Genomic DNA, 60,948 nt, shown 5'->3' with positions numbered 1-60,948 from the left:
TGCAGAGCTTGATGTTCTCCCTCCAATTCTCCTGTGTCCACTCCAGGACCTGTGTCCTCTACCTCTCTTCCTTGTATCTGTGTCTCTTCTGATTTTCTTGTTGGGCTGTTAGTATCTCAGTTTGCTGGGTATTTTTTTTTTAATGGTGTCTTGATGTTGGTCCTCTTCCTCTGGGCTGGTCATCTGCTGTCTCTCTGATTTCCTTTTTTAATTTTCCTCCCTCCCGTTCCCGTTATTTTCTATATCTTCCCGCTGGGAGCCCTGCTGTCAGGTCTTTCTCAGCTGGTCCCTCCTCCCGTTGGTGTTGTCTTTGTCATGCATATCACGCTGTAATGGAAGATTCTAACCTGTTTTTTTAATTTGCTGCTCTTGGTTTTGCAAGGCTGAGAATCTGCTTGTGTTTTAGAATCAGCAGACATAAGCTAAATTCCATTGAGGGGCCAGAGATGCTGTTATCTTAAGAAAGGACATCTGTGTACCAAGAACATTTAATCTTGTTTTGATCACAGACTGTCAGAGGCCTAGCCTTGATGCAAAATAAATCATTGTATTCAAAGTGATAAGCTGAAAATTATTTATTCGTTAATAGCTTAGCATGCTAGCTTGCTTGCTTATCTTTCTTGCTGTGCTGGGAATAGGTGCTTGGGTAAGCAATTTTTGGGTAATATAAGCCATGGTCCTGCTGCTGAAGAGAGAGACTCCGAGAGGTGGCAACATCTCTCAGCAAGAAGAAGAACTTCTAGAGTCCAGCCAACGTCCCGGTCAGGGGAGGTGGAGAAGCTGCTACCGGTGCCCTGACAACCTATTACAAGTGTGCAGTCGTTGCCTCGCTTCGGCAGTTGGGACCAGTCCAAGCGTTGATAAGTATAGTTGGGAAGGGCTTGCATATTGTAGTGTGAAATCAGCTTTTGAATTTGTAATAAACATTTGTATAAACTGAATTGCTCTCGGTGTGTGTGTGTCTATTTTCTTTCGGTAGCTCAAACACTGTGACCAATCTAAAATGAACAAAGTGAGAGGTATAAGTTTACCCAAGACACACGCATGCAAGATTCCTCACGCATGTGCAGTTGCGCACCTCTGTTTGGCTCCGTGAGCCATCTTTGTTGTCCTGCGTTTGGTGGGTCGCGACCCTGCTGGGTTTCCACTGACCTCAGGGAGTGGGCTCCTCCTTCCACGGCGGGTCCCGGCTTCTTCGTACAGGTAAGGCCTTCACCTTTCTCTTCCGGTGTCTTTCCTTCTTCTTTTCTTCCCGTTGTTTTTGGCTTTTCTTTCTTTGGTGCCATTTCCTCCACACCTTTATTTTTTATTTGTTATGGTTTGTGTGTCTGTGGTTTTGCTTTTTCTTTAATTTTTTCCTTCTTTTCTAGAGAGGGCTGGTATTCTCCTACCGGTCACTACTCCAGCACGTGACTCCTCATAGAGGCTGCTTTCTTAAGACACTTTGTCTGTAGATGTCCTCGATGGAGTGAAGACTGGTGCCTGTGATATCACAGGCCAAGTTAACAAGTTTCTGGAGTTTTTTCTTGTCCTGAGCGTTGGCACCTCTGTACCAGACAGTGATGCAACCAATCAGAATGCTCTCCATGGTACACCTGTAGAAATCAGTGACATAATGGATCTTCTCAGACTTGTGATTGCATTGACTTGGAGGCTCCAGGACAGATTCTTAGAGATGTTGACACCCAGGAATTTGTATTTGACCCCTGCAGATTCACTTCAAAGGTTGCAGATGCAGATGGGATGTTTCCAGTGATGGGAAAATCCAGAACCCGGGGCCATGGTTTGAGGATAATAGGCAAACCATTTAGGACCGAGATGAGGAGGAATTTCTTTACCCAGAGGGTGGTGAATCTGTGGAATTCATTGCCACAGAGGGCCGTAGAGGCAGGTTCATTAAATATATTTAAGAGGGAATTAGGTATATTTCTTCAGTATAAGGGTATTAAAGGTTACGGAGAGAAGGCGGGGACGGGGTACTGAACTTTAAGATCAGCCATGATCTCGTTGAATGGCGGAGCAGGCTTGAAGGGTCGAATGACCTACTCCTGCTCCTATCTTCTATGTTTCTATGTTTGTTTGGGGCCCCGGATGGTGATGGATGTGGGTGCAGGTAGAGCACCTTCTATGGTCGTAGGGGTAGGTAGCAAGGGGTCAATTGATAAGTGGGTGAGGGGGGCCACAGATGAGGGAGTAGACGGGGAGTCCCTATGGAAAGTGGAGACGGGAACGTGTCTGGTGGTGGGATCACGTAGTGGTGGAAATGATAGAGGATGATTTGTTGAATGCGGAAGTAGGTGAGGACAAGATGAATCCTGTCTTGTTGTGCGTGGTTGTGGAGTTGGCCAAGGTAGATGTGCGGGTTAATGGAGGATATGTGGCCAAGTTGAAGTTGGTAAAGGAGATGCCATGTTGTTTAAAGAAAGGATATCTCTGACAATCTGGGATGGAAAATGTCAGAAATAAAACTTCTCACACATGAGTCTCTTTAAAACTGATGACACGACAAGCTTTATTTACAAGTCTGCAGAGTTGGACTCAACTGGCTTCTCACCAGTTAAGCCCCGATACATACAGTGCATTGATTTTTATACCCTTATTGTTTGCCCTTCCCCTTCTTATTAATACTGTTTTAATTGGTTAGTATTGCAAAAGCATTCTAAGTATAACTGCATTTTTAATTATCACGTTCGTTACGTACGCTGCGAACTCTACATACACTAAATTCTGTTTCTCACCCTTCTTATCAATCTTTTGTCTCCTGCATGTCTCTCACTATGACCATGAAAAGATATGTTTTAAAAAAAACATATCCAGCTGAACCTTTTGTCCTTGGCTGCTAGTAAGCTCCCTGTCCGTTCTGGCTTCCCTTTTTATGATTAATCATCACATTTTAACTTAAGCCATTTTAACCTAAATTCTCTATATATAACAATCCACCCCTTTCTCTCTTTAAAATGTGTGTATTATATATATATGAATGGGGATTTTAACTCGGGGAAGAGAAACGTTTCATGATAAATTAATCTCGTGCTGAAGTAAAATTCTAACGGGGTCTCCCAGTCCCCCTGGTTTCATAGCCTGTTGGACCATGGAAATCACCAGGCTGCGTAGACAGGGAATAATACAGGGCAAAACAAGTAGGAGGAATAAAATACCTCCGATGACCCACAATAAGGTACGCCACCAGGTTCCTCCAAACCATTTGTCTATCCAATTTAATTTTGCAAAAGGATGCCAGGTTTGAACCGGTACATGGGACAAAGTACGAATATTATCAGCGATTTTTCGAATGGCTTGGGCATTATCATCAATCTGTAAGCAGCAGTTAGTCAAATTAAGCTTTCCATATACACCACCTTCCGTGGCTAGGATATAGTCTAGGGCCAAACGGTTCTGATATATAGCAGAGCGCATTTGACCTTGCTGGGATGCAAGTAATTGCAGGGCTAGAGCTGTTTGATTTGTAACAATTTCAAGGACTGCTTGCAAGCGAATAATGCGATTTAACATATAAATAGGAGTACGATAACCCCAGGATCCATCTTGAGCCCATGTAGCGGGACCATAATATTGAATTATGCGTTCTGGAGGCCAATCGTCTCCCCATTGTCCCAAATGTACCGTGCTAGAGCGGGGCTGACGGTGTAATGTATCAAAAACCTTCACTCCTAATTTATGACCGTGATCGTGGGGTAGGAGGAAAAATTCTGGGCGGATTATTCCTAGGAAACAAGTTCCACTCCACTGTAAGGGGAGACGAGTATAAGCTTTATTACCACATACCCAGAATAATCCATTTGGGGATACTCCATACCCCCTTTCCCAAACTCTTTTAAGAACGGGGTTTGATTGGTATGGTCCTGTGATGGTGGAACTGGTACAATTCCAAAACTGAATACTGCTATTAGACAGGGGTAGGCAATTAGTTTTAAAAACAGTGGATAAGAACCAAGTCAGGGGTTTAGGAAACCAAGTGAAAATACCAGGCGAAATGCGAATCCATACAGCCTTGCAGGGACTTTTTCCTACTGGGTATTTGCCGGTTCGTGAGAGACAATAAAAACCAGAGGGGACGTTAGAGAGAGACCAAGTTTCTCTTGATCTCGTTCGGTTAGTTGTCCATATTCGGGAAATCATGGTCAATGAATTGAGGGACTCCCCCCACCAAGGCCATTGCTCTGACATCCGTGGACCCCCGCAGACCCAACAATTGGTTACATTAAATGTTCCTGCAATTTTAGTTGCAAGATCTACAAAAAGGTTATCTCCCCCAACTGCATGACCGAAACTTTCATGGTTATTTGGATGGACTCGAACTAAGTCCGGCTGTCTTAAAGGGGCAGGCACTTTCGAGTGTGGAGTGGAACTTTTCATTGGAATAGTACGCTGGTGTATGCAAAACCAGAGTCCATCAGGGCATAGTGGGCCTGAGTCACCCTTCCAACCGTTAAGAGGGAAAGGAGTGGTATTAGGAATCTGTATATAATGACCCATATTATTTCCTTCTTTTTCCTCACAAGGGGTATATGGATGTTGGGTGGTATTTTCTGTCCAGCATTTCTCAGGAACTGAGGTATGGGAAATAAAATTACCCTCCTTTCTTCCCCAAATGTGGTCCTGAAACAGGACCACTGTGTCTCTGCATTTCTTTCATTTCACACCTGATAAAGACATAGGCAAACTAAGAAAAATCAAAGAACATAACAATAACATTGTGAATCAAGTCTTTCTGCGAAATCGCAAGGTAAGAGGTTTTTCTCCAGGAACACAAGTCCAATCTGAGTTTGTATCAGGGTCCTGAGGCGCCTCTACAGGTCCCTTAAATCTGGATGCGTGCGTCCACCCCTTCTCTCTTGTTCGTGCTGCAGCCTCTGTAGTTAAGAGAACTTGGTATGGACCTTCCCACTGGGGCTGGAGTTTTTCAGTTTTCCAGGTCTTGATGAGAATCCAATCTCCTGGTTCCACTTTGCGTAAAGAAAAGTCTAGAGGCGGTGTTTGTGCCAATAGTCCTCTCTTTCGTAAATCTGTAAGAGAGCGTGACAGTGCCTGTAAATAGTTCCTAACAAATATATCCCCTTCCCCCAAGGTGGGACACCCCTCAACTGTACTCCAGAAGGGAAGCCCAAACATCATTTCATAAGGGGACAATCCTACATCTTTTCGTGGGGCAGTACGAATTCTCAATAAAGCCAGGGGCAGACACTTTATCCAAGGCATTTTAGTTTCCACCATTAATTTTGTCAATTGCATTTTTAGGGTTCCATTCATACGTTCAACCCTCCCTGAGCTTTGTGGATGCCAAGGGGTATGCAATTTCCAAGAGACCTGTAATGCATTACAAATCAATTGTTGGATTTTTGAAGAAAAATGTGGACCCCTGTCTGAGTCTATAGAATCCATTATACCATATCTGGGGATTATCTGCTCTAGGAGGAGGCGAGCTACTGTAGAGGCTGTAGCATTTACTGTTGGGAAGGCTTCCACCCATCAGGTAAAGTGATCTATTATCACCAACAGATACTTCCATCTTTGGACTTGAGGTAACTCTGTGAAGTCGATCTGGATACGTTGAAAAGGGCGTATGGCTAATGGTTGACCTCCCATGGTCCCTGTCCTCATTACCTTGTTATTAATTTTTGTGCATAGGTGACAATTCTGCACCTCCTGTTGGGCCAAGGTGTAGATTCCCTTACACACATATTCTCGAAGCACTGTGTCACATAAGGCTTGGGTGCCCCAGTGGCTCTGATGATGCAGGTGTTTTAAAATATTGCGAGTTATTTCTTTATTTAGAACCATTCTTCCATCTGGTGTCTTCCATGTTCCATCAGGCAGCTGGCTTGCGCCCAACTGAGCCATGTCCTTTTCTTCCTTAGCAGTGAAAATGGGAGCCTTCTTTATGCCTTGTCTTATTGGGATTAAGGTCAGCAAACGGACTTCTTGTTGCATGGCTGCCCTTTTGGCTTCTTCATCAGCCAGTCTGTTTCCAATTGCTGTCGGGGTATCTCCCCTCTGATGGCCTGGTATGTAGACCACTGCTATTTCCTGGGGTAATGTCAAGGCTTCTAAAGTCAGAGTAATCATCTGTTCGTGTGCCAATTCCTTTCCTCTTGATGTAATTAGACCACGCTCCTTCCAGATCTTACCAAAGGTATGCACTACCCCGTACGCGTATTTGGAATCAGTGTAAATCGTTCCAATTTTCTTTGCCAGTATTCTGAGGGCTCTCTGCAAGGCATATAGTTCACAGGATTGTGCTGACCAGCTTCCGGGTAGTCTCGTGGATTCTACTACTTTCCAAGTATTTCCTTCTATTATAGCATACCCACTTCTTCTCATTCCGTCAACACATCTGGCGGAGCCGTCAATGTAGAATTCATATCCTTCTCCCAGCGGAGTATCGCAAAGGTCTTCTCGGGTCTTGGTCTGAAGATCTGTCAACTCGACACAGTCGTGCTCCACCTCTCTCTCTGTTTCACTGCCGTATAAAAACTGAGCTGGGTTGCAGCTATTAATCTTTGCAAACTGTAGATCTTCTGCGACCATTAAAATGGTTTCATACTTTAATATGCGAGAATCAGTCAGCCATTGATGGGCAGTTTGTGTTAATAAAACACTCACAGAATGGGAGGTGTACACAGTCATCTTTCCTCCAAAAGTAAGTTTACGTGCTTCCTCTACCAACAGAGCAGCAGCCGCTACTCCCTGGATACACGTCGGCCATCCGCGAGACACTGGGCCCATCATTTTGGAAAGGAAAGCCACTGGGTGTCGCTGACCGCCTTTTTCCTGTGTTAAAACTCCCACAGCTGTTCCTTGGTTATGAGTGACAAATAGCTGGAAGGGCTGTTTTAAAGAGGGCAGAGTGAGTACTGGGGCTCGTGTCAGGCGATGCTTCAAGTCCTCAAACCATCCTTCCTCCTCCTGGGTCCATTTCAATGGATATTCATTTTCATTTGTCAGCTTTTCATACATAAACTTCACCAAAGCTGAGTAGTCCTCTATCCATAACCTACAGTAACCTAAGAGTCCCAGGAATTGTCTTATTTCCTTCTTATTACGGGGTAACGGCATTCTAGTGATTCCCGCAATCTGTTCAGGGGTAATCCGTTTCTGTCCTTTACTTATCTGGTGTCCCAGATATACCACAGTTCTCTCAACGAACTGTAACTTGTTCCTGGACACCCGTAGACCCTTTTTCCCCAGATAATTCAAGAGTCTAATTGTATCTCCCCTCATTTCTTGTTCCTTGGGTCCTGATAATAGTAAATCGTCCACATACTGCATTAGTTGGGAATCATCAGATTGTGGATAGTCCGCCAGGATTTGTTCTAGCATTTGTCCAAACAGGTTCGGAGATTCAGTGAACCCTTGGGGCAATACAGTCCACCGAAGCTGTCTCCGTCTACCTGTCCATGGATTTTCCCATTCAAACGCAAACATATCTCTACTTTCCTCTTCTAATGGACACGTCCAGAAGGCATCCTTCAAGTCGATAACACTAAACCACTCATGGTCTGGGGGAATCCGACTCATAATAGTATAGGGATTAGGCACCACTGGGTGGCGGGTCTGAACAATAGCATTCAAACTTCTTAGATCCTGAACTAGGCGATAGGATCCATCTGACTTTTTCACTGGGAGTATAGGGGTGTTATAAGGTGACATGCATTCTTCTAATAGTCCGTCTCGTATTAGAGTCTCAATTACCGGCTGTAGCCCTTTTCTCCCTTCCAAAGAAATAGGATACTGACGTTTCCTTACCGGCTGATGACCTGGTATTAATGTGACATGTAAAGGTGGGATGTCCAGACCTCCTCGATTTCCCTCCTTATACCAGACTCTCTCGTCAATCTGCCGTTCATCCTCTTCCTTTAAAGCACAGAGGTGGACTCGCACTTCTCCGTCCACAGGGAGAGCACCCAAACCTAGGAGAGCCTGTAAGTCCCTTCCTAGGAGGTTAAATCCAGCCGACGGTAACAACAAGAGGTCTTGTACCCCTTCTCTTTCTTCCAGTTTCACTGTTACTTGGGGAATTATTGATACCATTCTGGGAGCCCCTTCTATCCCAGAAATTGTCAAATTACTTTTTACAGGCTCAGTTCCGATTGGCACAGTTATTACACTACTTCGTTCCGCTCCTGTGTCCACCATAAACACCACCTCTTCTCCCTTGGGACCAATTTTTAGTTTTACCAGGGGTTCCCTCTTATACTTGGTCCCTAACATTTGGAACCCCTGACCCCCCTAATCTTCTTCCATAAGTTCGAGGGCACGCAATTCCCTCTTGTATCGGGGGCATTCCCTCTTAAAGTGTCCTTCCTCATTGCAGTAATAGCACTTAACGAACCTCCGGGGTCTTCCCTCTCTTGGATATCTTGGATTGTTTAGAGGAAGGTTTTGTTTTCTTTCCCCTCTGGATTCGGCATTCATCTGTCAGATAGTCTGTACCATAACCTTTGTCGCCCTCTTTTGATCTTCTTCTCTCTGCACATATACTTTTTGCGCCTTTTTTAACAGGTCGCTTAGGGGTTTTTCGCTCCAGTCCTCCTCCTTTTCTAGTTTCTTTCTAATGTCCTGCCATGATTTGGAAACAAATTCAATTCGAATAAGCTGTTCACCCATTGGTGTACTAGGGTCCACGCCAGCATACTGTTGGACATTCTTTCTCACCCTCTCCAAAAAATCAGTAGGGGACTCGTCTTTCCCCTGGTGGTTCCCAAATGCCTTGGTAAAATTGTGACCCTTTGGCACAGCCTCCCGTATCCCTTTAATTGTCCACTCTCTATATTGTCTCATACTTTCCAATCCCTCGGGTGTTCGTTTGTCCCACCTGGGTTCTTTTAAGGGATATTTTTGTTCATGGGGTCTGGGGTCCCCAGGTTGTTCATATTCCCACATGAGGAGGGCAGCCCGTCGAATCATCTGCCTCTCCTGGGGTGAGAATAATGTTCCCATTATTGCCTGCATCTCTTCCCACGTATATGTGTTTGGTCCCAGGAATTGGTCGAGCTGTTCAGCCAGTCCTATAGGATCTTCCAATGACTTTTTCATTTCTTTCTTAAATCCCCGCACCTCTGTACTAGTTAGGGGAACATTCACATATCCCGTTCCCCCTCCCGGTCCTCCCATAGGAACTTCCCTCAGGGGATTTAGGCTTATTGAAAACTTTGATGGTCCTGGACCAGTCTGGGATCTTGTCCAGGGTCGGTTTACCAGTGGAAGTTTAGGGTCCGACTCCCTTAATTCATCCTTTTTTTCCCGGCCCCTTTCGGGGCAATCAGATTCATCATCTTTCCCCTCCGGTAATGAGCTTTCCTCGGGCGCAGTAGGCACCGGGGGAATATAAGGAGGGGGAAGGTTGTCCAGAGGTTCCCACTTCTTTTCTCCCGCTAACCTCAATTTAAAACATTTTGTTAAGGATCCTGGCCAGGGAACCCAACAAAATGCATACGCTGACTCTTCTTGATTCACCTTTGGTCTCGAATTTACATATATGTTTAATGCTTGTCTAACCCAATCCTCATCAGATCCAAATTTCGGCCACCAGACCGAGGAACCTTTAATAGGTTGTTTCGACCAAAGGAGACAATATTGGATCATCTTTTTCTTGTTTTTGTCTCGATATCTTTTACTATCCCAATTTTCAAACATTCTCCCCTAAGGGCTGTCAAGGGGAACTCCCAGGAATTGTCCTGAATTTTCAGACGAGCCCTTAGATTTTGATCCTCCCATTTTCCCACCTAGATCTGTTTATCGTTGCTGAGGACCCTCTCGTTCTGGACCCTACTCCCTTCTTCTCAGACGCCTCGTCGGAGGTACTGTCCCTCCTTCAGTTACCGCTGAGGTTTCCCTGGGGTTGACCCCTCTCTTCTCGGCACTTCGTCGGAGGTGCTGTCCCTCCTTCGGTTACCGCCGAGGTTTCCCTGGGGTCTATCCTAGAGTCCCACGACAGGGTCCTCACGCCACGACAAAAGCTCTATACCTGATCTATTACGTTAGGTTTTTTTTTATCCAAACAGGTGTATCCCGTTACACCTGTTACCCAATCCCCACACCACAATCGTAAGTCGTCACTTACCGGTGTCTTCCCGGGGATTGAACCGTCACCCTTCTCCTCTCCGTCTTGTCGTGTCACCTTGTCCGGATACCACTCGCTCAAGCCGCCCGAAGCGACGAGCAAGGGACTAGGAGCCGCTGAACTCAGCGGGGTGCACCACCTCCGATGTCCCTCTTCTCGCCTCCCCTCACGGCCGGAGTGTAGATCCCGGACGAGCCCCCATTTGTCAGAAATAAAACTTCTCACACATGAGTCTCTTTAAAACTGATGACACGACAAGCTTTATTTACAAGTCTGCAGAGTTGGACTCAACTGGCTTCTCACCAGTTAAGCCCCGATACATACAGTGCATTGATTTTTATACCCTTATTGTTTGCCCTTCCCCTTCTTATTAATACTGTTTTAATTGGTTAGTATTACAAAAGCATTCTAAGTATAACTGCATTTTTAATTATCACGTTCGTTACGTACGCTGCGAACTCTACATACACTAAATTCTGTTTCTCACCCTTCTTATCAATCTTTTGTCTCCTGCATGTCTCTCACTATGACCATGAAAAGATATGTTTTAAAAAAAACATATCCAGCTGAACCTTTTGTCCTTGGCTGCTAGTAAGCTCCCTGTCCGTTCTGGCTTCCCTTTTTATGATTAATCATCACATTTTAACTTAAGCCATTTTAACCTAAATTCTCTATATATAACAGAAAACCTCATCTTGGGAGCAGATGCAGTGAAGATGGAGGAATTGAAAGGAATTGCAGAGGACAGTGTGAAGAGGTGCAGTGGAGGTAGCTGAGGGGTTTGTAGAAGAAGTCTTGGAGTCAGATGATAAGGGGGAGGGGGTGTGTTGCTAGAGATGGACCAAGGGTGGAAGTTGGCAGCAAAGTGGGTGAAGCCGACGAGCTCATCCATGAGGCAGCACCAAAGTAGTGGCCAGTATAGAGTGGGAAGAGTTGAGGGGTCTTGCCTGTGTAGGCTCGTAGCATGGATCGCTCCACAAAGAAAGGCAGGTGTAGCTGGGGCCCATGCGGGTACCCATGGCTGGCTACCCCCCTTTGACCAAGGAGAAGCTTTTGAGGGGTGAGGACAAGTTCTGCCAGCCGGAGGAAGGTGGTGATGCAGGAACAATCCTCTCCATCCAGTATAGAATCCTTGACCCAGCACCATCAGGAAGGAGGTTCAGGCACATCATCAGGCTGTGCAGCATCCTGTAACCGAGAATGTGGACGTTTATTTATTGTTAATGAACCTTTCTGTTCATTTGTGGATGTGATGTGGGGTAGAACTGCTTCGTCTGGCTCTACCTGCCGTAAGGAGGGCATTTTACCTAATGCTCCTCCCGCTCGACTGCCAAACACAACCGCTTCCCTCACCCACAAAAGGGCGGCCAGCCTTGGGTCACATCGCGAATAACCAATTACAGTGAACATTGATAAATCCAGCAGCCAATGAGGACGTACGTAACGGGACCCGGTCCAATCAGCGAAGATCATGGAGAAGGGTACGTGGCAAAGCGGCTGGTGGGTGGCGCTTGTTGTGGGTGAACGCGCTTACGGTGTCGACGGAGGTGGCCGTTGGGCGCATGCGTACTCCCTTTTTTCTTCCCCGCCGCGGCGGTTTGCGCGCAGGCGTATACGGAGCTGTCAGCTAAAATGGCGATGGGTGAATGGCTTCTTTGCGGACTGCTGCTTCATTGTGTCGCCTCTTTGTGTTCCGGACTTTACTTCCACATCGGGGAGACCGAGAAGAAATGCTTTATCGAGGAGATACCTGACGAGACCATGGTCATAGGTAAAGGGCGCAGCGCGTGGCTGCGTGGCCGCTTTGATTTAATCTAATTGACACGTACGCTCTTGCAGGGTCGACAAGTGGCGAGGCCTGCGCCTGGCCTGGGAGCGAAGCTCTCTGCTGCCCACACCCTTCTTGCACTGAGTTTGGATGCTGGTTGATCGAACAACAAGGAGCTACACAGTTTCATAAAGGCTTTTATTGAGTCAACTCTGCACCACATTGGGGTTTGTGATTTGGGTCTCTCTGTAGTTAGTATCTTTCTATAGGTTTTTAAAAACTTGGTTAGATGATGCCCTTCAGGAATGTTTGAGAGCCGGTTTGGCACGTTTCATCCTTTATTATTGGTGATAGCAAGATATATAACAGTGTCAATATTGTTAAAGATAAGTCACTTTATTTTGTATGGCTGTCTTGGAGTAACAATTATGAATACATTTCATGGTAAGTTAACTAATCCTTACACTTGAGGGTAAGAAGTGTATCATGCAATGATGGAGAAACTCACCAGTTACTTTATGTAGCAAAGATAAAGATACATAATCAATGTTTTGGGATTGAACCTTTTATCGAGGTATATCACCTCTTTGCTACATAAAGTCAACTGACCTGTGTTGTGTTTTTACTTCAATCATGGTGATTGAACATTTTTGTATTTTACTCGTATCTCTGCAAATATCACTTTGACATTTGTACATGGAGTATTATGTAGAACAGCGCAGAACAGCGGCTTGTCATTACAAACACCCTTTTTCAGCAGAGGGACAGCCTTAAGACCACCTGGATGCATCCCCGATCCAAACACTGGCACCTCCTGGACTACATCCTGGTGCGAGAAAGTGACAAACAAGATATGCTCCACACCAGGGTCATGCCTAGCGCGGAATGCCACACTGACCACCGGCTGGTTCGCTGCAAGCTCAACCTTCACTTCAAGCCAAAGCCCAGGAACAATAAAGCCCCCAGAAAGAGGTTCAATGTTGGAAAACTGCAGTCAGACGAAGCGAGAGGAAACTTCCAGGCAAACCTCAAAGCAAAGCTCAACGTTGCAACCCGCCTCACGGACCCGTCCCCTGAAACCCTCTGGGATCAGTTGAAGACTACCATACTGCAATCCACTGAAGAGGTACTGGGCTTCTCCTCCAGGAAAAACAAGAACTGGTTTGACGAAAACAGCCAGGAAATCCAGGAGCTGCTGGCAAAGAAGCGAGCTGCCCACCAGGCTCACCTTACAAAGCCGTCCTGTCCAGAGAAGAAACAAGCCTTCCGTCGCGCATGCAGCCATCTTCAGCGCAAACTCCGGGAGATCCAAAATGAGTGGTGGACTAGCCTCGCCAAACAAACACAGCTCAGCGCGGACATTGGCGACTTCAGGGGTTTCTACGAGGCTCTAAAGGCTGTGTACGGCCCCTCACCCCAAGTCCAAAGCCCGCTGCGCAGCTCAGACGGCAAAGTCCTCCTCAGCGACAAGATCTCCATCCTCAACCGATGGTCAGAACACTTCCAATCTCTTTTCAGTACCAACCGCTCAGTCCAAGATTCCGCCCTGCTCCAGCTCCCTCAACAGCCCCTAAGGCTAGAGCTGGATGAGGTTCCCACCCTGGATGAGACATATAAGGCAATCGAACAACTGAAAAGTGGCAAAGCAGCAGGTATGGATGGAATCCCCCCAGAAGTCTGGAAGGCTGGCGGCAAAACTCTGCATGCCAAACTGCATGAGTTTTTCAAGCTTTGTTGGGACCAAGGTAAACTGCCTCAGGATCTTCGTGATGCCACCATCATCACCCTGTACAAAAACAAAGGCGAGAAATCAGACTGCTCAAACTACAGGGGAATCACGTTGCTCTCCATTGCAGGCAAAATCTTCGCTAGGATTCTACTAAATAGAATAATACCTAGTGTCGCTGAGAATATTCTCCCAGAATCACAGTGCGGCTTTCGCGCAAACAGAGGAACCACTGACATGGTCTTTGCCCTCAGACAGCTCCAAGAAAAGTGCAGAGAACAAAACAAAGGACTCTACATCACCTTTGTTGACCTCACCAAAGCCTTCGACACCGTGAGCAGGAAAGGGCTTTGGCAAATACTAGAGCGCATCGGATGTCCCCCAAAGTTCCTCAACATGATTATCCAACTGCACGAAAACCAACAAGGTCGGGTCAGATACAGCAATGAGCTCTCTGAACCCTTCTCCATTAACAATGGCGTGAAGCAAGGCTGTGTTCTCGCACCAACCCTCTTTTCAATCTTCTTCAGCATGATGCTGAACCAAGCCATGAAAGACCCCAACAATGAAGACGCTGTTTACATCCGGTACCGCACGGATGGCAGTCTCTTCAATCTGAGGCGCCTGCAAGCTCACACCAAGACACAAGAGAAACTTGTCCGTGAACTACTCTTTGCAGACGATGCCGCTTTAGTTGCCCATTCAGAGCCAGCTCTTCAGCGCTTGACGTCCTGCTTTGCGGAAACTGCCAAAATGTTTGGCCTGGAAGTCAGCCTGAAGAAAACTGAGGTCCTCCATCAGCCAGCTCCCCACCATGACTACCAGCCCCCCCACATCTCCATCGGGCACACAAAACTCAAAACGGTCAACCAGTTTACCTATCTCGGCTGCACCATTTCATCAGATGCAAGGATCGACAATGAGATAGACAACAGACTCGCCAAGGCAAATAGCGCCTTTGGAAGACTACACAAAAGAGTCTGGAAAAACAACCAACTGAAAAACCTCACAAAGATAAGCGTATACAGAGCCGTTGTCATACCCACACTCCTGTTCGGCTCCGAATCATGGGTCCTCTACCGGTACCACCTACGGCTCCTAGAACGCTTCCACCAGCGTTGTCTCCGCTCCATCCTCAACATCCATTGGAGCGCTCACACCCCTAACGTCGAGGTACTCGAGATGGCAGAGGTCGACAGCATCGAGTCCACGCTGCTGAAGATCCAGCTGCGCTGGATGGGTCACGTCTCCAGAATGGAGGACCATCGCCTTCCCAAGATCGTATTATATGGCGAGCTCTCCACTGGCCACCGTGACAGAGGTGCACCAAAGAAAAGGTACAAGGACTGCCTAAAGAAATCTCTTGGTGCCTGCCACATTGACCACCGCCAGTGGGCTGATAACGCCTCAAACCGTGCATCTTGGCGCCTCACAGTTTGGCGGGCAGCAGCCTCCTTTGAAGAAGACCGCAGAGCCCACCTCACTGACAAAAGGCAAAGGAGGAAAAACCCAACACCCAACCCCAACCAACCAATTTTCCCTTGCAACCGCTGCAATCGTGTCTGCCTGTCCCGCATCGGACTGGTCAGCCACAAACGAGCCTGCAGCTGACGTGGACTTTTTACCCCCTCCATAAATCTTCGTCCGCGAAGCCAAGCCAAAGAAAGATTATGTAGTCCATGATCAAGGTTGTTTGTGCTGTGTTCTTCAGAACTGTTAATGAATCAAGTGAGTCAATTTAATCAGGCCATGCCTGACAACTGATTTATTTTAAAAAGCTCCATATTTGCATGAAAAGTTAAAACCAGAAGATTTTCAGGTTTATTGTAGATCTCCATGTCTTCTGTCCAACTCTTGCATGGTCAATCTGAGGACTTCATTTATTGCACTCAGTGCTCCCAATGCAGCCTCCTCTTCATTGGGACAACTGGACGTAGATTAACGAGCATCTTTCAAATTTCCTTGATAAGGCATTGGAAGCAATTATTTGAAAGACAGTCACATCGGTTCTCGATACACAGGTTACTGAATAGGTGGGAATGTGGAAATGAAGTTGCAATCAGAATAACTATAATCACCGTTGGAGCAGACTTTGGGGCGGTGATTATTTTTCTATGTCAAAATGATTACTTTTAAGGTATGCAGTACTATCTCGGGCAGATAAGTTTTGCATAATATTCAACAACTTGTCTCTGCGGTAGTTTTCAAACATGATTTTAAAAAAAAAATGCAACGAGCACTTGTATTTCACTCCTAGATAATAGTTGGATTGTATGTGTGCTTTGTGATTGCTGAAATGCAAAATGGATGAATTTGTTTACATCTGTCCTTAATTTTTATTTACAGATGTTAGTGGCATTATTATAGTTTGAAGGTTTGACCTATGCATTCACTCTTTTGAAAGTCTATGCTAGGCAGGTGTCAGATGAAGATAAAAATTATTTTGAGTTCTTTTCCCCCCCCCCCCACCCCCAGTCAATCTTCACCATTATCTCTCTCCGACTTTTGCCATAGCACGTGTGTATACATGATGGTATTGAATAACTAAAGCCCTATCCCGAGATGGGACAAACTATATCTTGGATTGGAAAAGATCTTGTTTCCTGCTGTCTCTTCTCCCTTGATGTTGAATATCTCAATGAAAATTGTATTTAAAAAAAAACTGCAAATTCTGGATTAACAAAATTCTGAAAGCATTTAGCAGATCAGGCAGCATCTGTGTAAAAAGAAACAAGGTCAACATTTCAAGTTAAAGATTCAATTTATTGTCATATTATAAAAACTGTCATATTACATGAAATTGCTTTTGTCTGCTATAAGGCAGAAAGATTAGCCATCGGCAGAAATTGCCTGAAGTGCCTCTTGTGGTTAGAGAAGAAAAGCAAAAGAGAGTTCTGCCCAGAGACGCTGTGTGTCCATGGATTCACCCCCAACGCTCCTGCAGCCTACGCAGCCACACAGAGTATAGTCCAAACCATCGGTAGTCTGAGCTCCAGATCCAAACCTTCGATGTCATTAGTACCCATGGCACTCTCTTGCATCCCATTTCCCTTACCTGGTACACTGTCAGCCAGTCTCAATCAGTCCGCAGCCTCTGTGGGTTCTTTGTCTCAAGTCACTAGCAGCCCGCCACCTTCAGACACTGAGCCCCTCACTGGTCCTTCGCCATGGTCAGTGTCCTGTGGGTTGTCTCTTCTGCTTCTCCTTCTCAGAAGGGGTCGAAGGGGTCTCGCCATTTTCTGGTGCCCGGTGCCAGTCCTCCATTTCCATGGTGTCTGGAATGCCATCATGTCCAGACCTCCTGGACACAGTATTTAAAAAAAAACAAAAAAACTACCGTTGGCTCCTTCAACGGGCTGTTCAAACCCTGTTTGGAACTGATGGCAGTTGAATTGGGTGGTTGGACTCTGGGGAGTGCTGTGTCTCTGCTTTCCCGGGTCCGCACAAGTGGCAGCGCTGCCATTTTTTTATGTTGCCTTGGTCAGAACTCTGGTAGAGAAGAAGCAAGCTGGTTAAAAAGTTGCATGGAGGGAGAGGTTGGATAGGACAAATGGTATATCTGATAGGTGAGATCTGGTTTACCTTTGGAAGGGGAGAAATGAAGCTACAAATGAGGATATCAGATTAATGGGCAATTACAAGGAGAGAAACCTTGTCCTTTGACTAAAAGTTATTCAATGAAGGCAGTAGAAAGTGAGAACAGACAAATGAATGCAAAACGAATAGGGTTGTATGAAGGAAGAACTGAGCCAATATTAGAGATGGATAGGCTGGATCTTTAATGCTGAATAAATGAGAAGTGGTAGAATTTGAGTCTGGAGTTGCTGCAGCATGCCCGGGCAGAATGAGGTGATATTTCTCAAGCTTCCATTGGCCTCAGCATTGCAAATGAACACACAGTGGCAAGAAGAATGAAAGTGGCCAATGACAAGAATCTTGTGGTCATTCCTGTGGTCTGAGCACATTAGGCTCTTCAATGTGGTCACCCAATGTGCATTGGCTTCCTCAATGTAGAGGAGATCACACTATTAACATTGCTTCCAATCTAGTGTATTGCATTCAAAGCAGGTGAATCACCTTGGATCCTATGATGGTGGAGGTGTAAGGGAAGGGGTTGTATTTCCTGCATAAGAAAGTACGGGGAAAGGACATGTTTGGAGATGGAAATGGTTCCATGTTGAGAAGAAATGTCTGGTGGTGGAATCTTATTGAAGGTGACAGAAGTTGCACAAGATAATCCATGAAATAACATGGGGAATGGGTATGATGCGGTCAAGTGATCTGATAGAGGAGAAACCGGGGTTCAAAAGAAGGAAGACATCGAATCATAGTACTACCGTTTGGAAACGGGCCTTCACAGAAAGTTGAGCAAAAGAGTGAAACTGAAAAGAAAAACAGCATTAATGCAATGAAATCCTTGAAGTAAGTTGGGTGGGAGATTGTCTGGTCAAGATGGGAGTTTATAGTCTGTAGAGGATATTTATTAGCAGGCAATTGTTTGAGATGGAGGCCCATCCACAAAGGGAAGGGATTAATGAGCAAAGAACTGGGTGACAATAAGCAGAAAACATTGATGGCAAAAGCAATAACATTTTCAAGTTTTTTGACATAAATGCAAAGGGGCAGCACTAGAGAGAAAGGAGGGGGTCAGAGTAAAGAGTAGCAAGGTTGGTGGGGCTATTGCCAGCTGAAAAGAGTTAGACAGGATTGTCCAACTTGTGGATCTTGGGCAGGTGGGAGAAGTTGGTACTGAGAGGTGAAAAGCAAAAAGGATGGAAGCTGTGGAGAGGAGACCCAAGGAAAATCTCACGCCTCATAAAAATGCCAACAAAGAATCTTTGAAGTGTTACCTTGGTTTTTCTTTCCAGAGATGTTGTCTGACCCTCTGGCAATGTTTTCTGTTTCTATCTGAATAGGATGTCTGACTATTAATGAAAGCTGAAGATTTGTATTTTAGTTTAATAATATCAATATTCTTTTGCCAGTGCATCAATTTCCATTAACCATTTCTGAAAGATTAGAATTGCTGCAAGAGTGGTACTTGACCAGCTTTTTAAATTATCTGAGCAGTTGACCATATACGGATGCAGTTTGCAATAAGCAGCATTGATGCCTTTTGGAACAGTTGGTGTAATTTAGTAATTAATGGTCAGTTTTTGATTTTTTTTCAGGAAATTACAAAACGCTGGTATATGATAAACAGAGGGAACAGTATCTTCCTTCTCCTTCAGGGCTAGGAATGTTTGTGGAAGTGAAAGATCCTGATGAAAAGGTACAGTATATTTCAGATAGAAGCAGACCCTGCTGAGAACTGCTCTTCCAAACTAGCCAGTTTTCCAAGTTAATTTTGAACCAAAGATGAGGAATGTTTCCTAATCTTTTCTGTCCAATTTAGCCTTGATCCATTATAATTTTATCTATCAGAAAGAGATTCTGGTTTATGTCCTGCGAAGCTAATTGTGTTATAAGAGGAAGTTTAACCAAATACAAAGAAAGTATGTTGACCACTTGTAATTTATAAAATTTAAGAAACTTCTCTCACAGGAGGTGGCCAATAGGTTGATTTGGCTATAATTTTTTTTCGCTTGTATCTCTCAGCTGATTTTAGATGTTTATACAGCAGGTAACAGGCCCTTTTAACCCATGAGTGTGTGCTGCTTAATTGCACCCAATTAACATACAATCCTGGTATATTTTTGAATCCTGGTAGGAGCCGGAGTGCCCGGAGGAAAACCACACAGACATGGGGAGAATGTACAAGCTTCTTACAGGCAATGCTGGATTCGAACCCAGGTTGCTGGCTCTTTAGCAGCGTTGTGCTAACTGTGCTGCCCTATTAATCTTTTGCTGTGTTGGTAGCTTTTTAAAATGTTTGTACTGCTGTCACGAGTTGGGGGGGGGGTGCTGGGCGGGGGGAGAGAGAGTGAGACCGGCAGTGGGAATCGAGTGAGGGGGGGGTGGGAGAGACCGACAGTGGGAGTCGAGTGAGGGGGGAGAGAGAGACCGATAGTGTGAGTCGAGCGAGAGGGGAGAGAGAGAGACCGAAGGTGTGAGTCAAGCAGGGGGGGGGGGACCGGCAGTGCGAGTCGGGCAGGCGGGGCGTGGGGGAGGGGAGAGACCGGCAATGCGAGTTGGGCGGGGGGAAACCAGTAGCGCAACTGGAAGGGGGTCGGGGTGGATATGGCAGCACAATTTGGGTGGGCTTTAATCTGGTGTTCCAAAATCCAGAAAAATCTGAAATTCGGAACACACTGTTCCATAAGGTTCCGGATAAAGGACCTGTAACACACTATCTTTACAGTGCAGTCCATAAGATTTTGGTGATGTTGGCCTGTCATACTATTAGTTTGCCTAATGCATTTTTTTTAGTGATTGTTTTAAGTGCTGCCTCTTAAACTCTTAGGCTCTTGATTATTGGAATTTATTTTGGTGTCTTCTGTGTTGAAGACTGAGCCACATAATTATTAGGATCTCTGCTATTTCTCAATTCCCATTTATTAATTTCCCAGGCTATCCTACTATTTTTTTGTTCCTTTAGATCCTTTCATTCTATAACTTGGAAATCTTTTGCTGATTTGTACAAATGTTCCACTCTTCTCACTTACCCTGATACTTGCAACATTATAAGAATATAAATAGAAGCAGGAGTGGGCCATCCAGGCTAATAAGCCTACTCTTCTGTTCAGTGAGAACATGAATGATTGATGATTGGCTTATCACTACCTACCTATCTATCTCCCCATAATCCCTTAATTTCCCTAAAATGTAAAAATCTATCCAACCTTGTCTTAAATATTTTACTGAGGTAGCCTCTACTGCTTCAATGGGCAGCAAATTGCACAGATTTGCCACCCTCTGGGAAAAGCAGTTCTTTCTCATCTCTGTCCTAAATCCTATTACCCTGAATCTTAGCAGAAACTCTTTTCTGGTTCTACCTATGTTGTTGGTATCCTCATGGACTCTTGATAACTGGATCTTTCCGATCTGGTGATTATCCTTAACTACCATAGTCAGAGGCAGACAATCCATCCATTACGAAATTGCCCCTACCCATTGAGATTTGTGAAATAGTAAAGGATCTAGGCAGGCAGAAGATAATTAGTTCTATCTCACAATCCTAGTTCTAAAATAATGAATTATTTGGTTGATTCATGAATTAATTGTATTAAGTTTATTAAATGTACCACTACAACTCTCCTTGTTAACTCTTCAAAATTTGCTCACAGTCTACCTTCCCATAATAAATTGAAGCTAATGATCCTTGCTTACCTTGTGCCTTTCAAAGTACTGATTAATTCTAAACCTCTGTTTTTCCCAATAATTTGTCCAATATCAGTTTTACAGGCTGCTGGCTTACCGTGGATATTGGCAACATGATCTGTGAACAATGTTCCATTTTCACAATGACAGGCCAGGTTCACATTTGTTGAAAATAACACTCAAGTGCTTAATTGCAATTGCTAGTCCACAGGTTTCTCTTGCCACAGTTTATCATCTCAGCTTTTTCTAAAATGATGTAGAGGTATTTTGTACTCAGGCTGCTTCCTGCTTATGGTATTTACATTATTTTCCAATCTTTATTCATACAGCATTTAATCTTCTCATCATGGTTTAAAGATGAAAATGAAACCAAAATCAAATATTAATATTGTATATCTTTTGTTTTACTTAGGTTATTCTCTCACGACAATATGCTGCTGAGGGAAGATTCACATTCACCTCTCATATTCCAGGAGAACATCAGATCTGCCTGCACTCCAATTCCACCAAACTCTCTCTCTTTGCATCAGGAGTGCTGGTAAGAATTAAAGAAAAAAGATGATGTATTCACACAGTAAACAGAAGAATAAGTAGCAAGCTATTCCTGTATAGGACAGGAGGTGCTGATATTTATGCTGTTCATAACCTGCTTGTCCTATCTCGCATAGTTCCATAAATATAGAATTTTATTTCTTTCTTGCTTCCACTTATCCAGCAATACTCACAATTCACTTTTTAATTTGCTGATCTATTCTTATGGTAACATGTTCGATATTCTTGGTATTACTTGGCAGAGACTTTCTCCTGTTTTAATTTTTCAATCTTTTGGGTTTATGCTCTGTATATTTATGAGTGTTTTAAAATACAGATAATTAAATACTTAAGCTCTTTACCTACTCTAAATAATTTGGTCATAATTTAAAAACCTCTGGCATAATTTGTGTATGGATAAAGAGGTTAAAATCACTTTTTTTTGTTTTCCTTGTTTCACATTTTTTCATTACTGCTGTTTGTATAATTTGGAGAACTGAAGTATGCATATTACTCAAATGTGACCTCGGCAAGGGTGTGTATTTAACTGCTTTAAAAGGAAGACAATTCTGTCTTCCACTTCCTGCAACTGGTTTTCGCCACCGCCAATTATATAACCCAACTTTTCAAACAGGTATCATTCATAGCGGTGCCCAAGAAAAGTAATCTGGCTTAATGACTATCGACCAGTAACACTTGCATCAACAGTGATGAAGTGTTTTGAAAGGCGGGTGTTGAAGGCTATCAACTCCTATCTGAGCAGTGACATGGATGCTTTCCAGTTAGCCTATCACAGCAACAGGTCTACAGCAGATGCCATCTTACTGGCTCTAAACAAATCCCTGAGACACCTGGACAGCAAAGATGTATGCATCAAGATGCTCTTTATTGACTACACTTTGGCATTTACCACCATCATCCCCTCAAAACTGATCTGCAAACTCTAAGACCAGGGATTAACACCCCACTGTGTAATTGGGTCATGGATTTTCTCACCTCCAGACCACAATCAGTGAAGACTGGTAAGAACTCCTCCACAAATTTCCATCAATACTGGATCACCCCAGGGCTGCGTTCTTATCTTCCTGCACCTTTGGCTATGTAGACAATAGCACCATCTACAAATTTTCCATTGATACTATGGTGGTGGGTTGTGTAAAGGAAAGGGGATGAGTCAGCATACAGGATGGAGATTGAAAACTTGGCTGAATGGTGCACGAACAACAACCCTGCACTTAACGTCACCAAAACAAAGGAACTGTTTGTTGTCTCCTGGAAGGGAAAGCCAGAGGTTTACAATCCAGTGATCATTGGAGGATCAGAGGGGGAGCAAATTAAGTTCTTGGGAGTCACTATCTCAGAGGATAGTTCCTGGACCCAATACGTCAATGTGTGAAGAAAGCACAGCAGCACCTCTACTTCCTCAGGACTTTGAGGAGACATTAGAAACCCAGGCAAATTTCTACAGAGGTATGGTGGATAGTGTGCTGACTGGCTGCATCACGGTCTGGTATGGGGACACCAATACCCCTGAGCATAAAGACCTCCAAAAGGTAGTGACACAGCCCAGGCCATCAGAGGCAAAATACTCCCTACTATTGAGTACATCTACAGGGAACGCTGCCGTCAGAGAGCAGCAGCAATCATCAAAGACTCCCATCAACCAGCACACTCTCTGTTCTCATTGCTGCCATCACTAGAGAGGTGTAGGTATCACAAGACTCGCATCACCAGGCTCAGGATCCAAATGTCTGACACGATCAGGTAGCCTTCAGCATCCGAGGCCCTTTGGGACCCCTTCTTGCCCTCAACCCTCTTGAATATCACCTCTGATACCTGGTTCCTGTTAGTTTCCATAGCCGATGCATGCGCCCTAACAGCAACTGGCTGGCAGCCTGTGTGGGTCCTTCAGCCACTGAGTTCCTCGCAGGTCCACTGCCTTGGTCACTGACCTGTAGGGCCATCTCTTCATATCTTTCTCAATGGGGAATGATGCCCTGCTTCTACTTCTACTCTAGGGTCTTCAACCTCTCGTGGCTGCTGCTGAGCATGGGTGCTACCATCTTCAGCACAACCCATGGTTATAGGATTTTAGTTTAAAAACCCCACCAGCTCCTCTAACAGGCTGTTCAAATGCCTGTATGGAGCTGCCAGCATTAGGACTGGGAGGGTGGTTGAACCTTCGGAGCAGCACTGTCTCCATTCTGAGTCCACACCAGCCTAATCCTAATGTCATTAGAGTAGTTCCAGCAGGGTCACCATTTTATAAGCCCACCATAGTGTTTAAGTAAAAGGAAAGGGCAATGGTGAATGATATGAAAGTGTTGGATCCTGACATTAAAAAAAAAAAATTCTTATGTTGCTTTTCTGCTATAAATGAACCTGAGTAACCGATGATTTGAAATTGGCCCTATTTCTGTCCCTAATTGTACATTGTTCAACATGAGCAAGATTTGGTTCATCTGTTAAATTCTGGGTAGAGGGCACAATAAAACAACAGTCCACATATCAATAGTTTAACACAATTTTAATTCTTTATAAAGTAATCTGGCACATATGCAAAGCTGTTGTAACTAACGACCGGATTTTAATACAAGAAAGTTCACTTGGTACTCTGAGTTCCTTGTTAGATCATCTTACAACCATCCTTCCTCCATAAAAATGGCAACTAAAAAAATTATCAAAGGCAGGATCAAAACAATATGTAAAGTCAGCAACTGTCCCCCAGTCCTTTGTTTATCAGAATGACTACTATAAATTATGTAGTGTTCAAATGTCTTATCTCCCTATGGTTCCTGACCGGAAATGTGCCTCTAAAACTGTTTGCCATGCGCCTGGCCATCTGTCCAGTTAAACATTTGTCAACTATTGCTTTAATTGTGAGATTCAAAGGTTCCATTCATGAGGTGTGATCAGTTCCTGTGGCGCCACCACAGACAGTATGCACCCAACTATACCATTGTTAAGATAAATATTCAAATGTCTTTTCTCTCTGGAACCATATACAGTAGTTTGCAAGAATCGGGGAAATCCCAGCTGTAAGAATACCTTGGGGGGAGGGGAGATGAGCATCCTTGCTTCTACTTTCTCACATCTTACTGCCCATTTCTGACTTTCTTTCATATTGTCTTCTAGTTGGGGGAGGGGGAAGGGCAGGGATAAAGACTAAAGATTATGGATTTTAGCTTTTGTTATCTTACTTTTGTTGTATTTTCTCTCCCATCTGTTGTATTTCATTCCAATATCCATCAGTAGGAGCTTGTATAATAAATAAACAGAATCACAAGAATCTTATTGCATGCACATTTCACTTTGAAGATTCTCCAGTGTTTCATTGTTTTTTTTAAACCACATGAGCTCTGAAGTTGCCAGACTTGCATTACTTGGTTACTGCATGCGAATAAGGATTTTCTTCTCTGTTCCAGCGGGTTCACTTGGATATCCAGGTTGGTGAACATGCAAATGATTACGTTGAGATTGCAGCAAAAGACAAGCTCTCAGAGCTTCAGCTCCGAGTGAGGCAACTGATTGAACAAGTGGAGCAAATACAGAAAGAGCAGGACTACCAGAGGGTAGGTTGACAGTGGTTTGGGAGTGGAGGTGGGCGGGTGAAAATCTGTCAAGGTGATTATAACCATGGAGATGAAGGTTTCAACCAGGCCAAGATAAAACTAGCAAGGAAGTATGTGAAATGATCAAGAAAATTAGTGTGACAGGAAAAAGGGGCAAGGATGCAAAGGTAGAATTAAAAGAGAGGGGAGCATCAGTTGAGATGTGACTGCCATGCGGGAGGATAAAGAGAGGGGTAAACTAAGGGGGTGGAGCATCAGTTGAGATGTGACTGCCATGCGGGGAGGATAAAGAGAGGGGTAAACTAAGGGGGTGGAGCATCAGTTGAGATGTGACTGCCATGCGGGGAGGATAAAGAGAGCACTGAAAAAGGAAAGTAATGATTTGAGTTTTGTGAGCTCAACGAGTGAGGAAATAAAATGGATCTAATTAATAGAGATTCTGTGAAAATGGAAATCAAGTCCTTGTGCTCAAGGACTGGTAGTGATGACTTGGCTTGTATTTGCCAAGAGGCAAATGGTCCCATTCCTAGTGACCAGCATCTTCTATGCTGTTTTTGTTTTTTAGCTTGTGAAGAATTGTGGGTCACCCAAAGCTGTGTGTGACAATCTGAATGAGACTTCCTTGTGTAACTGCACCAAATTTGACCATCCTGTTAAAGAGAATGTCCTCTATTGATCCATTGTAGCTTCTGGCATTTAGCATCATGGATGCAATCTCTGCAGCCAACTGAGTAGGACTGACAGAAAAGTGTTGCCAGTGGGGTCGGAAACCTGGACGGACTGCTGAAATGTTGCAAGAGCCATATTCCTCTTGCATGTGGGTCGCAGACACCTTGCATGCTCTTGAGTGAAGGAGAAATAGATCAAGTTTTCTGCCTAGAATATGGAGTTTGTTAATGCAGGTGTGAGCAACAGTGTCAAATGTGATATGGTGCAGCAGCAGTTTTTCAGAGCCTTGAGACACGGAAGCTGAGAGTGTCTATGATTTCCTTAGACAAGGAGTATGTATGAGATTAGTGAAAAATGAAAGTCTGCGTTGCTGTGATTGTAGTAAAAACACACAAAAATGCTGGAGAATCTCAGCCGATCTCACATAGGTATTCATAGGTGGTAAGGATGTATTACCAACATTTCAGGCCTGAGCCCTTCTTTGAGGTGTAAGCAAAGAACAGGAATGCATCCAAATAAAGACTGAAGAATGGCAGGGAGAGGCGTCCAGACCAATAGCGTGGATCTCCTAGTGACCACCCATTTCAATTCCCTGTCCCATTCCATTGCTGAAATGCCTGTCCATGGTTTCATGCACGGCCAGAATGAGACCACCTGTAAATTGGAGGAACAACACTTCATCTTCCATCTGAGCAGCCTCCAACCTCATTAATATCAACTGCTCTGGTTTTTGTTTAAACTCTTCTTCCCCATGTCACCTTTCCCCCGGCTTTGTCTGTCTTTCTCTACCTTTTCCCTCTGTCTTCTTTCATAGAGCCAAAATCAATTCTTACCTCTCCTCTTATTGGTCTGAAGCTTCTAGGTCAAGGAAGAAATGGAATTAAAAATAGCAGTTTCATGGAATCAGTGTTGATATAAACATTTCTTGTTCTGTTAGTAGCAGAACTTTCATTTTGATCAATGGGTTGAAAAATTCACAGCAGATCATTCTTTCAAGGTCGTTTCTCCTTTATGAGAAAAATGAAAATTGCAAGATTTGAGTTTCCCCAATGGGCACTAAAGCACACTCTGGTACAAACCTGGTTTATTTCGGGTTAAGCCAGTTTGCATTTGCAGATAAGAATCAAAGCTACATTTAATTTAGTGCGTATTAAATAATCCAGGTAATCACTAAGCATTTGGATTCAATAGCTAGTAATAAACCAAAGTTCCAAATAATTATACTCTTAGGTAACACTACAGTTAATGTAGTAGTTAGTGTAATGCTCTTGCAGTGCTAGCAACTCTGGTTTGAATCTGCTGCTGTCTAAGAAGTTTTTGGCCTTCTCCTGTTACTGTGAGTGTTTCCTCTGGGTGCTCCATTTTCTTTCCACGTTCCAAAGATGTACGGCGTTAGTACATTAATTGGTCATATGGGTGTGTTTGGGCAGTGTGTCTAAGGAAATCATAGACACTCTCAGCTTCCGTGTCTCAAGGCTCTGAAAAACTGCTGCTGCACCATATCACATTTGACACTGTTGCTCACACCTGCATTAACAAACTCCATATTCTAGGCAGAAAACTTGATCTATTTCTCCTTCACTCAAGAGCATGCAAGGTGTCTGCGACCCACATGCAAGAAGAATATGGCTCTTGCAACATTTCAGCAGTCCGTCCAGGTTTCCGACCCCACTGGCAACACTTTTCTGTCAGCGTATTTCTCAAAGACTGCTTTCGATGATGCTGAAGAAAGCCAAGATGGTTCACCCACCTTGAACTCATAATTTGGACTGTGCAAACTGTTACTGCTCTCTGCAAAAGGAAAACTACAATTTATTTTATTTTCTGAAAATGCTTTAATCACCACTGAAGGCACAGCATTTCACTCCTTTCTGAGAATGCTCAAACATATGGACATCATTCCTCATATTAAACTGTTGCAAGAACAGCATATCGCATCTGTAGAGATGATCAGTAATTCTTTTAATTTTAATTTTATGATTTCCTTAGACAAGGAGTATGTATGAGATTAGTGAAAAATGAAAGTCTGCAGTTGCATCCAAAATAAGCTGAAAATGCTGGATATTGCAAAGAGTAAAGAATAAAACTTCCCAGCTGTTATACTGGCTTCCAGAACCAGTCGCCAGTTGGCCTGTGCTCCTCTGGCAGCCCTCCCTCCTTCCTTTCTTCTACTGCACCCTCCACCCCACCTTTTAATTCTGATGCCTGCCTATTTTTGCTCAAGCCTTGACAAAGAATACTGGCCTAAAATGTTGGTTACCTTTTACTTTATTGATGTTGCATAACCTGCAGAATTTTTATAGCACATTTATGTATTGGACTTGACTCACAGTATCTGCAGATGTTCTTGTTTAACTCCACACATCTTTCCAAACAGTTATAAAACTGCAGCTATCTAAAAGTTTAAAAATATCCTGCGCACAAAAAGAAGGTAGTCATTAAGGTTGTGGGAGGGATGTAATTGGCAGCTGTTTTTCGTTGATTTAGGTGTGAGAGAGAGAAAATCGGAGGGGCAAGGGAGGCCGGTGTTGCATTGCTTGTTAGAGTAAATATTACAGCGGTGCTTAGGCAGGTTAGGTTAGAGGGCTTGTCAAGGGAGGCTATTTGGGTGGAAGTGAAGAATGGGAAAGGGGTATTTATAGACCACCTAATGGGGTGCAAATTTGAGGGAGATAGCAGATATTTGTAATAAGCACAGGGTTCTGTAAGTGGGAGATTTTAATTTTCCAAATATGATTAGGAAACCCATTCTGTGAAAGGGCTGGATGAATTGGAGTTTGTCAAATGTGTGCAGGATAGTTTTTTTGTAGCAATACATAGAGGTGCCAACTAGAGAAGGGGCAGTTTTGGATCTACTGTTGTAGAATGAGATAGGTCAGATGATGGAGGTATGTGTTAGGGAACACTTTGGGTCCAGTGATCATAGGGCTATTAGCTTCAGTGTAATTATGGAAAGAGATAGGTCAGGGCCTAGGGTTGAGGTTTTCGAGTAGGGGAAAAGTTAGATTTGAGGAGATGCAAGAGGAGTGGATTGGGTCAATTTGTTTTATGGGCAGGATGTAGAGAAATGGAGGTCTTTTAAAGGTGAGATTTTGAGGGTACTTTATGTTCCTGTTAGATTAAAAGGCAGGGTCAAGTTTGAGAGAGCCATGGTTTTCGAGGGATATTGGAAACTTAGTTCGACCTACAATAAGACCAGAAACAAGGAAAAAAAGATATTCAGAGAATACATTGAATATAAAAAGAATCTTAAAGAAATTAGAAAAGCTAAAAGAAGGTATGAGGTGGCTATGGTAAGCAGGGTGAAAATAAATCCAAAAGATTTCTGGAAATATGTGAATAGTAAAAGGAGAGTGAGGGATAAAATTTGTCCCTTAGAGAATTAGAGCAGACAACTGTGTGTGGAGCCAAAAGAGATGAGAGAGATCTTGAACAATTTCTTCGGTATTCACTAAGGAGAAGAATATTAAATTGTGCAGGGTAAAGGAAGTGGAGAGGATAATTATAGAAACTGTAGTGATTAAGAGTTTTTGAAGCATATTAAGGTGAATTTTCCCCAGGACCTTGAGAGAAGTTAGTGAGGAAATAGCATAAGCTCTGACAGTGGTTTTTCAAATGTGATTAGAGATGGGTATAGTGCTGGAGGGTTGGCATATTGCACATATGGTTCCTTTGTTTAAAAAGGGTTCGAGGAGCAAGCCTAGTGTTATGAGCCCAAAGGACCCCAAAACCCAGCAGCAATTGATATTCACCATGACAAATGGTTACTTAAGTTGTTTTTAATTACTTTAAACATGAAAACAGAATCAAACTTTAACTTACCACTATTAACTTAACTACCCAACTTAACCCCCTTCTAATTCAAAGTGCACATGTATGTAATGTGTATGTAAATTTAAGAAAAGTTCTTTGGTTCAAAGTTCAATCTTGCTTCTCATTCTTCCAAGTTCACTGGTTGCAGGCAATTCTTATGCTGTGCACAGAATTTAACATGCATAAAGTTCACCAGGCTTTGGTGCTCGAAAGGTAAATGTTTACCGCTCAGGAAGGTTCTCGTAGGTTTGCAGAGAGATATGTATTCTTCCAGGACTTCCACAACTGAGATACTACCATTAGTCACCTCAATGTCTTGCTGATGAAACTTGCCCCATCAGGGTTCTCCAGATGATAACCTCTTTCTCTCAGGTTACCACAGAGTTCCTTTCTGTTCCCTTATTCCAAGAGAAACATCAGACAGATAGCACTTCCAGCCATCCACCACTCGAGCTTCTGTTTCAGTTCCAACAAGCTTCTCCTGGCTGGCACTGTTTCAGCTGTGTGTGTGTCTCTCTCCATCAGAGATTCCAACTGCCAGCCACATGTCCTTCTCTCTCTCACTTGCAAAAACCCCCCTCCTTCTCCAGCAAACAATAGGAGTTAGTTTTTCTGCTCCCCATCTGTTGTTTTAGGTAAACAAACCTCTCAATGACCTCTGAGTGAGCACTTTGCAAAAAGGTCAGAAGCCTTGTGAAAAAAAATGTCCAACAGATGACCTGACTCCGGTTGTTCTTCCAAGACAATGACCTATTCATTTCATGACATCATTTCAATTAGCACCTACTTGTGAAATATGCATAGCATTCTCTGTAGTTTCTGTAAAGTCACTGAATATGAATTCTTCAGTATTTCAAATAAGATCGGTTTTAAAATGTGTGTGTGTAGATATGCACACATATACTCAAATTTTACCAATTTATCTCCCCAAAACATTCCCAAATATTACATCACACTAGCAATTATCATCTTGTAAATTTGACATCTGTGTGTGTTCTTTGAGATAGTGTGTGTATATATGTGTGTGTGTATATATGTGTACGTGTGTGTGTATATATGTGTACGCGTGTGTGTACGTGTCAATGTGTGTGTGTCTGTCTGTGTCAGTGTGTCTACACAAACCCCACCCCAGAGAGACAGGGTCTGATCAGGATTTTTGCGTGGAAGGTCATGTTTGACCAATCTTGAAATTTTTGAAGAGGTGACTAGGAATGTTGATGAGGTTAGAGGAATGGATATTGTCTATATGGACTTCAGTAAGGCCTTCGATAAGGTTCCGCATGGAGGGTTAGTTAGGAAGGTTTAGTCGTTAGGTATTAATTTTGAGATGGTCAAATTAATTCAACAGTTACTGGAAGGGAAATGCCAGAGAGTCTTTGTGGATAACTGTTTGTCAGGTTGGAGGCCGGTGACAAGTAGTGTGCCTCCATGATCTGTATTGGTTCCTTTGCTGTTTGTCATATACATTAATGATCTGGATGATGGGGTGGTAAATTGGATTAGTAAATATGCAGATGATACTAAAATATTTGGAATTATGGATAATGAAGAAGGTTTCCAAAGATTGTAGGGTGATGTGGACAGCTTAGAAGAGTGGGCTGGGAGATGGCAGATGGTATGAAGTGCTTCATTTTGTTAGGAATAATCACAACAGGACATTCATAAGCCGCTTTCAGGTGCATTCTCTGCCAAGAATACGCATGCAGAAGTGGATTCAGACCTGCGGAATGGTCATTCAGGTCGCAGTGCTGAAAGCGCACCGCTGGCCAACTGAAAAGGACAGCTGCATGGGAGGTGCCTTGGAGTGCACTCTGGCTCCTGTCCCTTCAGGCTGTCAGACTTGGGGTGGAGGGCTCTCAGCGCTGGGGCGGCTGGTGCGGGCTGTCCCCACACTGATCCCACTGCCCCGTGCTCTCCCCACAGCCCTGTGTTGGTCCCCTCACTGATTCCACTTCCCTGCTCTCTCCTCATAGCTCCGTGTCGGTACCCACACTGATCCCACTGCTCTGCCTACGCCGGCCACCCCAGCATCCTGTGCCTGCCATCCCAGCGCTGACAGGCCACACTGGCCCCCCCTCAGTGTGGTGACTGATACAGGGCTGCGGGGAGAGCATGGGGCAGTTGGATCAGAGTGGGGACCAACATGGGGCTGTAGGGAGAGAGCAGAGCAGTGGGATCAGTGTGGGGACTGACATGGGGCTATGGGGAGAGAGCGGGGCAGTGGGATCAGTGTGGGGACCGACATGGGGCTATGGGGAGAGAGCAGAGCAGTGGGATCAATGTGGGGTCCGATTTGGGGCTATGGGGAGAGAGCAGAGCAGTGGGATCAGTGTAGTGACCGACATGGGGCTGTGGGAAGAGAGCAGAGCAGTGGGATCAGTGTGGGGACCGACATGGGGCTGTAGGGAGAGAGCAGAGCAGTGGGATCAGTGTAGTGACCGACATGGGGCTATGGGGAGAGATCAGAACAGTGGGATCAGTGTGTGGACCGACATGGGGCTGTGGGAAGAGAGCAGAGCAGTGGGATCAGTGTAGTGACTGGCATGGGGCTGTGGGGAGTGAGTGGGGAAGTGGGATCACTGTGGGGACAGCCCGTACCGGCCGCCCTAGCGCTGATAGCCTGTGCTGGCTGCCCCTGCCCTGACGTCCCGTGCCGGGGGGGCAGCAGGGAGGGGGGCTGTCAGGTGGCCTCCCGACAGCCACATATAGGCATAATATGTGGCTTTACATCGGGGGATTTTGGCCACCTGAAAGTGCCTATAGTAAATGGGAAGGCATTGAGGAATGCAGTGGAGTAGAAAGATCTAGGAATAACAGGGCATCGCTCCCTGAAGGTAGAATCTTATGTGGATAGGGTGGTGAAGAATGCTTTAGTATGCTGGCCTTTGTAAATCAAAGCATAGAATGCAGGAGTTAGGAAATGATGTTGAAACTGTTCAAGGTATTGGTGAGGTAAATTAGAGTACTGTGTGCAGTTCTGGTCACTAGATTACAAGATAAAGGAACAGAAGCAGGCACTAAGCCCATCGAGTCTGTTCTGTGACTCTACACTAAGCTGAACTATGCTCACACCTTGTTCCAGTTTCCAGCCTTTTCCCCATATCTCTTGATACCCTTACTAATGAGATGCTTATCCATTTCCTGTTTAAATACTCCCAGTGATCTGGTCTCCACTGCTTTGGGCGGCAGTGAATTCCACAGATCCATGATCCTCTAACTAAAGAAGTTCTTCCTCCTCTCTTTTAATTGGATATTTTAGGACTATAACCCCTGTCTTCGATTCACCTATCAAGGGAAACACCCGCATTCACTCTGTCAAAACCTTTTAATATTTGAAAAGTCTCAGATCCCCCTCATTCTCCTCTATTCCAACAAATACAACCTAAAAGCTGCCAAACGTCCCTCATGCGTTAGCCCTTGCATTCCAGGAATTATCTTAGTAAATCTCTGCACCCTCTCCAACATCACATCCTCCAGTACTCCAGATGGGGTCTCACCAGTGCCCCATAGAGTCTCATTAACACCTCTCTACTCTTGAAATGAATGCTAGCATAGCATTGGTCTTTTTCACTACCGATCCCACCTGGGCATGAACTTTTGGGTTTCTCTGCACGAGGATGCCCAGGTCTCTCTGCACCTTTGAGGATTAAATTTTCTCCCCATCCAGATAGCACTCTGCCTTTTTTTTTCCACTGCCAAAATGTAGAACCGAACGCTTCTCAACATTGTACTTCATCTGCCATATTTTTGTCCAGTCATCCAATCGGTCCATTTCCCTCTGCAATTTTACAATTTCTTTAACACTTCCTGCTCCGCCACCTATCTTGGTGTCATCTGCAAATTTGGCCATAAAACCATTCATTCCACAAAATAGCAGCAGCCTCTCTGCCCTTTTTTAAAAAAAAAACCATGTCCTGACATGCATTTCCAGGTATTTCATAACTTTAACCTTGAGGATTGACACTAATATCTTCCCAACCACCAACGTCAGACTTGTAGGTCTATGGTTTCCTTTTTTCTATTTCGCACCTTTTTTGTACAGCGGAACCACACTTGCAACCGTCTAATCCCCTGGAACAAGGCCAGAGACTATTGATTTCTGGAAGATTGTCACCAACGGTTCTACAATCTCCAAAGCCTCCACTTTCAAAACCTGCGGGTGAACCTCTTCCGGTCTGGGAGATTTATCTATCTTTAGTTCATTCAATTTACCCAGCACAATTTCTTAAGTAATCTTAACTGTATTCAACTTTACTCCCTGAAACCTCTCTTCGTCAGGGATATTACTAATGTCTTCCACAGTGAATACTGATGTAAAAATATTGATTTAATTCTTCTGCCATTTCTTTATAACCCATTATAATTTCCCCAGCATTGTTTTCTATCGGTCCTATGTCAACACTTGTCTCTTTTATTCTTTGTATATTTCAAAAAACTCAGTATTTTTTATATATTGTTTGCCAGTCTCCTTTCATATCTTATATTTTCTTTCCTTACAACTTCCTTTATTTCTTTCTGTAAGTTTTTAAAGGAATCCCAGTCCTCTGATTTTCCCACTCATTTTAGCTTCCTTGTATGCCCTCCCCTTTGCTTTTATCTTGGCCTTTACTTCTTTTGTTAGCCACATTGGTACCGTCTTGACTAATTTCCTTTTCCTTGGAATATAACTATCCTGCATGCCTTTTATTATTGCAAAAATATCTTCCACTCCTGTTCTGTTCCTCCGACTAGTTTACTTTTCCACTCGACTTAAGCCAGTTCCTTTCTTGTACTACTATCATTTCCTTTATTACACTGAAAAATTGATACATCTGATAACATTTTCACCTTTCACTGAATTATAGGAAGTAGAGAGAGTGCAGAGAAGATTTACGAAAATGTTACCTGGGTTTCAGAATCTAGATTGCAAAGAAAGATTGAGCAAATTAGGCCTTTATTCTTTGGAGTGTAGAAGGTTGAGAGGGGATTTGATGGAGGTATTTAAGATTATGAGAGAGATAGATAGAGTTGATGTGGATAGGCTTTTTTTCATTGAGAGTAGGAGAGATTGAAACAAGAGGTTAAGAGTTAAAGGACAAAAGTTCAGAAGTAACATGAGGGGGAACTTCTTTACTCAGAGAGTGGTGGCTGTGTGGAATGAGCTTCTGGGAGAAGTAGTGGTGGCAGGGTCAATTTTGTCATTTAAGGAAAAATTGGATAGGGACATGGATGGGAGGGAAATAGTTCTAAAGAACTACCTGCAAAGTGCAGGTAGGTGGGACTAGAGGAGAGGACTTAGTTCGGTGTGGACTAGAAGGGCCAAAATGGCCTGTTTCTGTGCTGTAATTGTTTTATGGTTATACTTGGCACTAGTTCTACTTGTAATAATCAGCAGCGTGGGAGAAAATGCTTTAACAAAATTCTGAAATGTTTAAATTTTAATGCCAATCATGTGGATTCTCACCAATCCTTTACTTCTGCTGTCATTGCGTAAATGTGTTCTGAAACTTTCCACAATGGGGAACAGACCTGCAAGATGTGGTATCCTGTGCTGTAAGTATGATTCTTTATCCTGAAAATGTATTTCTCATTTCAGTACCGGGAGGAGCGATTCCGGGGGACCAGTGAAAGCACCAATCAGAGAGTGCTCTGGTGGTCAATCGTGCAAACGCTGATACTTATTCTGACTGGAATCTGGCAGATGAGACACTTGAAAAGCTTCTTTGAGGCCAAGAAACTGGTGTAGGTCAATAATTGCAATGATCTGTTTATTTAAATACAGTACAAGGCCAATTGGGCAAACCTATTTCAGACATAAAAGTCTTGGCTGATTGGATATTGCCAAATTAAATCCTGCCTCCCTCTGACATCCAGTGCCTCCAAATGGAATTTGGCAAAGACCAACAATTTTTTTGCCAAATGGGTTTTCTTTTCAAAAGAAGCCTTGACTGTTCAAAAGGCAGTTTTCTCCAACCAACAACCAATGGTTGGAGGTTACTTTGATGCCTCTGGACTTCCAGTGTCCACTTGTCAAGCCACTGTAAATGCTTTTTTTGACCCCCAAGTTTTCTGAAATAAGCTGACTAATTTTAATGTTTTTGAAAATTTAAAGCATCACACAATGTTCTGTGAACATTTCCTGGAGGCTTGCATAACATTTCCAGTAATCTCACATTACGAACAATGTATTGTGCATTGTAAAGTGGCCTCACTTTCAGATGTAAAAATAGAAATGCATGTAGAGCCTTTGTATGGTCTAGAGTCGACAGTCTGCATAACTAAACAAGAATGGGATTATTTATAATTTTTAAGTGGAATTGAATTCCTCTAACTTGAAGAGGGGATGTGGCTGATCAATTAATGATCTGGTTTGCTTGTAATGGGTGCAAAAATTTAATGTATTACACTGTCATCTCTTTGTAATTGGGAACTTTAGGACGTGAAAATTTGAGGGATAATGTGTAAGAACCACTGTGTTGCTAGGAGGAATGTTTGAACTAGAGCATAAATTTTAAGTTTAGATACACAGCACTGTAACAGGCCATTCTGGCCCATGAGCCAGTGCTACCCAATTTGTACTCAATTAACCTACAACCCTGTGCGTTTTGAACAGTGGGAGGAAAGCCGAAGCCCCCAGGGAAAACCCATGCAGACATGACCACATGCTAACTTCTTACAGACAGTGCAGGATTTGAACCCAGGTCTAGATTTCTGGCACTGTAGAGGCAATGTGCTAACCGCTGTGCCAACTGTGCTGCCATGAAAAAGTTTGAAGGGAGTGATGTTGCATTTAATGAGCTGTGATTATATCGGCAACTGCAATTATCTGTAACAAGATTTTGAGAAACAGGAACCCAGTGGCACACAGATAGGAGTTGAAACTGTAGGTGCTCCTGCTCTGGCAGATGAACTTTCCAAACATGCAGTATGGATGGTAAACATTAAGATGGGAATGTGCTGGTGAAACTCAGCATCCATAGGAAATAAAGGGGAACCAACCTCTTGGGCCTGAGCCCTTTGTCAAGTAAATGTTAATGACCCATTACTTCCTATGGATGCTGTCTGACTTGTAGAGTTTCTCTAGCACATTTGTGTATTGCACTCAATCCCAGAATCTGCAGGCTTTCTGGTTTCACATGTTAAAATTTGAATTTTGTTCTCTTTTAATGGATTAATAGAGATTAGGTGGAAATTTCATTGGGTTCACAGGGCCTTGTTCTTTTTTTTTCAGTGGGGTAAATTAATGAATGTGATTATTGAAAAGATTTTTTACTGTTGCAAATTCCAGGTGGGGTTTTGTCACTCTAGGATGAACAGGCCCCCATGGATTTGGGTTCAATAGATTTTTTAGTTTGCGAATCTGTCGGTGAATTATTTGGGGCCAATTAATCCAGCAAGGTAAGGCTTTCTTTGTGATGCTGGACATTCTGAGCTGTTTGAAAGATTTTCCACCCTTCATTGCAACTAATCATTAATTTGTTTCTTTCCTGGATGTAATAATCCAGTTATCATTTGTGTAGATGTCCAGGTGTTGTGATTGATATTTGCTGGTGTCCTCTTAGCAGAGTAATCGAGGGAAAGCACCAGATATGCAACTCTTAAGGTTCAAACTGTTCCAAAAACTGAGTTTGCATTTGAACTTGGATTTCTAGCTTGATAATCTGCTGTTTCCAAACCATGTGTCCTGATTGCTCCAGTCTAAATCATGTTTGTTTAATAATTTTCAGCCAGGTTTTTAGTTGGAATCATTCCTACAATCTGAACCCCAGCCCTCAGTTATTTGTTGATAAACTGAAGGTTAATAAATGGATGTGTTGTCTCCCCTTCTAAAGAACTACTTCTCCAAAGCTATTTTCTGGCTTGGGAATCTTTTGAAAGCATACCTCTAAATTTTATTAAATTGGAATGTCCACTTAATTAGGAGGTCATGATCGTATCCCCTGGGTCTTTGGTGCTCTTCAACTTCAAATTTGATGCTGAATGGATTTTAAATCAACAACCTTTAAATAGAATTATCTAGGTGGTGAGCCTGTATGTGGCAACTTGGGTGCTGCTGTGTAACATGCACTCTTGGACCAAGCAGCAAACTGAGCTTGTTGGAAAGAAGAACAAAAGGGGGGAAAAGAAGGTTTGTCTTATAAATGTGGCCACCTGAAACAGTAGAGGACACCTGTGCTAAAGTTGGAATGGAAAGTGGATGAAGGGTTCAATAATGTTGCTCTTGGTTTGATGGCATTGTCACTGAGTAATGGACACAATTCACACTTTCTCATTGATAACACCAGTATTGATAGATGGAGCCTTGGAAAGAAGCTGGTTGAGCAAACACTATTGAGTGGTGTTTAAAGGGTGGAAAATAAATGGTTGAATCCATTGTGCTTCCGATCTTTGGTTCACTAAGTAGCAACATCTGTTTAAGAGATGCTCTGAGTGCAGAGGCGGACTTGACCAAAGATAAATTCATTAAAATGATAAGGAGTTGTAAGATAAACTTGGGAATTACTTTTCCCAACAGGTAGTTGCAAAGAGACAATTTCTTAAAAGGTGTGAAATCTATGCTTGCTCCTTTGATTTCCATTTGTTTTACAATCCCTCAATTTTCATTTGGACTAGAATCATTTTGTTTAGAGGGTTTCATTGCTTTAAGATATTCCCTGCATTTGTTGTCGTAAATGTAGTTGCATTTTGCATATGTTCTCATGTATGAAATAAACTATTTCTATCTTTGTTTTAAAAGTTTCTCATTATTCTGATTATACTTCCTGTACTAAACAGAATTTCAGTTTTGAACATTGACTGGATTGTTACCCGGTCAACAATGCTTTTAAAGCATGCTAGTCGTCTCATCAAATATACAGAATAATCTTACAACACTTAAAAGAATAACATTTTCTACAGTGCATATGTGTCACCACACGCTGATCCAATTTTGATCTAATACCAGTAGGAGGGAGCTAATGCACGCTTTTGAAAGTAGGTTTGGGAATGTGATCCCTGCTCAGGTGGGTGCTCCTAATACATTGCTGGGAAATTGAGAAGCTTGCCCTTGGAATTGTGTGCAAGGGCAGTATTTAGATGAGGTAAAGGAGATTTAAGATTAAAAGACCTTTATTAGGTTATGTCTCAGCCCATTTAATTATTTGGTGGATACATTAGTACATGGGATTTATAAAAGGCAGAAACTGTATTAAACTCCCAGTGGGATTTGTGTAGAAGTGGTGTTATGAGATATTGATCAGCCATGAATTGATTTTGATTGGGTTGAGCAGTACTAAGTTGTATCAGTGCCCTGATTTAGGAAAACTCCCACTGGACCCTGGCAGATCAGATTGACTGGAAGGAAAAGATTCGGGCATTACTTTGAAGTATTCTAGTAAATGACCGATTCTTTGACTTTGCCAAATGAAAAGCTGCTACTCAGTTGGGGCATAGGTGAAATTGAGCAGTTATTTTTCAAGAATCTAGTGACTACATCTGTATTTAATTTAAAATTAATGTAGTGAAATTCCAATCTGATTTTGAAATTGTGTATAGATGAGGGATTGTTTTGAGTGAAATACAATGGAGGCTGGGGAGTCCTTTCCAATTGTATATCTGGATTCAATATGCATTTCTATGGGTGACTGCACTCTGCTTTACACTTTTGTTCAGTACGGTATTTAAATTCTGTGGTGGAATTGCCATAGCTATTTGTTTTCAAAAAGCAATAAGATGGCATTTGTAAAAATAATTTTAAATGGATTTTAATTTTCATTTAAAAATGTTGAATATGTGCACATATCTTTGCTTCATTGTCCTCTTTGCATGTAAGAAGTCCAGTTTTTGAGCACCCTTTACAAAGCTCAAACCTCAGCTGGAATCTTCCAAGTCACTCCAGATGAGTCCTTGATACCTCTCCTGTTTCAATTGTGGATTGCATCTATCATTTTAGGTTTTTTTTTTAGAAATGCTGGTTAAGTATTTTTGCTTCTGGCAGTTTGGAGAAAGTATTTTTTAACTGAGCAGTGGTCAATTATAATCAAAGAGGATCAGTAACAAGATGAAGGCAACAGCAAACAGACATTCATTTTTGATTGCAAATCACAAAATTCTGTGGACACAGTGATTGAAGTAAAAATACAAGATCCTGGAGAGACTCAGCAGGTCAAACAGTGTCCTTTATGTAGCAAAAGGCCAAGATACAGAACTGTCGTTTCGGGCTCGAGCTCTTCATCAAAGAAGGAAAACGTGCTGGCAATCTGAACAAAAAAGGGGGAGGGGTGCCAAAGGCAGGAGATGATAGGTGGAGAAAGGGGGTGTGGGGGGGGGTGGAGATAGCAGGGCTGGATGGTTGAAAGAACTGGAAGGACAGGAAAATGGAGGAGGGGAAAGAAAAGGCAAGCAGGTTTAATAGAAAGCAATGAAGTCAATGTTAATGCCATGTGGCTGGAGCGTGGCCAGATGGAAAGTAAGGTGTTCCTCCAATCTTTGGGTGGTCAGGGTGGGACAGTACACAAGGCCATGGACAGACACGTGAGTGCAGGAGTGTGACCTGGAATTGAAGTGGTTGGCCACTGGGAGGTCACTATGGTTGCAAACCGAGCGGAGGCGCTGAGCGAAGTGATCTCCCAGTCTGCAACCTGTCCCTGATATCGAGAAGGCCACAAAGGAAGCACCAGATGCAGGTAACAAGACCTCTGGATGTGCAAGTGAAATGTTGAAGGCGGGCACAGGGAAGGGTGCTGGGGTGCAGTGGTGGGGAGGGATGAGTGCACGAGGGAATGGAGGGAGCAGGAAGGCCGAGGGGAGGATAAGAAAAACGTAATAAATGCCGGAAATTCCAGCAGATAATGTGTTGGACATGGAGGCTGGTGCAGTGTTAGGTGAGGATGAGGGGGAATTTGTTGGCAAAGGGGACCAGGGCAGATGAATGGGAAATGGAGGAGATGCAAGTGAGGACTGAGTTGATAATGGTGGAAGGGAAGCCAGATTTGTGGAAGAAGGTGGACATTTCAGAAGCTCTGGACTGGAAGATCTCATCTTGGGAACAGATGCAGCAGAAATGAAGAAATTGAGAGAAGGGGGTGGAATCCTTGCAGGGGACAGGGTGTGGTCATTTTAGATGCAGTTTTTGTATGTTAATAGCGCAGATGTGATCAATCTTGCAGCTTTCATTACACCCATAAAGTTATAACTAATTGACTTATAGTTGTAAAATTTTTGCACAAATTTTCTAGCACAGGTGGCATAGTTTCAGCTGAACCATTGGGTAAATGGAATGAATCGGAAACCAGGGTACTCCTCTCTAGGTGGGATCCAAATTGTTGTGTTGATGGGTTCAAAGAGATTCAAGGTTGGAAATGTGTTATCAGCAAATGGTGGTAAGGTAAAGGTTCCATTATTGTCACATAATTCTACATTTAGAATGTTACACACATGAAATTCTTTAACTTTTGCCTACCGTAGGGCAGACAGAGAGTTGCCTCTTTGTCCAATGCCCCTCACAGAAACTTACAGGTGTTCCTAAACTGTCTCCCCTCCAAGTACTGACCAGGCCTGAACCTGCTTAGCTACTGTGATCAGACAATCCCAGGTGTATTCAGGCTATTATGCTTCTTTATTTGCACACAGAGGAACTCAGAGACCCAGTGCAACCCAGAATAATACACAAATAACTACACATCAGGTATAAATAAATTGCTATTAAGCATTCTGAACTTTTGATTGGGAATGCAAGGGTTAAACATACAATGTCGATCTACCCACAGGCACAGCATACTAATGAACATTAAATTAATTACAACTAACAAATCTATCAAATGAACCTGGTTTCCAGTATCGACCACAGCTCGGGATCTAGGACAGGCCCATTGCAGTTGGCCTGGCCGTGGCCGGCAGCTTGGACTCTAGTGATGGTCTCGAGGCAGCAGCTACAGAGAGAGCAAGACTGAGGTAGGCTTTTTCAATGCAGGGCTCATCTGAATAACCAGTGAGGACCAATCACACGTCAGCCTCACCTGTGGGCAGACCTAACCATTGATTGGTACCTGGGGGTGGCAATCACATCAGCCTCACAGGTGAGTAGGTCTAACAGGTGATTTCTGACTAGGTTCCAGCTGGAAAAGCTACATGAATCCACACAACACTGTTGACGAAGGTTTGGTTTAAGTAACGGGTCACCATACCCTAAAATAGAGAGATGAAGGACAATATCTGTAGTGAACTGCCATTTTCATGCAATATTCCAGTTCAAGACCAGAAGTGCACTAGATGCCTTCAGTGGGTAAACAAAGTTTATATTTAGAATTCTGCACAATATAGAGCATTGAGTGAAAATGGTGCCATGTCTCAGTCCTGGATGACCTAGGAGACAGCACAATACAGGCCCTTTGGCCCACAAAGTTGTGCTGAACATGACCCTTCTGTAGAAATTACTGGGCTTACCCATCCCCCCCCCCTATTTTTTTGAAGCTCTACCTACCCAAGAGTCTCTTTTCATATCCACCATCACCACCGTTGTCAGCGGCCCATTCCACACACCCACCACTCTCTGCATAACACACATCCCTGACATTTCCTCTGTACCTATTCCCCAGCACCTTAAACTAGTTTGGCAGGGGGTGGGAATCAGAATGAGAGTATGGAGAACAGTAGAGGAGAATTTGATTTGAAGGGAGAGAGGAACCAAATTAATGAAGGTGGGGGTTAATAAAAGTAGTAATGGAGTGAATGTGGGGGACATTCTCTCGGGTGTATATATTTTAATGCAAGGAGCATGGTGAGTCCGGTGGATGAGCTTAGAGCATAGATTGACACAAGGAAATATTGTGGCCATCAGTGAAACTTGGTTGCAGGAGGGGCATGATTGGCAGCTAAATATTTCCAGGATTCCATTGCTTTAGATGTGACAGATTGTGGGGGTGGGGGGGGGGGGTGGATAAAAGGTGGAAGAGTTAAATTGCTTATTAGAGAAAATATTACAGCAGTGCTGTGGCAGGATAGAGTGGAGGGGTCATCCAGTGAGGCTATTTGGGTGGAAATGAGGAATGGGAATGTAAACACTAATGGGGGTGTATTATAGACCTCCTCATGGACAGAGGGAATTAGAGGAGCAAATCTGTAAGGAGATACCATATATGTAGTAAACATAAGTTGGTGATTGCAAGAGATTTTAACTTCCACCCGTTGACTGGAGTTTGTCAAATGTGTTCAGCAAAGTTTTCTAAATCAATACATACAAGAACTGACTAGAGGGGGCCATATTAGATATGCTATTAGGGAAATGAGGTAGATCAGGTGACAGAGGTTTGTGTTGGGGAACACCTTGGTCCAGTGATCATAATACTACTAGTTTTAGTTTAATGATGGAGAAAGATACGGCTGGGCCCAAGGTTGAGATTCTTGATTGGAACAAGGATAATTTTGAGGAGATGTGAAAGGATTTAGAAGGTGTGGATTGGGATAATTTATTTTCAGGGAAGGATGCCACAGAAAAATTGAGGATATTCCATTGGAAAATTCTGAGAGCACAGAGTCGGGATGTCCCTGTAAGGATTAAAGGAAAGGTTAAAAAATATAGGGAGCTTGGTTTTCAAGGGATATTGGGAATTTGGTTCGGAGGAAGAGGGATGTGGACATCGGGTATAGTCAGCAGGGAAGAGATGAGGTGTTTGAGGAATATAAAGAGTAAAAAAAAAAATCTTTAGAAAGGCTAAAAGGAGATATGAGGCTGCTTTGGCAGGAAAGGTAAAAATAAATCCAAAGGGTTTCTAAAGGTACATTAACAGTAAAAGAATAGTGAAGGATAAAATTGGGCCCCTTGAGGATCAGACAGGTGGGGTAAGTGAGGCAGAGGAGATCTGGGAAATTTTAAGTGATTGTTTCCAGTATTCACTAAGGAAAGGAATATTGAGTCAGATGAAGTAAGGAAATCTGGAAGTGAGGTTGTGAATAATATACAGATTAATTATATGGCGAGCTCTCCACTGGCCACCGTGACAGAGGTGCACCAAAGAAAAGGTACAAGGACTGCCTAAAGAAATCTCTTGGTGCCTGCCACATTGACCACCGCCAGTGGGCTGATAACGCCTCAAACCGTGCATCTTGGCGCCTCACAGTTTGGCGGGCAGCAGCCTCCTTTGAAGAAGACCGCAGAGCCCACCTCACTGACAAAAGGCAAAGGAGGAAAAACCCAACACCCAACCCCAACCAACCAATTTTCCCTTGCAACCGCTGCAATCGTGTCTGCCTGTCCCGCATCGGACTGGTCAGCCACAAACGAGCCTGCAGCTGACGTGGACTTTTTACCCCCTCCATAAATCTTCGTCCGCGAAGCCAAGCCAAAGAAAAATGAGGAGTAGTATTGGCTATTTTAAAGAGAATAAAGGTGGATAAATCTCTGGGTCCAGACAAGATATTCCCTAGATCCTTGAGAGAAGTTAGTGTAGAAATAGCGGGGGCTCTGACAGAAATATTTAAAATGTCTTTGGCCATGGGGAGGTGCCGGAGGATTGGAGGGTGCCTCATGTTTTTTCACTGTTTAAATAAGGCTCTAAAAGTAAACCGTGTAATTATAGGCCTGTGAGTCTGACGTCGGTTGGTAAATTAATGGAAAGTGTTCTTAGAGATGGAATATACAATTATTTGGATAGACAGGGACTGATTAGGAGTAGTCAACATGGTTATGTGTGTGGTAAATCATGTTTAACAAATCATAGAATTATATGAGGAGATTACAAAGAAGGTTGATTAAGGGAAAGCTGTGGATGTTGTCTATACAGACTTTGGTGAGGTCTTTGACAAGGTTCCACATAAGAGGTTAGTTAGGAAGGTCCAAGGATTAGGTGTTAATGTTGAAGTAGTGAAATGGATTCAGCAATGGTTGGATGGGAGAGGCTGGTGACTAGTGGAGTGACTCAGGAATTGGTACTGGGTCCACTTCTGTTTATCATATATAATAATGATGTGGATGATAGGGTGGCAAATTGGATTAGTAAATTTGCAGAGGATAGTAAGATTGGTAATGGTGTGGACAGTGAGGAAGGCTTTCAAAGGTTGCAGTAGGATAAAAGCCAGTTAGAAGAGTGGGCTGAAAGATGGCGGATGGAGTTTAATTCTGATAAATGTGAGGTGCTACATTTTGGTGGGAATAAGCAGCAAAGCTCATGTACGTTAAATGATAGAAAATCGAGGAGTGCAGTGGAATAAAGGGGTTTAGGAATTCTGGTACGTAATTCCCTGAAAGTGGAGTCACATGTAGATAGGATGGTGAAGAAAGCTTTAGGTACGTTGGCCTTCATAAATCAGAGTATTGAGTACAGGAGTTGAAGTTGTATAAGGCATTGGTGAGGCCAAATTTAGAATATTGTGTGCAGTTTTTGTCGCCGAATTATAGGAAGGACATCAACAAAATAGAGAGAGTTAAGAGATTTACAAGAATGTTGCCTGGGTTTCAGGGTTTGAGTTGCAGGGAAAGGTTAAACAGGCTGGAACTTTACTCCCAGGAGCATAGAAGATTGAGGAATGATTTGATAGAGGCATTTAAAATTATGAGGGGGACAGATAGAGTCAATGTGGACAGGCTTTTTCCATTGAAAGTGGGGGAAATTCAAACAGAGGACATGGATTGAGATTGAAGGGGGAAAAGTTTAGCAGAAACAAGAGGGATACTTTCTCCACTCAGAGGTGGTGGGAGTGTGGGATGAGCTTCCGGACAAAGTGATAGATACAGGCTCGATTTTCCTTGAACAACATTGGTCACTGACCTCTATGCAGCATATGATCTATCTACGACCATTCTTTGCCTTCTGTGGGCAAGTCAGTTCCAGATCCACAAAGCAATGTCCCCTTGGATCCCATGCCTCCTTCCTTTCTCAATGTCTTGCATGGGGAACCTTCTCAAATGCCTTGTTGAAATCCATACTCACAATGTCTATTGCTCTTCCTTGATTAATGTGTTTAGTCACATCCTCAAAAAATTCAATCAGGCTCGAAAGACCTCTGACAAAGCCATGCTGACAATTCCTAATCATATTGTACCTCTCCAAATGTTCATAAATCCTGCCTCTCAAGATCTCCATCAACTGACCAACCACAGAAGTTAGATTCCTCAAGTAATATTCCCTGAACATTCGCCACATTTCTTCCGTACTTTTTCCTGAGAACATCTGTTCCCAATTTAAGCTTCCATTCTCCTGCCTGATTGCCTCGTAATTCCCCTTACTTCAATTAAAGGCTTTTCTAATTGTCTGTTCCTATCTCTCTCTCTCTCCAATACTATTGTAAAGGAGATGGAATTATGATCACTATCTATGACCTGACCAGGTTCATTTCCCAATACCAAATGAAGTACAGACTCTCCTCTTGAAGGCTTATCTATATATTGTGTCGATAAACCTTCCTGAACACACCTAACAAACTCCACCCCATCTAACCCCTTGCTCTAGGGCACACATGTCAAACTCTGGCCTGCGGGCCAAATTTGGCCCGCGATATAATTATATTTGGCCCGCAAGATCATATTAAATATATACTAGAGTTGGTCCGCTGGCTGCCGCGCCAGTATAGCGCATGCACACTGAAGGTGAAAATGAAGACGCCGGAGGTGTGGAGGGATCTCAGAGTCCCGAAATCCCGGGGATCGGAGCGCCGCACTCAGCCCGCCCGGCTCCCGGACACACAGATGCAGCTGGAGTTGGGGACCATCCTCGCTGGGTCTGCGCTTTAGCGGCGACGCCGGACCGAACGTCTCGTTGGCGATGCCTTCCCCCTCGCTCTGTGCGCGGCGGACCCTGCCTCCCGCTCCTTTTGTTGTAGACGAGCCCGGCGCCGTGAGATCGCAGTTTAATCCCTCTCCAACCATGGGAGGGGGTGGGAGCAACGCGCTCTTCTCAGCCAATTCCTCCACCGCTCTGGACGCCGACGTTTCAACGGGGGGTTCGGGTGCCTTCGTCAGGCGACCGACCTGTTGGTCCAAGACAAGGGGAGAGCGTACAAACTCCACACAGACAGCACCTGAACTCAGGTGAACGTGGAGCTGCGACCCCACATTCCACATCAGGACTGTGTGTAAGATTGGGAGCAGTGAGACGGAAGCTTATTTTGTTCCTGTGATTTAAGCCTTTCTTGGGGTGGGGGGGGGGGGGTCCTTCTCTGACCACTTGCCTAACAATTAACCTAATCAGATGTGGAATTACCACAATACAACAGTTCTCAACCTTTTTCTTTCCACTCGCGTCCCTGTGCCATTGGTGCTCTGTGATTAGTAAGGGATTGCTTAAGGTGGTCTGTGGGTGGAAAGAAAAAGTTTGAAGACCACTGCTTTAATCATCCCTCATTGACTCATGTGCACGGTTTCAGAACGCTAAAGGAAATGGGCCAATGGCAATTTTTCTCAAGCAAAATATTTCAGTAACAATTGGGTCTAGAGCCGTGATTCTCACCCTTTCCTTCCCACTCACATCCCACCTTAAGCAATCCCTTACTAATTACAGAGTTCCGATGGCATAGGGTCTAGGGAGATGCCAATCGACATTTGGGGAATTAAAATCTCCCATCACGACAGCTCTGTTATTACTACACCTTTCAGGGATCTCTTTCCCTACCTGCTCCTCGATATCCCTATTGGGCAGCTTATAAAAAGCACCCAGTAGAGTTATTGACTCCTTCCTGTTCCTAACCTCCACCCACAGAGACTCCGTTGACAATCTCTCCATGGCGTCCACCTTTTCTGCAGCCATGACACTATCTCTGATCAACAGTTCAAAGCCCCCACCTCTTTTGCCTCCCCTCCCTATGCTTTCTGAAACATCTAAAACCCGGAAGTATCCAATCCTGTCCTTGAGTCATCCAATCTCTGTAATGGCCACTACATTGTAACACCAAGTATTGATCCACACTCCAAGCTCATCCGCTTTGTTCACAATACTTGCGTTAAAATAGACACATCTCAAACCATCTGTCTGAGCGCGTCCCTTCTCTGTCATCTGATTTATTCTTGTTTTTCAACCTCATGATGGCTTCTTCGACTCAAGTTTGGCACAGTAGGGACATGTTCAGCATAACATTGTGGGCTGAATGGCCTGTATCGTGCTGTAGGTTTTCTACATTTCACATTAGAAAAACAGCAACTACAGACTCCAAAGGTCTTATACCTGCACCAGTGAAGCAATTAAACATACCTGAGTGCTCACAAACAGCTGTGAAGCCAAATGTCCCAAACAGTACGGTGCCCTGAAATGGGGAACTATGTATAAAAAGTGCTATAATTTCCACGTGGTCAAACCAGAATGTACACAAATAACCTTGAATAAAATTTGGAATGTGCACTTTAATCACGTTAATTATTTAAATGTAAAATTGTGGAGCGCAGCAAATAAAGGAAAATAGTCACTATCTCAAATATTATGGAGGGCACTGAATATGTGTGTAATAGTCGAATTTTGTGGACCATTTTTTATAGTACAATTTAAGGGGTTGATACTTTTGACCGGGATAAGTACCTGCGTCACTCAGGGTGTCGGGAGCTCGGGGCCAAAAATAGGGGAGGGTCGACTATTACATGGTATAGACTGTTGCACGATGGACATACCGAATATTTCCAATCACAAGCCACAGCCCTAGCACTACCATTGCAAGTACCAACCCGTACGATTCCTGTCTCAGCCAACTGTTCCCACCAGCTGCACATTGTATGTCACATATGATGGGTGCCACGGCCATTTGCGTAGCGTTAAAGTGCCAGTGATTGGGACCGAGGTTCGAATCCTGCGCTCTCTGTAAGCAAGGCTGTATGTTCTCCCCATGTATGTGTGGGTTTTCTCCGGCGGGGCCCAGTTTCTTCCTACCCTTCAATTTGGTGTAACTGGGTGGCATTTGCTCGTGGGCTGAGATGGCTTGTTATCATGCTGTGTGACTAAATTAAAGTAACAATTAAACATGTGGCTCAAGAGCTGTGGTTTGGCCACCCCTGAGGAACGTGAGGCAAACACACACCAACGAGGCTAGCTCAGATGAACAACAGTCGGCAGGGATGAGCTGAGCTAGAAGTGCTTGCTTCCCTGCTCAGAAGTGGTGCCAGCATCCTCTCCTGGAGACCATCGTGAAGAAAATCACCAACGTCTCTACGACCTCGGATGTTGGAGGAAACTTGGCACGGTATTAGAGAGTCTATTGAACCTCTGCAGTTACGCTGACAAGTGCATCACTGCCTGGTTTGGAAACTGGAGAGCCCCGGGATGCAGGAGTCTGCAGAGAGTGCCAAGTTTAGTCAAGTTCATCACAGGCACCATCCTCCGATTCATCTCGATGAATTCTCTCTCAAGAAGGCAGCCACTATTGTAGATCAGAATCAGAATTTATTGTCATGAGCAACTCACGGAATTTGATGTTCTGTGGCAGCATCAGAGTGGAACCATTCATATTAAAACCATCTCACGACATTACTGTAAAACAATAATAACAATAATAATGGATGAAAAGTGAGGCCTGTTCATTGATTATTCAGGAATCTGATGGCAGCGGGGAAGACGCCATCCTTGTGCCGCTGAGTGCTCGTCTTTCGGCTCCTGTACTTTTTCCCCAACGGCAGCAGAGAGAAGAGGCCACCAACTCTACTCACAGATGTCTGCAGACCAGTTCTGCCAGCTATCTTGCTCCTGAACCTCCCTGCAGTACCCTAACCCAAACCATCAACTACTCTGGGGCCAGTAAAAGATTGGGGAGCATCACTGAATCATCCCCTTATTATTCTCACACTAATAGCATAATTATTGATCTAACCTTTTATATTTATTTCCTCTTTTATGTCTGGGCATATTATGGCCTTTTAATTCATGCTAATATAGTTGGTGTTTCGTATGTTCCTGTTTGGTTGCAGCAAGTAAGAATTCCAGTCCATCTGTGCATTGGGCTCACGAGTATGACAATGAACTCTGACCTTGCTCATGGTCGAAGAATGGGTCTGGCAGTGGCCAGAGGAAGCTGGCTACTTGGGATGGTATTGCCTACGACAAAATACATGTTCACACGGTGTATTTTGGAAACCCTTTCAAAGGCTTGAGTGGGGGATCTGGAGTGATTTACATTCTCGAACGGTACGGGTCGTGAAGTGAGCACAATGTTGCAGAATCTCAGCAAGTCAAACTGTGGCAAAGATAAAGATACATGACCGACGTTTCGGGCTTGAGTCCTTCATCAAGGTGTGGAAAAATGTCGGCAGGCATCCGAACCAAAAGGTACAGGGAGGCATGGGGGGTGGGGGGGGGGGGGTGGGGGAAAAAATGGTCCCAAAGGGAGGGAGAGGTCAGCAGCAAGCAGGGGAAGGAGGGTTGGCTTGGTGAGCAGAAGGGGGTGGAGAGATGACAGGAAGAAGGGAAGGGAGGGGGAAACTGGAGAACGGGTTAGCAGAAACCGGAAAAGTTGTTGTTAGAGCCCAGACAGCAAAATCAGTCGTTGTTCCTCCAATGGGTGGATCTTGATGAGGCCATGGACAGACACGAGAGCACGGGAGTGGGACACAGAGCTGAAATGGTCAGCCCCTAGGTTCCTGTCACTGGTGCGGACGAGCAAAGGTGCTGAGCGAAATGATGGTTTCACTGGTAAAGTTTGGTGAAGTTCTCACCACCTGCCAAGCCACTGCTTTGCAGATGCGGATGACCTCAGAGTCTTTGTGAAACGTGCCTGCAGCAACTTACCGCCAAGACCCGAACACACTGGTATCTCAAGGGGACTTTGTGCAGGAAATTATGGGTTGTGTGGCGGGCAAGGAGCAGGACTTTCATTCCATCTTCAGCTTACTCTGTCATGGAAGGACTCCATCTGGGGCAAGCCGGCTCCTAGCTGAGCAGTCCCACTGCGGCCCACTCTCACTCTCCTTGACGCTCCGCAGTTCGACCTCTTAATCGTAAACTCTCCTTTGATTCCTTTAGAACCACATTGAAATCGATTAGGTGGCCATCGACCAATGTCTGTGGGGCATGGAGAGAGAACTGCAGCACCCACAGCTTGTCATGGGAGTGCATGCAAACTCCGCACAGACAGCACCCAACAATCTGTCTCCCTGCAGCCCAGAACTAACTCGCCCCGACTGTGTCAGCCCTCCTGTTTGTGTTCATTTGGAACACAATGTGCAAACAGGTCTTCCAGCCCAATCTGCTCACGCTGACCAAAATGCCCCACCCACACTCGTCCCGCCTGCCTGCGTTTGGCCTGTAGCCCTCGAAACCCACCTGATCCACGCTCCTGTCTAATCTTTTCTTAAACATTGCAATGGAACCTGCCTCAACCACCTCCTCAGGCAGCTCATTCCATACACCCACCACCCTCTATGTAAAAAAAGTTACCCACCTCTTCCTCCTCATTTTGAACCAATGTTCTCTGGTTACCAGCTCCCCTACTCTAGGGAAAAGACTCTGCATTCAGCCGATCTCTCCTCATGATTTTGTAAACCTCCTTGAGGTCACCCCTCATCCTCCAAGGAATAAAGCGACATCCTGCCCAACCTCTCCCTGTAACTCAGGTCCCCGAGTCCTGGCAGCGTCCTTGTAACTCTACTCCGCAGACAAAATCTTTCCTGCAGCACGGTGACCAGAACTGAACACTGGGCTTCCAAATGGGGCCTCACCAACGCTGTATACAACTGCAACATGACCTCTGCACGTCCCCTGTCTGATGAAGGCCAACGAGCGGAAAGCCTGTGATGCAATTTTCATGGTATGATGTACCAGGACTCCCAAGATCCTTCTGCTCTACAGCACTCCCAAATACCTACCATTCACTATGTAGGACATCTGCCCCTATTCTCCACAGAGAAGTCACTCAATGCATTTGTATCTTTTTTTTTAAGCTTCTAGCCATTTGGCTTCTAGCCATTTGGCTTGCTGATGCCTCAATGTTTGGGATATGCAACTTCCAAATCTAATTAGCGAACAATATTTGGTAATAACTGGATGCTCTCAGTTCTGGGTAAACACCACCATCCGGTGGCAGGAGGTGGCTATCCCACTCTATCGCCAACATTTACCTGTAGATCATTTGCTGGAAACATTCGGCACGAACGGAAGATACTTTTACCTGAAGCATTGACCCTGTTCCTCTCTCCATAAAATTATTTGATTTGAAACACTAATTGTGTCTCTCTATGACCTGAAACCTTAACTCTGTTTTGCTTTCCACAGATACGGTTTGATCTGCTGAAGATATCCAGCATTTTCAGCTCTTTATTTCAAATTTCCAGCTTCAATTGCGCTTGGATTTGTATTTATTTTGTACAAGTTAATTTACAAGAAAGTAATGTTATTTTGGTTCAGCCTTTCATCACTGCAGTTAACTTGAGGATCTGGCCGATGAACTCATCCTTAATTTGAGTAAAATTAGAATCTAAAATTGCAGGTGCACTCGACCTTCAACAACACGGAAGGACATTTAATTCAGAAAACATGCAGATAACAGAGGGACAAAAGCCGGGGGTATTTGGTGACAGGCAGCAGCAGGAATCCTAAATACATTGAGGCAGCATTTGGATGTGAACTTGAAGAAGGGCGAACAGGACCCACACCTAACATTGGACGCTCTTTCGCGACTAGCACGGAGATTATGGGCCAAATATCTGTACTTTTTTTTAAGATAGGTACGTGGGATAGAAAAGCTTTAGAGGGATAGGTGCAGACAAATGAGATTAGCTCAGGTTGGCAACTTGGCTGGCGTGGACAAGTTGGATAACTTTAGAACATGCAACTTGGGTAAACACCGCCATCGGGTGGCCACAGATGGAATAACAGGCCAATCAATGCAATCACAATCAAGGTTCTTTTATCGTCATGTCATTAAAGAAGGAAGTGTAATATTACACTAATATTCCTTAAGACTGTCATAAGGCAGACAAACAGCCGAGAAAGAGGAGCAGAAGCGAGTCCTTTCAGAGACACTGAGTGTCCGTGGATTGGCTCCCCGCAGCCTCTCCAACCGCTCATTTCAATGGCAACCTGACCTCCAGGTCCAAACCTCCACTGCGATCTGGAGCTGTTCAGCACCCGAGGACTTTGGGAGCCTTCAGCACCCTCTCGAATCCCGATTCCAATAACCAGTTTCCACGAGCCCGTCGCCAGCAGCTCGCAGCTTGTGTTAGTCCCTTGGCCGCTGAGCCCCTCGCTCGTCCACCCGTCATGGTCACTGTCCTGTAGGGTCATCTCCTCTGCTTCTTCTCAGCGGGGGAAGGGGGGGGGGGTGGGTTCCTCCCCATTTCTGGTGCCCTTACTCAGACCGCTGCTTCCCCCGATTCTGTAACCCTTCGAGGCCGCTGCCAAGCACATGCACCGTCATCTTGGGCACTGACCTGCGGATGCAGAGTCATCCTCAACTACTTTAACAGGCTGTTTCAATATGCATGTGTTTGGCATTAAGCCACACTCTCACACACATATCCACATACACATACCCATACACACACACACTCACACATACACACACATGCACACACACACTCTCACACACACACACTCTCACACACACACATATATGCACATACACATACCCACACACACACACATACACACATACACATACCACCACACACACACTCTTGCACACACACAAACATACACACATGCACATACTCACACACACACACACTCTCGCACACACAAACATACGCACATACACATACCGACCCACACACACTCACATACACATTCTCGCACACACAAAAACATACGCACATGCACATACTCACACACACACAAACACACGCACATACACATACCCACACACACACACTCTCTCACACACACACATATGCACATACACATACCCACATACATACGCACATACACATACCCACACATACACACATAAACATACCCCCATACACACACTCACACACACTCTCGCACACATACAAACATACGCACATACACATACCCACCCACACACACTCTCTCACACACACACACATATCCACATACACATACCCATACACACACAAACACTCACACATACACACACATACACACACACTCTCACGCACACACACATACGCACATACACATACCCACACACACACACTCTCTCACACACACACATATGCACATACACATACCCACACACATACGCACATACACATACCCACACACACACACACATACACACATAAACATACCCCCATACACACACTCACACACACTCTCGCACACATACAAACATACACACATACACATACCCACCCACACACACTCTCTCACACACACACATATCCACATACACATACCCATACACACACAAACACTCACACATACACACACACTCTCACGCACACACACATACGCACATACACATACCCACACACATACGCACATGCACATATCCACACACACATACTCACACACATACACATACACATACCCCCACACATACACCCACACATACACTCTCGTACACACACAAACATATGCACATACTCATACTCACACACACACATTCTCGCACACACACAAACATATGCACATACACATACCCACCTATACACACTCACACACACACTCTCACACACACACATACGCACATACATATACCCACACACACACAAACATAGGCACATACAATTTTCACACACACACTAATACACACTCATATGCAATACACATACCCACACATACTTTCACACACACACACATATTCACATACACATACCCACACACATTCACACACTCTCTCCCTTACACACACACATATGCACATACACATACCCACACACACACACACTCACACACACATACACACACACACTCTAAAAACACACACACATATGCACATTCACATACCCACACACACTCTCACTCACACACACATACATATACCCAGACACACACAAACACATACGCACATACATATACCCACACACACACACTGTCACACACACACACACACACATAAACATACTCACACACACACTCACACTCTCACACACACATACATGCACATACACATACCCACACACACACTCACACACACATACGCAATATACATTCCCACACACACACACTCTCTCTCTCACACACACATATGCACATACACATACCCACACACACACTCACACACACTCTCTCTCATACACACACACATATGCACATACACACACACACACACTGTCTCTCACACACACATATGCACATACACATACCCACACACACACACACCCACACATACACACATACTCACATACACATACCCACACACACACTAACACACGCTCTCACACACACACACATACGCACATACAGATACTCACACACACACACACTGACACACCCACACTCTCACACACACACATATGCACATACACATACCCACACACACACACTCACACACACATACGCAATATACATTCCCACACACACACACTCTCTCTCTCACACACACATATGCACATACACATACCCACACACACACTCACACACACTCTCTCTCATACACACACACATATGCACATACACATACCCACACACACACACACTCACACACACATACACACACACACTCTAAAAACACACACACATATGCACATTCACATACCCACACACACTGTCACACACACACACATAAACATACTCACACACACACTCACAATCTCACACACACATACATGCACATACACATACCCACACACACACTCACACACACATACGCAATATACATTCCCACACACACACACTCTCTCTCTCACACACACATATGCACATACACATACCCACACACACACTCACACACACATACGCAATATACATTCCCACACACACACACTCTCTCTCTCACACACACATATGCACATACACATACCCACACACACACACCCACACATACACACATACTCACATACACATACCCACACACACACTAACACACGCTCTCACACACACACACATACGCACATACAGATACTCACACACACACACACTGACACACCCACACTCTCACACACACACATATGCACATACACATACCCACACACACACACTCACACACACATACGCAATATACATTCCCACACACACACACTCTCTCTCTCACACACACATATGCACATACACATACCCACACACACACTCACACACACTCTCTCTCATACACACACACATATGCACATACACATACCCACACACACACACACACTCACACACACATACACACACACACTCTAAAAACACACACACATATGCACATTCACATACCCACACACACTGTCACACACACACACACACACATAAACATACTCACACACACACTCACAATCTCACACACACATACATGCACATACACATACCCACACACACACTCACACACACATACGCAATATACATTCCCACACACACACACTCTCTCTCTCACACACACATATGCACATACACATACCCACACACACACTCACACACACTCTCTCTCATACATACACACATATGCACATACACACACACACACACTGTCTCTCACACACACATATGCACATACACATACCCACACACACACACCCACACATACACACATACTCACATACACATACCCACACACACACTAACACACGCTCTCACACACACACACATACGCACATACAGATACTCACACACACACACACTGACACACCCACACGCTCACACACACACATATGCACATACACATACCCACACACACACACTCACACACATACCTACACACATACACATGCCACCACACACACACTCACACACACAAACATACGCATATACACAAACCCACACACACACTCACACACACTCTCTCTCACACACTCACATACGCACATACACATACTCACACACACACTCATACACCCACACTCTCACACACACAAATACGCACATACACATACCCCCACACACACTCACACACACACACATTCACATACCCCACACACACACTCACACACACACACTCTCACACACACAAACATATGCACATACACATACCCACACACACACACACTCACACACGCACTCTCCCAAATACACTCACACATACACATACCCACACACACACACTCACACACACACTCTCTCACATTCACACATACACATACCCACACACACACACACACACACTCACACACACACATACGCAATATACATTCCCACACACACACACACTCACAGACACACACTCTCACACACACACATATGCACATACACATAATCACACACACACACACACACACTCACACACACACATACGCACATACACATACCCACACACACAATCACACACACACATACGCACATACACATACCCACACACACAATCACACAAACTCTCTCACACACACATACGCACATACACATACCCACACACACACACTCACCCTCTCACACACACAAATATGCACATACACATACCCACACACACACTCACACACACTCTCACACACACACTCTCATACACAATCACTTACACACATACACATACCCACACACACACTCTCACACACAATCTCCCTCACACACACATATCCACATACACATACCCATACACACACACTCACACATACACACACTTACACACACACACACTCTCACACACACACACATACGCCCATACACATACCCACACACACACACTCTCTCACACACACAGATGCACATACACATACCCACACACATACGCACATACACATATCCACACACACATACTCACACACACACACATTCACTTACCCCCACACACCCACCCACACATACACTCTCGCACACACACAAACATATGCACATATACATACCCACACACACTCTAAAAACACACACACATATGCACATACACATACCCACACACACTCTAAAAACACACACATACATATACCTAGACACACACAAACACATACGCACTTACACATACCCACACACACACACACTGTCACACACACACAAATATGCACATACACATACCCACATACAGACGCTCACACACACACTCTCACAAATGAACATACGCACATACACATATCCACACACACACTCACACACACTCTCACACACACACACACACATACACATACCCCCCACACACTCACACACACTCTCTCTCTCTCACACACTCACACCCACACACACACTCTCACACACACTCTCTCACACACACATACACACATACACTTACCCACACACACACTCACACACACACACGCACACCTACGCACATACACATACCACCACACACACACTCACACACACAAACATACACATATACACAAACCCACACACACACTCACACACACTCTCTCTCTCTCACACACATACACATTCTCACACACACTCTCTCACACACACATACACACATACACTTACCCACACACACACTCACACACACACGCACACCTACACACATACACATACCACCACACACACACTCACACACAAACATACACATATACACAAACCCACACACACACTCACACACACTCTCTCTCTCACACACACATACACACTCTCACACACACTCTCTCACATACACATACACTTACCCACACACACACTCACACACACACGCACACCTACACACATACACATACCGCCACACACACACTCACACACACAAACATACACATATACACAAACCCACACACACACTCACACACACTCTCTCTCTCACACACACATACACATACTCACACACACACACATACACACATACACATACCCCCTACACACTCTCACACACACAAACATAGGCACATACACATACCCACACACTCACACACACACTTTCACACACACACACACATATGCACGTACATATACCCACACACACACTCACACACACTCTCACACACATACACATATGCACATACACATGTCCACACACACACTCACCCACACACTCATACACACACATATGCAAATACACATACCCATACACACACTTCCACACACACTCTAACACACACACATACACACATACACATTCCCACACTCATTCAGTCGCACACACACACAGTCTCACACACACATATGCACATACACATACCCAGACACACACACTCACACACACACACTCACTCACACATATGCACATACACATACCCACACACACACACACTCTCTCTCACACACACACACTCTCCCATACACTCTCACACACACATACGCACATACACATACCCACACACACACACACACCTACACACATACACATACCACCTCACACACTCTCACACACACAAACATACACATATACACAAATCCACACACACACTCACACACATTCTCTCTCTCACACACACATATGCATATACACATACTCACACACCAACACTCTCTAACACACATACACACATACACATGCACCCACACACACACGTACACACATACACATACCCACACACACACTCACACACACTCTCTCTCATACATACACACATACACATACCCACACACACACACACACACACACACTGTCTCTCACACACACATATGCACATACACATACCCACACACACACTCTCTCTCTCTCACACACACACACACACACACACACATACCCCCCATACACTCACACACACTCTCTCTCACACACACACACACTCTCCCATACACTCTCACACACACATACGCACATACACATACCCACACACACACACACACACACACACCTACACACATAAACATACCACCTCACACACTCTTACACACACAAACATACACATATACACAAATCCACACACACACTCACACACATTCTCTCTCTCACACACACATATGCACATACACATACTCACACACCAACACTCTCTCACACACACATACACACATACACATGCACCCACACACACACTCACACACACACTCATACACACATACACATACCCACACACACACTCACACACACTCTCTCATACATACACACATACGCACATACACATACCCACACACACACACACACACACACACACTGTCTCTCACACACACATATGCACATACACATACCCACACACACACACCCACACATACACACATACTCACATACACATACCCACACACACACACTCTCTCACACACACAGATGCACATACACATACCCACACACATACGCACATACACATATCCACACACACATACTCACACACACACACATTCACTTACCCCCACACACCCACCCACACATACACTCTCGCACACACACAAACATATGCACATATACATACCCACACACACTCTAAAAACACACACACATATGCACATACACATACCCACACACACTCTAAAAACACACACATACATATACCTAGACACACACAAACACATACGCACTTACACATACCCACACACACACACACTGTCACACACACACAAATATGCACATACACATACCCACATACAGACGCTCACACACACACTCTCACAAATGAACATACGCACATACACATATCCACACACACACTCACACACACTCTCACACACATACACACACATACACATACCCCCTACACACTCACACACACTCTCTCTCTCTCACACACTCACACCCACACACACACTCTCACACACACTCTCTCACACACACATACACACATACACTTACCCACACACACACTCACACACACACACGCACACCTACGCACATACACATACCACCACACACACACTCACACACACAAACATACACATATACACAAACCCACACACACACTCACACACACTCTCTCTCTCTCACACACATACACATTCTCACACACACTCTCTCACACACACATACACACATACACTTACCCACACACACACTCACACACACACGCACACCTACACACATACACATACCACCACACACACACTCACACACAAACATACACATATACACAAACCCACACACACACTCACACACACTCTCTCTCTCACACACACATACACACTCTCACACACACTCTCTCACATACACATACACTTACCCACACACACACTCACACACACACGCACACCTACACACATACACATACCGCCACACACACACTCACACACACAAACATACACATATACACAAACCCACACACACACTCACACACACTCTCTCTCTCACACACACATACACATACTCACACACACACACATACACACATACACATACCCCCTACACACTCTCACACACACAAACATAGGCACATACACATACCCACACACTCACACACACACTTTCACACACACACACACATATGCACGTACATATACCCACACACACACTCACACACACTCTCACACACATACACATATGCACATACACATGTCCACACACACACTCACCCACACACTCATACACACACATATGCAAATACACATACCCATACACACACTTCCACACACACTCTAACACACACACATACACACATACACATTCCCACACTCATTCAGTCGCACACACACACAGTCTCACACACACATATGCACATACACATACCCAGACACACACACTCACACACACACACTCACTCACACATATGCACATACACATACCCACACACACACACACTCTCTCTCACACACACACACTCTCCCATACACTCTCACACACACATACGCACATA

The 60,948-nt window shown here is 44.2% G+C and overlaps 2 protein-coding genes across 2 annotated transcripts; one reads left to right on the top strand and one right to left on the bottom strand.

Moving 5' to 3' along the window:
• Positions 1–2,487: 2,487 nt before the first annotated feature.
• On the bottom strand, positions 2,488–11,388 carry LOC138743654 (endogenous retrovirus group 3 member 1 Env polyprotein-like). Its single transcript, XM_069899182.1, has 2 exons — positions 10,085–11,388; positions 2,488–5,027 (listed from the first exon to the last, which is right to left on the bottom strand). The coding sequence occupies exon 2, from the start codon at positions 4,495–4,497 to the stop codon at positions 3,013–3,015; it is 1,485 nt and encodes a 494-aa protein (XP_069755283.1). The 5' UTR covers positions 4,498–5,027; positions 10,085–11,388; the 3' UTR covers positions 2,488–3,012.
• Positions 11,389–11,681: 293 nt separating this feature from the next.
• On the top strand, positions 11,682–38,138 carry LOC138743653 (transmembrane emp24 domain-containing protein 9-like). The gene is made up of 5 exons (XM_069899181.1): positions 11,682–11,855; positions 18,750–18,850; positions 21,251–21,376; positions 24,795–24,941; positions 34,999–38,138. Exons 1-5 carry the CDS (start codon positions 11,717–11,719, stop codon positions 35,146–35,148), a joined length of 663 nt encoding a protein of 220 aa, XP_069755282.1. The 5' UTR covers positions 11,682–11,716; the 3' UTR covers positions 35,149–38,138.
• The last annotated feature ends 22,810 nt before the right edge of the window (positions 38,139–60,948 follow it).

Source organism: Narcine bancroftii, chromosome 9 (genome assembly GCF_036971445.1).
Source record: "Narcine bancroftii isolate sNarBan1 chromosome 9, sNarBan1.hap1, whole genome shotgun sequence".
Taxonomy (NCBI): Eukaryota; Metazoa; Chordata; class Chondrichthyes; order Torpediniformes; family Narcinidae; genus Narcine; species Narcine bancroftii.
The sequence above is the reverse complement of the archived record's forward strand: the minus strand, read 5'-3'. Positions and strand labels throughout refer to the sequence as shown.

What these genes read in the sequence shown, in the direction of transcription:
- LOC138743654 (XM_069899182.1), bottom strand. Translation starts at nt 4,497, where the DNA reads ATGGGTCATTATATACAGATTCCTAATACCACTCCTTTCCCTCTTAAC.
- LOC138743653 (XM_069899181.1), top strand. Translation starts at nt 11,717, where the DNA reads ATGGCGATGGGTGAATGGCTTCTTTGCGGACTGCTGCTTCATTGTGTC. An exon ending in TGAAAGATCCTGATGAAAAG is followed by an intron (nt 18,851 to 21,250) that starts GTACAGTATATT and finishes TGTTTTACTTAG; the next exon opens with GTTATTCTCTCACGACAATA. An exon ending in AAGAGCAGGACTACCAGAGG is followed by an intron (nt 24,942 to 34,998) that starts GTAGGTTGACAG and finishes TTCTCATTTCAG; the next exon opens with TACCGGGAGGAGCGATTCCG.